Source organism: Zingiber officinale, chromosome 9B (assembly GCF_018446385.1).
Source record: "Zingiber officinale cultivar Zhangliang chromosome 9B, Zo_v1.1, whole genome shotgun sequence".
In the NCBI taxonomy this organism is placed as follows: Eukaryota; Viridiplantae; Streptophyta; class Magnoliopsida; order Zingiberales; family Zingiberaceae; genus Zingiber; species Zingiber officinale.
Window position 1 is genome coordinate 70,894,311 of NC_056003.1, and position 72,089 is coordinate 70,966,399.

At 38.0% G+C, this 72,089-nt stretch overlaps 1 protein-coding gene and 1 non-coding gene across 2 annotated transcripts; both read right to left on the reverse strand.

Annotated features, from left to right (window-relative positions):
* Positions 1–12,411: 12,411 nt before the first annotated feature.
* Positions 12,412–12,517, reverse strand: LOC122025818. Its single transcript, XR_006123844.1, has one exon. It is a non-coding gene; the product is annotated as a small nucleolar RNA R71 (small nucleolar RNA).
* Positions 12,518–38,173: 25,656 nt separating this feature from the next.
* On the reverse strand, positions 38,174–38,931 carry LOC122023049. Its single transcript, XM_042581146.1, has 2 exons — positions 38,869–38,931; positions 38,174–38,755 (listed from the first exon to the last, which is right to left on the reverse strand). Exons 1-2 carry the CDS (start codon positions 38,929–38,931, stop codon positions 38,174–38,176), a joined length of 645 nt encoding a protein of 214 aa, XP_042437080.1.
* Positions 38,932–72,089: the final 33,158 nt, after the last annotated feature.

A 72,089-nucleotide genomic window follows, 5' to 3' on the forward strand; every position in this document is an offset into this window, starting at 1 on the left:
GAGCAGGACCATTTGAGGTTGTTTCTTTTATACTGACTGCATAAAAGAACATACCCTCTGTTATTATGGATGTGCGTACTCTTAATCCCGATATAATAACAAGCACATATACTTAATATTTATTTTTTTAATTTATCAATGGGTGAGATTTATTCGTTAAATCAATAGGCCCAATAAGTTGGGGAATAATATTATTTATATGGTGTGTTATTGATTATAGAAGAAAATTGTGTCCTAGTAATCTAGGTTGATGATGTCCCCTTGAGGAGCTCATAAGGATTGTCATGTAAACCCTGCAGGTAGACCTAGTCCAGCAGGACAATGAAATTGAGTGGTACTTCTCTTGGAGCAAGATATTAATTAAGTGAGTTGTCAGTAACTCGTTTAATTAATGGGTATTCGATATCTTAAACACAGGGAGATTAATCCACTCATAATAAAAAGGAGCCCATAATGTAATATAAGATTGGTGCGGTAATTCAATAATAACTCTTTAGTGGTATGAGTTATTATTGATGAACTTGAGTTGGGTATTCGGGGCGAACACAAGAAGCTCAAGCTCATCGGGAGACCAAAACCAATTTCTCCTCTCGGTCCCTGTTGTAGCCTCTATAAAGCCTTATATCCACCAAGTCTACTTCTTACCCAAGTAATGGGTCGGACACAACCTTGCTTGGTGCAAGGGCGCCGACCATGCATTAGCTTGGAGCCCAAGAAGTGGTCGGCCAAAGAATGGCTTGGTGCCCAAGCTAGGGGCCAGCCACTAGGTTTAAAAGGGGATTTTATTTTTATTAAAATCTTTCCTTTTATAGTCATCCACATGGTTATAAAAGAGAGTTTTAAATTTTTGAAATATTTCCTTTTATAGCTATCTACAAAGAATTAAAAAGAGAGATTTTAATTTTATTAAAATCTTTCCTTATTTGAAGTGTTTAAAAGAGAGATTTTAATTTTGATAAAACTTTCCTTTTTTTTGAAACCATGATTTAAAAAAAAGTTTTAATTTTAATTTTTCCTTTTTTGTAGTCATCTACAATGTTTAAAAGAGAGAGATTAATTTTAAAATTTTCCTTTTGTAACCATCACAATAGGAAATTTAAAAAAGAGAGATTTTAATTGTTATTAAAATTTCCTTTTTTTGCCATGACCAAGGATTATAAAAGAGAGGTAGATGGTGCCTTATGGAGTAACACACAACCTAAGTCTCCTCTTCTATTCTTTCGTGGTCGTCTCTTCTTCTCCCTTTCTCCCTTGAAGCCGGCGGCACCTCTCTTCATCTTTGCCGGTCGGTTATTTGGTGGAGAAGAAGAAGAAGGAGGAGGCCTCTTCACCTTGTTTTCATGCTTAGGGCCGGCGGCACATCAAGTGGCATCTTCTTGTGGCCGGTTGCTTGGAGAGGAAGAATAAGAGTAGGAAGTTTCCTATTTTGATTTCCCTTGGTGGCCGAATTTCTTGGAGGAGAAGAAGTTGTTTGAGTGGATTTCATCTTGGTAGATCATCGCCCACACGACGTCCAAGAGAAGGAGAGGAATACAATAGAAGATCAAGAAATCTTTAGCTACAAAGAAAGGTATAACTAATTAATTGCTTCCGCTTCAAATTAATTAGTTTGTGTTCTTTGTATGGATCCTGAAATACTAACACAAGAGGCTAGCAATTTCATGTTTCAATTTTTTTTTTGATTTAGTGTTTTGATCTTGTGCTTCTATTGAGGTCTTTATAGTTAAACCTAGGGTTACTGTAAGAAGTTTAAATATCCACTTTCTTTGAAAGGCTTTGTCTAGGAAGTGGTGGATGATCCCATAACCAAGAAGGTCGAGTGTCTCGCCATGTTTAACCTGGAAGTCAATCCTTGAAATAGATATTTAATCAACTTCTGTAACATGGGATGAACTTGGATTAATAATGTTAAGTATCGTTTGCAATCTAAGTTTTAACTACTGAAGAACACATGAGTTGAACTTGAAGTAAAAATGTTAAGTTCCGTTTCCAATTCAAGTTTAACTCATGAGGAACACATAGGTTGTTAGGAAAGTTCTGTGCTTGTACAAATTTTTGTACAGGGGAAGCAGGATGGAATTCCGAGTAGCATCCAACATAAAGAGAGGAGTAGAGGTTACCTGATGCTGGTCTGTACTGGAACTTGTTGTCATCATTTCTTTAGCTTCTCTTGTTCCTCCTTTAAGATTTTGTAGGGATCTCTGAACACTCGAAGCTTTCCTTGTTTCTCACGGGTTTTTTAAGGCCCGAGAGATAGATTCTTCAATTTTTCTATAAGATCTTCTGGAAGTGAGGTAGCAGCGTCCCTTTTGCCTGTAGCCTTTAAGTCGGTTTGTATCTTCCTTAAGGATTCTGCTATATGTACTAGAAGTTGGATTTGTGTATTATTTTTCCTTTATAATAGCAGAGATACTAGGAGATCCTTGATAGTCGCTAGGTTTTGCAAATCCAACGAGTGGAGCTTCTAAGTGGTCAATTGCGGATATTATGTCTCGGTAAGAGGTAGTGTTTCTAGTAATTATATAATTACTCATAAATTTCTTGAATCAAGCAGTTCCTTCCTGATGATGTTCACATAGATGTGCCCTTGGGCTTATAGCGGCCTCCTTGCCTTCTGCCAAGTTAGGATATGTTCTTTTGCAAAATCAAGTTGCATAATACCAACGATCTCAAAGTATTATTAATAATTATATAATAATTTTCTCACAAACTAGCACTGATACCATAGGGGGGATCGGGAGTGTATAAGTAGAAGGAATTAATAGCAGGAAGTAATAAGAATATGGTGGTGAGAACTCACAGATAATATTACTTTAATGGATCTTACAAATGAAACTTCCCAGGTAGAGCTCAAGGTATGCTTGAATGCTCTACAAGGGCTGATGTGCTTCTTATTTATTGTGAAGATGTCGGGTGCTCATGGGGCCCCATCATCACATCTCAACTATTATGATAAGAGCACATCTTTCTTTACAGCGCATAGATGCTTCTTTACAGATTTTGGCCATCTTTGCTTTACACGCGTATCACTACTAGCTAAAGTAAATCTTATCACATCGTGCAAAGACGCTTCTTTACAAATTTTGAGCATCTTTGCTTTACACACATGTCGTTAGACTTTATTTTATAGATGCCTCTTTACAGCTGGGGCATCTTTTATGGGTCCACCACTTTCGCTGATTAAACTTGGAAGGAATCCATTCTAGTTACTGCATCCTGATGCATATACGCCATCTGTTCAAGTTGTTTGTCTATATGTTTGGTAACTGGGTACCAATCATGCCACCAGTTGTCCTTAGAACACAACCATTGGCACTGTTGCTTTTTTAATGCATGTAGTAGCCTGAGCTATTAGAGGGCGTTAACAGCTTAAATTGACGCTTGTCTTTGCAAATTATAGAGGTATTTCCTAATTTGTTGATCTCTTTCGAACGTAATGGGGTAGGTTCTAAGTTTGTTAAGTTGCTCCTGGTATTTCTTAACAAGGTGGATAGGGCTTTGAGGGCTATTATTAGGTGGGCTTGGGCCTCCTTGATGCCATTCAAAAATATGTAGATCATTAACTATTTTTCTAACCCATGGTAGGAACACATTCTGAGCATGTTCTTGAATCTATCCCAGGCTTTATATAAAGATTCTGAGTCAATTTGCTTAAAGCTAGTAATAGATTCTGCATATACGATTTCATGGCTGGTGGATAGAATTTGTCAAGGAATAACTGCTCACATTGCTCCCATGAAATTATACGTTGGCTGGCAAAAAAAATAGCCACATCTTGGCCTTATCCCTTAGAGAAAATCCAAATAGCATTAATCTCACTACTTCTGCTAGGACTCTGTTCATTTTCATGGTCCCATATATTTCATAAAAGTTCTTCGTGTGGACCACCCCCAAATTGATATTGTTGTACCATTGAAATTACTAATGGTTTAATCTCAAAATTATTGGCTTCAATAGCTAGTCTGGTGATGCTAGATCGAAGCCCACATATATAAGGTGTTGTGTATCCACGTCAAACTTGCCCGATGCCTTTATCAGATTTCCAGGGAAGAAGCTTCCACTTCCTTTAGATGCCCATTGGTGATGGTTGAATGTCATACATTCAATAATTTCATTGGCTTCATCAAAACCTTTGTTCATTAGTGCATCTTCAGCTACAGAGCCTAGGGATACCTTAGTATGATAGTTGATGCCATTATAACACGTGTAGATCATTAACTACTTTTCCAACCCATGGTGGGGACACTACTATGGTATCTGCTTGGTGGATAGAATTTATCAAGGAATAACTACTCACATTGCTCTCATGAAGTTATACTATTGGCTTGCAAAAAAGTGAGCCACATCTTGGCTTTATCCCTTAGAGAAAATCAAAATAGCATTAATCTCACTATTTCTGCTAAGACTCTATTCATATTCATGGTCCCACATATTTCATAAAAGACTTCTAGATGTTGGTTTGGATCTTCGTGTGGACTAGCCCCAAATTGATATTGTTGTATAATTGATATTACTAATGGTTTAATCTCAAAATTATTGGCATCAATAGCTGGTCTGGTAATGCTAGATCGAAGCCCACGTATATAAGGTGTTGTGTAATCTTCAAGAGGTTTGTTCACTATTTGAGAAATTTCTTATTCTTCTTGTTATCTCTGTAGGTTTCTTCTTCTTCAAAATGTTCTGTCTATCTCAGGATCAAGTGGTAATAAATCCCTTGCAGGATTAGTTTTTGGCATACAAGAACAAGATTGTCTAAAATCAAGTTTAAAGAAATTTAGAACTCCAGAAAAATAGAATGCTCAAATTGAAAACAAAAATCAAAGTGCAAAATTAAATTACAAAAATAAATTATAGAAATTAAAGTAAGAAAATAAAAGATATATGAAAAACAAAAGTTCAGAAATATTTATCAAAATAGAAAATAATATCTAGTCTAACTCAAGTGATTATTGACTAGTGTTATAAGCGCAGTCCTCGGCAATGATAATAAAAACTTAATATGGTACAATCCGTATATACATAGTTATCATCAAGTAATAAAAGATTATTGACCCTACAAGGACTGGTTATAAGCACTAGCGATTACTCATAGTGAATTAGCTAAACAAATGTTAGCTGAGAATATCACACTAAATAAGTATATTGAGAGTAAGATGAATAAAGAGAAAGAGGTTAGACAGAAAGAAAGAGAATTGGTTGAGGAACTTGGTTTGGGAAACATTCTAGGGGTTCGTTTTCATTGTTATGCTAATAAATGAACTAAGGATCACCAATTACCCATCCTCTATTCCTATATACATGTAAGAAGCTCATTTCTTTACCAATATTTCCCTGCAGTGGTCATGTCGGAGTGCCATTTTTAATGACATCCAATGCTACCTAATAGAAATGATTCCTATAAAGTCTGATTCAATGGTTAACCCTGTCACTAGGGCCCCCGGTCAAACAACCATAAGAATGACCAAACACTAGATAGTATGAATATAGAAACAACTCAATAAACCTAGTTCTACACCTCCTTGTGGAGAATTACTTCCCCTTTCAAGGTGATACTCTAGATATCTGGTTAAAGGGTTACCCTTATAACTAGGACCCCTAGGTCATATGATCTATGGCATCCTTGCTTCAGGATGAATAAATCTACATAATCATTCAATCAAATATGAGAATTAAGCATAAATACATCACATACACATTTAATCAAATGATTACAAGGAATAAGAAATGTCATATATGTTGGTGTAATATCCCTAGGTCAAGTTTGACATGGTTTACTAAGCTTGAGTTGGCTCAAGCTTGAGTCTTGATTTTAGGTTTTGATGTTTGATTATATATGGAGATTGTAGATGCAATCGTTCGATAGGGAAGATTGTTGATACAATTTCCCTCTGGTCAAGGACTGACCAGTTAGATGTGAAGAAGAGTCAAGTAGGTCAAAGATTTGATTGGATACTTAACTAGGAAAGTCCTAACTGGAGGTTAGGTAGGAGAAAATCCTGGTGAGTGAAGCCAGGTGAAAGACCTTGTGAGTGAAGCTAGGTAGTTCAGAAATCCTGGTGAGTGAATCCAGGTGAAAGACCTAGTGAGTAAAGCTAGGCAGGTGAAAGTTTGGGTAAGTGAAGTCGGGCAGTGGGAAAATCCTGGTGAGTGAAGCCAGGTGAAAATCCTAATGAGTGAAGCTAGGTGAGAGTCTTGGTGAGTGAAGTCAGGTAGATGGAAAGTCTTGGTGAGTGAAGCAAGGCAGATGAAAAGCCCTAGTGAGTGAAGCTAGGCAGAAGAAAAATCTTGATGAGTGAAGCCGGGTAGTGGAAAAATCCTGGTGAGTGAAGCCAAGTGAAAATCCTAGTGAGTAAAGCTAAGTGAAAGACCTGGTGAGTGAAACCAGGCACGTGGAGATCTAGTTGGGTCAAGATTGACCGGACACCAGTATTAGTAAGCCCAAGTAGGCTAAAGGATTGATCGGATACTTGGCACAAGGAAATCCTTATGGGTCAAGGTTGACCGGACATCTGGTGGAAGTCCAAGTGGGTCATGGAGGACTAGAAACTTGGCATGAGATGGTAAGTCCAAGTGGGTCAAGGTTGACCGGACACTTGGCATGAAGGGAAAAGTCCAAGTGGGTCAAAGGATTTACCAGACACTTAGTGCAGAAGTCCCAGCAGGTCATGGTTGGCGGGATGCTTGGCATGAGGAGATCCAACAGGTCACGGTTGATCGGATGTTGGATATGGGGACCCTAAACTTGAGTTAAGCAAGTCAAAGGGAGGTCAATCAATCAACTGATCGATTGAACCATCGTCCAATTGATTAGCTGGTCGATTGGAGTTGGCTGCGAGTGAAGGTTGGCCCAATCGATCAGCCGATCAATTGAGAGGTTGAATTGTGACCATAAAAGCTTCCCCAATCAATCAGCCAATCGATTGGGTAATGCCAATCGATTAACCGACCGATTTGGGGTTGGAAATCACGCTAGCCGCGATAAACGCTGAATCGATCGGTCGATCGATTCAGGTTTCTCCAGCAAAGCACAGAGGAACTCTGAATCGATCAGCTGATCGATTCAAGCCTCCCCAATCGATCAGTCGATCGATTGGGATATGACCATTGCGCATGATGCAAGTTTTGGATGGTTGGGATTGCACTAATCTAACGTGGCAATCGATTATGAGTAAGCCTAATCTATTGGGAGCTCAAGAAGTGCAAGGCATAAAGCTATGGCGAGCCTTCGTCTTCACATCTCTTCTCCTGATCGTCACACATTCTTCTCCATTGATCTCACAAACACACACCAGATCTTGGAGGCTTAGAGAGGAGTGTTGTTTCACTTCCAAGCAAGTCAAGAGGTGTATTCAAGCTAGAAGAAGAGCAAGCTAGGGTTTCTTAATTCATTGTAAATGTTGTAAGATTTGCTATTGCATTAGCTTGTATTTCATTCTTCTTGTGTATTTTGTTGTGTGAGTCTTGTACGAGGTTTCTCCTCCTTTGGTAGTTACTGAGAAGGAGTGTTTTTACTTGGAGTGTGTGTCGTGTGTGGATCCTTGGATTAGTCACCTCTTCTTTAGGTGGATACCAAGTAAATCCTCATGTTAGCATTGTGAGTCTTGTTTCAAGTCTTTCCACTGCATATCAACAACACTGAAGCAAGAAAACGAAGCACAATGAGCTATTCACCCCCTCTCTAGCTACAAATTGACCCTAATAAGTTGTATTAGAGTGAGGTCACTCTTCACCGAAATCATCATCGAAAAGGGAAACAAGCTAAAGGGAGAATAAGTTGAAGCAAGTTCAAAAGTAAAAGACTTCATCAAACGGCTCAACTTCTAATGGAATTCCAAGATGGACTTGGATTCGACACAAGGGTGTCTCTGCCATTCATATCTATGAGCTTCGATTCATGGAAATCAAGGATAAAATTTTTTCTTATGACGGACATAGAGCAATGATTTGCTCTAATGGAAGGTTTCCAAGCTCCAACAAATAGCAAAGGAAAAATTCTCAAGAAGAGCGAGTGGAGCCAAGAGCAAATTCAAAGATGTGAGACCAATGATAAAGTGATCATGCTATTGGTCAATTTATTGCCTAGCAACATTTTGAAGCAAGTGGGAGAATTTGAAGATGCCAAGGAGCTATGGAGTCAATTGGATAAACTCCATGAGGTCCCCTCCATTGTACTAAACCAAGAAGAATCCAAAGAGAGCGACTCATTAGATCAAGATCAAGAAGAAGAGGACTCTGAGGTTGAGAGATGCTCAAGATCGGAAGAAGAAGAACAAGTAGTTTCATCCTCCACAAAGTGCAAAGAAAAAGGCAAGGAGGGAGCATACTCCTTATTTCATGTACATGTGGATGATGATGATGAAGCCTCCACCTCTAGGATTGAGGACGAGTGTAGATCATTAACACCGGAGAAAGAAGAGGCTTCCACCTCCGGGCCAAGTGAAGAAGAAGAGGATGAGGCAACCTCCATAAGTCAAGCGAAATCAATTGGAGAATCCAGTGTCATCCCTACACATGAAGGTATAATTAGTTCAATTAAAAATAAAAATTATATTATATGCTTTGAGTGTAGAGGAACATGGGCACAACAAGAGTAAGTGCCCTAAATTGGCCAAGAAGAAGGGCCAAGTGGCACCAAAGGACAAGGAGACTGCCCCTACAACAAAAAAGAGAAAGGAGCACATTATGTGCTTTTCTTACAACCAAAAAGGACATTACTAGAGCCAATGTCCAGAGGGGAAGAAATCAGTCAAGCCTAAAGGAGGAAGCACAAGTCAAGGGGGAGCTTCCAAATGATTTCTTTTATATAGTTTATCAATATTTTGATTACAAAATGTGATTCTTGTCTTCTTTGTATGCATTAGATAACCACTGTGTTAGATGTATTTTATCTTATTTACCTAGAGGCATGGCCACCCCATGCCACACCTCTATAAGAGGGGCACTTCATCTCCTCCACAAGGGAGGAAGTTTGGTGGACGGGAGGACACCATCTAGGTCAAATCCTTGCATCCAAAGGTGTCATCTCGGTGATCCAAGGCTGTTTTGCTGCTCCATCCTCACCGGCATACCAAGATCTACATCCAAAAGCTTCACTCTATAAGGAACTAGGACGCTATACACGTGAAAGTGCAGCGAAAAACTTCTCATTCCTTTCTAGAAGATCTATACGAAAGGAAATACAAATACATATACTAAGTGTCATGATAGGTATACCTTTGATGCGTGCACTCGAACTCCCGACATCTTGGATCTCAGCATGAATCATATATCCATGCATCTAGCGGTATCCACATGAACAAGCGAGTCCATCTCACGAACTCAAGAAGTGAAGAAGAAAATTACCTAAGGTTGTGCTAGCAACCAAGCAAGCTAATTTCGGTGGAGAAAGTAAGAGAGGGAGAAGACAATGAACACCCTCCAATCAATGGCCAAAATTCCTCCTTTTGTACTCACATGGAATACCAAAAGTCCATTTGGCTCTTGATCTCCCTTTTGCCTATTGATCTTCTTCATGAATTGACTCTTAGTCATCTTTCATGAAGAGTCTTTTGGTCAAGTCAAAATTGACCTTTCCTCATCCCTTTTTGGTCAGGTCAAAATCGACCTTTCCTCTTCCTTGATGAATTCAAGTTCACCCAATGAGTCTAACTCATTGATTGTCATAAAATTTTGAATTCAATGAAACACCATTTCAATAATTCGAATTGACTCCATGAGTCTAGTTTGAATTAGACTCAATCCAATAATTAGATTCAATTGAGTCTAACTCAGTAAGTCCAATTCGGATTAGACTTAATCCAATGATTAATCATATGAACCTATCTCCAAATCTACTTGTTCTTTGTGTGTGACCTAATACGTTTTCATAACATTAATAATGTATCCAAATCAACATTTAGATACATAAGCAATGAGTGACATCTAGCAAGGCATCATTGCTACTCAAGTGACAAGCAAGTCGAGATCCGACCTAACCTGTCTGTGGCTATTATCTTGTATGACTTGCTCCCTCTATCCTTGATATTTAGATTGAACAATGAGGCATAGACCATGTTATGCTCTTATCAATCTTTGTGTTTCTTGATCTCTAAGTAGACACACTAAAACAAATAAGCTTAATATCACATATTGACTCATTTAAGCATGGCTATACATTCTTGTGTCCTACTACTAATTAAGGGGCCCAGCCCATAGATATCACTTTCGTCATATGGAAAGGATAGATCCCATCAACATCACTCACATCCCTCTGCCAAAGTTATTGCATACCCAGTGATCAACTTTATAGTCCACCCTATTATAGGTGATGTTTACCGATACCAAAGTATATAACGCCTTATGTAGGGAACCGTAGTGACTTTAGGTCTAAGAACTATTCATATCAATAGTCATATGAGAATATTTATGATACTCATACAATGATCCATGAAACATTCTTATGGCGGGTCATTCAGTATATATTTTCTAATATATACCCATGTGTCAACCTGATATCTCATATCCATGACTTGTGAGATTAAGTCATCCGTTGACCTATAGCTAGTCTCAATGCATTAATATTGTCCTTGTATATTAATAATTAACTAGGAATAGTTACGAGTAGTGTTCTATGTATATCTACAATATCTCACTATCAATTCAACCAATTGATATGTTGTAGATTAGAACCTATACTCTAGGACATTATTATACTTATTCATTTGGCACTGTATTGAAAGAAATATAATAACCAACTTTGCCTTTTATTAATAATGAAATATGATACAAAAAGAGCCTTTTATAATCATCTTATAATTGGTATTAGGACTAATACTAACACACTCGACATCAAAGGATAAGATTTCCTCCTCCTTCTCTTGGATTTCTATAATTATGAGTCTTTATATTGCATTTCTAGCTATTATGGAGTAGATTTTATCTATTCTTGGATGTAGGATGTAATTGTAATGTGTGGATGATGTAAATTCTATGGAATTACCTTTGTCCTAGTTTGATGAAGCTTATATGCACTTGTTCTTTTTGATGAAATGCTTGCATAGAGGCTTTCCCTTACGAACATGAATTTATCTATCTAGATTGCATTTATGTATACGTAGATCTCAATTATAAATTAGATACATTGTTGTCTGTCTATATCGGGATTGTGTGTGAACCTAAATTTTTGTTGATCATATGCATAAATCGCCATTACTTTTGAGTGTGTGTTCCGATATAGCTCGACATGGCCTTATTATACTTGTTTGGAGTTGAGTATCTATGGTAACTATCCTTCTATATGGAACACAACCTCCTAAGGGAGGATGATTCTATGTATGGATAAGTTTATCACTTGACATAATAGACTTCCCCTAATCATATGCTACGCAAGTGACCTGCGCAATTTAAGGACGTATACCCGGGGGAGACCTTGTGATGGGAGGTACTCTATTGAAAATCCAGACTCTCTTAGTAACTTCTTCACTTGATGGTATACTTGGTTACTAGTAGGGAAAGCACTCCAATACACCATCACGCGGTAGAATTCGGTAGATATTTAGACTATCTTGCAAACATACAAGCAGAGGACTAGGAACAACTCAATTTGTAGCACAACATCCACCATTACAATGAAACATTTAACCTAGAACATCTTCAGAACTAAGGACTTACTCAATTTACTTGCTTTACTTTCAAACATATGAAAACAAACATCTATCGATTTTGTCTACTTAAATTCAAAGTGTAGAACCAACTAACATTTAAAATTCAAAGCTCATGAGATCAACTTTATAAATTTTATTACTTGATAGCAACTGTGCGCTTGCAGTTATTGCACATCAAGTTTTTAGTGTCGTTGCCAGGGATTGAATGTTTTAAATCAAGTTAGTTTACATTAGAATTTGTCTAGATAATTCTATATTTATTTAAATTCTTTAATTCTTTATTATTTATTCATTATCCTTTATTCTTGCACTTTCATTCCTATTTCCTTCATTCATTATTTTTTATGCCTTATTTCTCATTTATGCACTTTCATTCCTATTTCCTTCATTCCTATTTCCTTCATGTCTATCCGCTTCTAACACATTCCCTTTCAGATAGACATGGACTCCTTGAGGCCAAAGTCGATTGCTCTAATTCATAGGTTATACCTTTGGTGCATGCACATGATCTCCCGACAGCTCGGATCATAGCACGATCTCACGTTCGTGCCTCTACGGTATCCACATGAACAAGCGTTTCTAGAGCTTTGTGATATGGTGAATTGTGAAGGAGTGTCAGCAGATGCAGTTCGATTGATAGCATTTTCTATCAGTATCAAGGATAAAGCTAGGACTTGGTTATATTCCCTTCATCCTCAAAGCATCACAAGTTGAAAGCAATTGGAAAAGCAATTTCTGGATCATTTTTTCCCTCCAAGTAGAACAATTTATATGAGGAATTGCATCACAAATTTTGCTCAGATATATGGAGAATCATTATTTGAAGCATGGGATAGATTCAAGAGTCTACAAAGACAGTGCCCTCATCATGGTTTGAAAAAATGGCTGACCCTGCACATATTTTATAGGGGAATTTCTTTCTTGGATAGGTGTTTGTTAGATTCATCAGCTGGAGGTTCTTTTATGGACAAGAGTGTAGATGAAGCATATACATTAATTGATCAAGTAACATTGAACCTCCATGAATGGTTGAACAAAAGTTGGATGGAATATCCCTCAAAAATTCAAGAAGTGCAACCATAAATGCAAGAGATCCTGTCAATCAAAATGTAGTTCAACCACCCAAAATTGTTGAAATTCACAAGTCACAGAATGAGGAGTTCAAACATTTGGGGGAAAACATTAATAGCATAGTTTCAAAATGATTCAAGGAAGACCTTCCTCCTACACAGACAAGATCTAGTGTAAATGATAATAATTTTAAGTTCAGAAGTGGCAAGAATCATGAAGAACTATCATTTGTGATTTTTTGGAAAATTTCATAAATGTACCAATAGTAGATTTTGTTGGATGTGATTCAATTTGTGATACATACTCAGTTCATCTTAATAAGATTCTAGTTCTACCTAATATAGCATGCTTGGGAGAGGTATGGTTTTCTTTTAGGTGTGCAGATTTTCATGGGGCCTATAATTGGAAGCTCAATCTAAACCGGCTTCGACGTCCTGAAAAAATTTCCAAGAAGATGAAGATGGAGAGAGTGATTCATCACTTTTTGATGAAAGCTCCCTCCATAATAAGAGCCCTTGGTAAGAAGGTGATGAAATATCTTACCCCTCCAAGAGCGAGATTTCGATGAATCTAATTAAGTGGTTGAGCTAATGACCTTAAACAAGCGCTTCTTGGGAGGCAACCCAAGTTCATTTTCCTTGTTTTCTTTATGTCTTAAGTGTAGGAGATCGGTGGCCGGCTAGAAGGGGGGTTGGATAGCTAGGTCACCCCCAACTTTGATTTCTTCTCTACACGGTTAGTTTGCGCAAGCGGAAATGAAACTAAAACAAGAAAGCAATGAGTAAGAACACAAACGCTAACACGATTCTTTTATGTGGTTCGAAGATTGCTTGCTCCTACTCCACGGCGTGCCCTTGAGGTGGACGAGCCCTTGATCCTTCGGTGGATCAGTCCCCGGCAATCTCCGGCTAGAGCTTTCTCCTTCTCGGTGGAGCAAACCTCTCACAAAGGATCTCTTCCTCTTTACAATGATGAACTTAGGTTTAGGAGGAAGAGAGTAGGCTTGGAGGCTTTTGGGCAATGACAAGGAGTTATTCAATAAGCATGAGTAACCTCCTTCAAGCCCCAAAGCTTTCTTTAAATAAGAGGAGAGAGTTGATCATCATATCAACTCATCTCGGCACCAGTCGACTGCTAAAACATGCAGTCGACTGGTGTTACCGTTGGAGGTAGCCAACGGCTACTTTCCAGCACCAACGGTCATATACCAGTCAACTGCTAAAACTAGCAGTCGACTGCTAAAACTTGCAATCGACTGATCTACACCGACCGAACGAACAGAACCATTCTGTTCGTGCCCAGTACTGCTACAGTAACACTACATTAACGCTACAGTGCTGCTACAGTAAACCCTAGAATTTATGTTTTTACTCCGAATACAATCTCTCGTGTACTCGTACCCTCACCCTTACGACTCTTTTGACGCTTCCTTTGCAGCTTTACCAGAACCTTCAAGCATACTTTCTTTGGCTCTCGTCCCTCGGATGCATTCAAGCCTGCGGCTCGTCCTCAATGCCATCCTTCGCGTATGCCTCGAAATTGCTTCCCTCGGCCTTTGTCCTCGCTGCCTTGTCCACGGTCCCTCGGATGCTTCATCCTTCACCGGACCCGAAGCCATCAACCTGAGTCGCATGTGTATCTTGCGAACCTGCACAACTCAAATACACATATCAAATACAAGGATGAACCTAACTTAAACTCTTTGACACACACATCAAAACTATGATCGTACCGATCAAAACCTAGGTCGATTGCACCAACATTTAGTTCTTTATAATAAACATGTATCCTCTACTTAATTTTTGTTGTCAATCTTCTTTTGGTAACTTCAATTACATGATGGAGAAGTTAATGACATGGGCATTTGGCACGCATCATTTGGTAACTTCTCTTACTCTTAATCTCCACCACATTATTTTTAGTTTTTATTGGGACAATGAAAAGTTTAAGTCTGAGGGGATGCATTAGATGCATTTGGTTTAGTTTAGTTTTTGCTTATTTCTTTTGCATAATTAATTTTTCCTAGTTGCATCATTCATCACAACAGAATTGTTTGTTCCTTAATAGAAAATACTAGCATATTTCATCTAGATATTTATGTTGTGTGATTTGGTATGCTAGTATGCATATTGATCTTTATTTTCCTATCCAAAGTAGCATGAAGTGAGCATTGTTATTACTAGAAGAATTTGAGTGTTGGCCTAGTTTTAGGATCTCTTCACATTATTCTTGTCTTTGATGGTAGATATTTTTTAAAGTAGTCATGATTCATAGAACCGGACTAGTACTCTTGCTTCTATGGTGACCTCTGAACTACATTTTGGTTACTGGATAAACTCAGATCATGTAAGCTCATTTGAAAAAATCAATCCCAAAAAAAAAATTAAAGTTTGTTCAAGTTTGATACTTTGCAAACATTAAAAAAAAGAAGAAGAAGGAAAAAATAAGGGATAAAAAATAGTTATCGTGAGTGGAAACTAGCAATTCACCCCTTTGAGACTGAGTTAGGTTACTAGGGAAATAAATGTTATGTTTCTCTTGATACTGAGGGCATCTCCAATCCATCACCAAAACACCAAATTTAGTGTCAATTTGACACCAAATTGCTCCAACCCATACACCAAAACTCATCCCAAATATGGTGATGTGAATAGTGCAACACCATAAGTAATATATACGAAATTATTTTTAGGGTTATCGTGGAATAACCTTAGGAAAATTTTTAAGAATTTTAAAAAGTTTTTCTGGAGTTAAACAGAGTCCATATGACTTGTTTTGAGGGATATATCGATGGGGTTAGATGGAGGCAGGTTTGGAATACCCAAATTAAGTGGGAATTGATTAAGGTTAAACTTAGGTTTTAATTAAGCTAACCTAAGGTTTGGATTAACCTCGTTATAAAGCGCCGAAGCCCTTTCTTTTTCCTCGACTTTCCTCTCCTCTGTTCTCCCTCTGTTCTTCGTGGCTCTCTCGAGTCCACGCGATCGTGACCGAGATCGGCGACTTCTCCTTCTCTCGGGGTCGCCGGCGAGGAGCAGATCTTGGAGGGTTGAGAAGAAGGGGTTAGCTATAGCCGAACCCTCCTCCCTGGCCATTTTCTCCCCTCCCTGGTCTTGGCAAGAAGTCGTGATGGATCTACGATCGGGTGTTTTCGCCTACAATCGAAGGGGAAATGAGGGCACCGATGTTGGGTCAGGCTAGCATCGATTGTTTGGAGGAGGTAACAACCATTGTTCCTTCCCGATCTCTTTCCCTGTTCGTCGGCAAGAACAAGTCGTTGCCCTAACTTCGATCTTGGAGGTAAGGGTTTGGTTTTGGTTGTGAATTCGAACCTTGATCCTTTTCTAGTGTTGATTCGGGTGGTTTTCTTTGGGAAGCTGAGATCGGTGTCTTGTTTCCGGCCACCACAGCTTGACTAGATCGATTTCTCCACTGGATCTATGATCGTGCTCTAGCCGTGATCTTGAGGTAAGCGGTTCGGTTTTCCTTTTTGATCGTGAATTCGAACCTCTAATCTGTCTTTCTGGAATTGATTTGGGTGATCTTTCTCGGAAGCAGGGGTTTGTGTTTTGGTTCCCGGCCACCACAGTTCTGTTAGGGATTTCTTTCCTCCATCGAAACTGCTATCGTTTTCAGCGATTGGAGAAACAGAGGTAAGGAAATCAATTGGTTATTGTTGTAACAGATTGTTGTGGTGATTCCTAGTTGTTCTGTCTTCTTGATCCGACCAGTGAAGATGCGTTGTGTAGTTTACTGCTTGTAGGAAATTGATACGCTATTAGTTCTTGTTCTATTCTCTTGATCTAACCTTAGTTGCAGAAAGTCCAGTGTATTCCTTGACCTAGATCAATGATGGAATCAATAGGAGTTGTGAATTGTGTTGTCCAGTTGTGGAAGGCTTTGAGTGTACTATGTTGACTGGAATTTCTGTATACGGTGTTGAACAAGATTAGTTAACAGTGAGATGAGATTTTTGCTTGAAACAGAGGTTTGCAAATTTAGATGTATCTAAACCTGAAATGGATTTCCATGATGTTTAGGTTTGCTTCTTGTTAGGTGATAAGGGAAGGATTAGGGATAATTAAGGGTCTAATGGTACTTTAGTTTTGGGATGACTTGAGCTAGATTGAGATTTAATTTAGCTTTACAAGTGGAAGGAATAGTAATCACAGTAGCTATTACTTTCAGTTGGTTATTTATTTAAAGGTAATTCACCTATTTGTAGTGTACACATATATAGTTACATCAAAATTTCATGTGATATAGGACCTTGATTAGCGACGTGCTGCGTGACGTGGGTGGTTCTGTCGATACGGGATATATTGAGGCGGGTACTTCTTTCTTATCTCCTATTTAGTTCTTTGAACTATAAAGCATGGTTATAATTGGATATTTAGGTTGCATTCCTTAACTCTGGTTATTGATTGCTTTCCTGCTTGTCATTTTGTTTGACCCTTGATATAATCTTGTTTAATTCACTACATTCTCGACTCTTGATATCTGGACTCTGTACATATGCACATGTAGAGTTTTTATCATAGGAGTGTCCGGTTGATTCGGTTAGCATGTTGATCATGCATATTGATGTTGAGTCTACACGTGATGAGTATGTGTTGTTGGAGTTGCATAGTTGATTGACAATTTTGTGTTGTGGTGCATGCATACATGTCTGTTGTGATTATTGGAGGTGTTTACGAGGTTTAGAGAGTTTGCATTGATAATGATGATGCTTATATTATGATTATTATATCATGTCTGTTGGAGTGTATACTGAAAGCATAAGCTTTTGTAAATATTTATTTTGAATAAAGAATCACATTTGGTCAAATTATCTACATTTGTTTGTAGTTGTTCAATTAATTTATATTATAGATAACATAGTATGTGGTGTCACATACAGAAGATGATGTTATCAGTACCTTATAAATTATAAACAGTAGCTCACGACCAAAATGGGAAGGAACAGACCATTGGAAGGTCGTAGTGTAATTAGGTATTAGTTTATCTTGACTATATAATTACACTAGTACACTTAGAGTGTATTGAGTAGGACCATTTGAGGTAGTTTCTTTTATACTGACTTTATAAAGGAACAAAGACCTCAGTTATTATGGAAGTGTGTGCTCTTAATCCTAATATAATAACAAGCACATATATTTGATATTTATTTCTTTAATTTATCAATGGGTGAGATTTAGTTCGATAAATCAATAAGCCGATAAGTTGGGAAATGATAACACTTATAGTGTGTGTTGTTGATTATAGAAGGAAACTGTGTCCTAGTAATCTAGGTTGATAATGTCCCCAAGATGAGCTCATAAGGTTTGTCATGTTAAACCCTGCAGGTGGACATAGTACGACATGTCGATAAGGTTGAGTGGCATTATTCTTGGATTAAGATATTAATTAAATGAGTTGTCAGTAACTCACTTAATTAGTGGACATTTAACATCTTAAACACAGGGAGACTAACACACTCATAATAAGAAGGAGCCCAAAAATGTAATTTGGGATTGGTGCGGTAGTTCAATAATAGTTCTCTAGTGGAATGAATTATTATTGATAAAATTAAGTTGTGTGTTCGGGGTGAATACGGGATGCATAATTTTATCGGGAGACCAAAACCAATTCCTCCTCTCGGTCCCTATCGTAGCCTCTTATTTATAGAGTACTATACCCACCTATACCCATTTTCTATACCCACCTAAAGGGGGCCGGCCAAGCTAGCTTGGGAATCAAGCTAGGGCCGGCCTAAGCATGGTTTATGGGTGGTCGGCCCTAGCTTGAACCCAAGCTAGAAGGGGCCGGCCCTAATGAAATTAAAAAGAATTTTAATTTTAAAATTTTCTTATGTGGAAGATATAATTTATTGGAGAGAATTAAAATTAAAATATCTCTTCTACAAAAGATTAAGAAAAGAGATTAGATCTCTTTCCTTATTTGTAGATAGGAAAGATATTTTATTTTTTCTCTTTGTAAATTATTCACATGTTGAAAAATAAAAATTATAGAAATTTCTTTTTATCAACCATGAAGGGATTTTAAAGGGAAATTTTATTTTTTAAAATTTCCGAAGACAAATAAGGAATTTTTAATTGTTGATTAAAATTTGTCTTATTTGCTCTCCATGAGGTGGCCGGCCATCATACAATTAATTAGGAAATTTTATTTAACTTTTCTTAATAAATTGTTGTCAAGGAAAGTTAAGGAAATTTTATTATAATTAAATTTCCTTATTTACCAAAGCTAAGGAATATAAAAGAGGGGATTGGGGTGCCTTCATGAGACACAACCTCTATTATTCTCTCCCTCTTTTCCTTGGTGTTGTGGGCTGCCAACCTCTTTCCTTCTCTTCCTCTTTTGTGGTGGCCGAAACTCTTCCATTGCTTGGAGCTTTTGTGGTGGCCGGATACTACTTGGAGAAGAAGAAGAAGAAGGAGAGAAAGCTTCCATCCTTTGGAGTTTAGGTTGGTGTTTTCTTTTTATCCTTGGTGAAGCTCTTGTTTTGGCCGAACCTAGCAAGGAGGAGAAGAAGGTGTGTTGGTGGTTTCTCATCTCGGAAGATCGTTGCCCACACAACGTCCGAGGTTAGAAGAGGAATACGGTAGAAGATCAAGAGGTCTTTCTAAAAGGTATAACTAGTATTTTTACATTCCGCATCATACTAGTTATTTTTGGAAATAATACTAAATACAAGAGGCATACGATTCTAGTGTTTTGAATTTGTTTTCGATATAGTGTTCTTTTGTTTTTCTTTTCCTTGTGATTTGATTGTTCTTTTCGGTTGACCTAAAGTTATTTTAGGAAATTAAATATTAGCTTTCCTTAAAAGGTTTTGTCTAGTCGGTGGTGGTTGCTCCCATATCCAAGAAGGCCATGTGCCTCGCCACGTCAGTACTGGGAACCAATTTTGGAAATTAATATTTAATGGAATTAATAACTTAGGTGATTTGGATCAAACATGTTAAGTTCCGCAGGAGATCTAGGTCAAAACCTAAAATAAACAAATAGATTAAGTTTTGGATCAAACGTGTTAAGTTCCGCAGGCGATCCAAAATTTAATTTAAATGAACACATGGTAGCTAGGAAAAGGTTCAGACCTTTGTACAAATTTTTGTACAGTGGAACCTTTAGGTTTTCCGAGTAGCAACCAGCAATTGGTATCAGAGCTAGGGTTTTGCCTCTGTGTATTTGGTATTAGTTTAATTATGCACATGTCATACATAATTTTGGCAGGTTAATAGTAGGATGTGCTAACTTTGTGGATGCAGGATACAACTATTATGGCTTATAGTTTTTTTTTTATGTGTGTGATTGGACCCTTGGACATGTCAAGGGAAATTATATGTGTGTGCATGATTGTATTATAAAATACAGCAGGAGTTGTATTTAGTTTTATTAGAATTTTATTTTTGATCTAGGTACATGTACATTCCTTTTATGGAATATAGGATCGATGGATGTAAATTTTTATTTTATATTTGATCTAGTTTACATGTACATTCCTTCGAGAAATATAGGATTGGAAAATGTAAAATTCTATTTATGTCGCGGATCGAATCTTGCAAGGCATGGAACCTTTTGAGGACCAGAGGCGCAGCGGAACAAGGAGCAAGATGGATACGACAACTAGACCCGGTGGCGGTGGCCAGAGATGGCAGCAGCTAGGGTTGGCGACACACGGAGGACAACAATAGATAAAAGTCATAATAGTTGAAAATTAGTTTTTCATTTATTGCTTTTATATTGTGCTGTGTGTGCATGATAGTATACAAGTCTAGTAGGCTAGCATAGTTAAAATTCCTCATTTATAAATATCTAAGTGGGAGAGGAATTTTAAATAAATTCCATGGTCTCCATTACTGGTTTGTAAGTGATGCAAACAAGCTTGCGCGTTGGCTCTGAGTGCCTTCCTCCATATCGGATGAGCTTGTTTGTGGATCACTAGAACAAACTTCCATTTTGGATGACTATAGGAAGTTAATTAAGAGCATGAGATCTTCCCCATCGGAAGGGGCACAATCTTATTAATGGACTTAGTGTCAAGTAATGGTATACACTTAGGCACGTTTAATAGTATCCTCCCCATCGGAGTCACTGCTATTATTCGTGTGACCAAAGGATACCAACTATTAATTTTATTTGTCAAAAAGTTAGGTTGACAAGATAATAAAATTAATGGGTTAAACCCTCCTTTTACAAATGTTGAATTTGTATACGTCCACACTATCGTGGCATACAAATTTCACGGTGTTTTGAGGCGTTGGTTAATTTAAAATAGTATTGTTTGAGGAATCAATATTATTCTAAATTTAGAGTTCTGACCAAAAGTTATTTGTGATTCTTAGGATGACTTTCAACCCACTGTCCATCATACTACAACAGAATAGACTTACTGGTCTTAATTACATAGATTGGAAAAGGAACCTGGACATTGTTCTTACTGCTGAAAGCTATAGGTTTGTACTGACTGAACCTTGTCCTGATGCACTCACTGGGGAATCTACCCAAGAGGAGATTGAATATCATAGGAAATGGGTAAAAGCAGATGAGATGGCGCGGTGTTACATTTTGGCTTCAATGTCAAATGTATTGCAACATCAGCATCAAGATTTACCAACAGCCTATGATATTATGAACAATCTCAAGGAACTCTTTGGTCATCAGGATCGGGCTTCTAGGCAAGAAGCCATGAGAAAGATAATGACAGCCACCATGCAAGAGGATACTCCTGTGAGGGATCATATCCTAAAGATGATGGCTTATCTGAACGAAATACAGATCCTTGGAGGAGAAATTAATGGGGAAACCTAGATCGATATGATCCTCCAAACACTACCTAGAAGTTTTGAGCAATTCCACCTGAATTACAATATGAACAAAAGGGTATATTCATTGGTGGAACTACTGACAGAACTTCAGGCAGCAGAAGGTTTGTTTTGTCACAATTCTCATATTCACTATGCTGAAAATGGTTCTACTTCTAAACCAAAAGGAAAGAAGAAGAAGAAACAAGTTGGTTCAGTAAAGAAAGTGAATAAATCTCAGAGTACAGGACCTAAAGCTGGAGTGAAGAAGCCAAAGGGCAAGTGCTTCATCTGCAAGCAGTCAGGGCATTGGAAGGCGGACTGTCCTCGTAGGAATCAGAACAACAAAGGTATATCTCATGCTCTAGTTGTTGAAACATGTTTAGCGGTGTTATCTACCTGCACCTGGTGTGTAGATACGGGAGCCACTGATCATGTCTGCAATTCTTTGCAGGGGTTCCAGGAAACCCGACGACTATCTGAAGGAGAGATTACCGTCTACATGGGCAATGCTACTAAGGTGGTGGCTATTGCAATGGGAGATGTCTACTTATCTTTTAATAGAAATAGAAATTTAGTTTTAAGAAATTGTCTTTATGTACCCAGTTTTAGAAAGAATTTAATTTCAGTTTCTAAACTATTTTTGGATGGATATTCAGTTTCATTTAGTAACGATGTAGTTATTAAGAGAAATAAAGTGATTATATGTTCTGGTACATTAGTTGGCAATTTGTATACTTTAAATCCAATTTCTCCCACAAAGCAAAACAAGGAAATTTATATAACTCATCTTCTAACTCTAATAAGAGAAAAGAACCTTTGGAAATGAACCAAGCATATCTTTGGCATCTAAGGCTTGGTCATATTAACTTAAGTAGGATTCAGAGGCTTATGGCCGATGGACTTTTGGGTTCATTAGAATTGGAAAAATTTTCAACTTGTGAATCTTGCTTGGAAGGTAAAATGACCAAGAGGCCTTTTAAGGCCAAGGGGTATAGAGCCAAAGAAGTATTAGAATTGGTTCACTCTGATTTGTGTGGTCCTATGTCTGTCCAGTCAAGAGGAGGTTTTGAATATTTTGTCTCTTTTATAGACGATTATTCAAGATATGGATACATTTACCTAATGCGCCGCAAGTCCGAGTGCTTTGATAAGTTCAAAGAGTACAAGGCTGATGTGGAGAAATGACTAGGTAAAGTATCAAGACACTACGGTCTAATCGTGGTGGCGAATACCTCTTAGGAGAGTTTAGGAATTACTTATCAGAGGGCGGGATTCAATCCCAACAGTTCGCACCTGGTACACCCCAATAGAATGGTGTGGCAGAACGAAGGAATAGGACTCTTATGGAAATGGTTAGATCAATGATGAGTTATTCAGAATTACCAAATTCGTTTTGGGGATACGCTCTGGAAACGGCAGTGTACATTCTGAACTTAGTACCTTCTAAATCAGTTTCTTCTACTCCCACAGAATTGTGGAATGGGCGAAAGCCCAGTCTAAGACATATTCGGATTTGGGGTAGTACAGCACAAGTGCTGAAACCAGATGCTGATAAGTTAGAATCTCGTACAGAAGTTCGCGTATTTGTGGGGTATCCCAAAGGAACGAAAGGTGGTTTATTTTATAGTCCTAAAGACCAGAAGGTCGTTGTTAGCACCAATGCCCAATTTTTAGAAGAAGACTATATAATGGATCACAAGCCCAGTAGCAAAGTTATTTTAGAAGAACTTAGAGAGGACACGTCTACTTCAGTACCAACAGTACAAGATGAAGTACCACAAGAGACTGCAACATGTGTCACACATGATACACAACCACAGACAGTGCCTCGTCGTAGTGGGAGGGTTGTAAGGCAGCCTGAAAGATTCATGTTTTTGGGAGAGTCTTCGGACTTGATCCCGGGTAAACATGAACCTGATCCCCGAACATATGACGAAGCACTCCAAGATATAGATGCAAAAGGCAGTAAATTCTGAAATAGAGTCTATGTACTCTAATAAGGTCTGGGATCTTGTAGAACCACCTGATGGTGTAAAAGCCGTTGGATGCAAGTGGATCTACAAAAGGAAAAGAGGGACAGACGGGAAGGTAGAAACCTTCAAAGTTGGCTTGTTGCGAAAGGGTACACTCAGAAAGAGGGAATCGATTATGAGGAGACCTTTTCACCGGTAGCCATGCTTAAGTCTATCCGGATACTCTTATCCATTGCTGCTCATATGGATTATGAGATTTGGCAAATGGATGTCAAGACAGCTGTCCTTAATGGAAGTCTTGAAGAGAACATCCATATGAAGCAACCAGAAGGATTTATTGAAAAAGGCAAAGAGCATCTAGTGTGCAAGCTCAATCGGTCCATTTATGGACTGAAGCAAGCTTTAAGGTCTTGGAACATCTGGTTTAATGAAGTAATTCAGTCATATGGATTTATTCAGTGTCCGGATGAGTCTTGTGTATACAAGAAGTGTAACGGAAACGTGGTGGTATTTCTTGTACTATACGTAGATGATATTTTGTTAATTGGCAACAATGTCAAGGTATTATCAGACGTAAGGGTATGATTGTCCAAGCAATTTGATATGAAGGACTTAGGAGATTGTGCACACATTCTTGGGATCAATGTTATAAGGGATCGCAAGAAAAGAATGTTGTGTCTGTCCCAAGCTTCATATATAGATACAATCCTTGCTCATTTTAGCATGCAGGATTCCAAGAAAGGTTTCTTACCTTTTAGGCATGGAGTAGCTCTATCTAAAGAGATGTCTCCGAAGACATCAAAGGAGATAGAGGACATGAAAGCAGTTCCTTATGCTTCGGCTGTAGGAAGCCTTATGTATGCAATGCTATGCACGAGACCTGATATCTGTTTTGCCGTGGGCATGGTTAGCAGATATCAGAGTAACCCTTGACAAGGACATTGGACTGCGGTAAAGCATATATTAAAGTACCGGAGAAGGACTAGAGATTATATGCTAGTTTACCAAGCAGATGATTTGCTCCCTGTGGGTTACACGGATTCAGATTTCCAATCAGATAGGGACAACAGTAAGTCTACATCAGGCTATGTGTTTACTTTAGGAGGTGGAGCCATTGCATGGAGGAGTGTAAAGCAGAAATGCGTTTCGGACTCAACCATGGAAGCTGAGTATGTAGCAGCCTCTGAGGCAGCTAAAGAAGCAATATGGCTCAGGAACTTTCTAATGGACTTAGATGTGATTCCTGGTTTGCCCAAAATCATCACAATTTATTGTGATAATAGCGGTGTAGTTGCAAACTCGAAGGAACCGCGAGCTCATAAGGTAAGTAAACATATAGAGCGCAAGTACCACCTGATACGAGATATCGTGAAGCGAGGAGAAGTTGTCATCGCCAAGATTGCATCAGCAGATAACCTGGCAGATCCTTTCACTAAGGCCCTTCCGGCGAAAGCTTTCGATCAGCATGTGGAGGGAATGAGAATCAGATGTATGGCAGAAGATATGGCAGCTTAGTCATTAGTATAAGTGGGAGATTGTTGGAGTGTATACTGAAAGCCTAAGCTTTTGTAAACATTTATTTTGAATAAAGAATCACATTTGGTCAAATTATCTACATTTGTTTGTAGTTGTTCAATTAATTTATATTGTAGATAACATAGTAAGTGGTGTCACATACAGAAGATGATGTTATCAGTACCTTATAAATTATAAACAGTAGCTCACGACCAAAATGGAAAGGAACAAATCATTGTAAGGTCGTAGTGTAATTAGATATTAGTCTATCTTGACTATATAATTACACTAGTACACTTAGAGTGTATTGAGTAAGACCATTTGAGGTCGTTTCTTTTATACTGACTTTATAGAGGAACAAAGACCTCAGTTACTATGGAAGTGTGTGCTCTTAATCCTAATATAATAACAAGCACATATATTTGATATTTATTTTTTAATTTATCAATGGATGAGATTTAGTTCGATAAATCAATATGCGCGATAAGTTGGGAAATGATATCACTTATAGTGTGTGTTGTTGATTATAGAAGAAAACTGTGTCCTAGTAATCTAGGTTGATAATGTCCCCAAGATGAGCTCATAAGGTTTGTCATGTTAAATCCTGTAGGTGGACTTAGTCCGACATGACGATAAGGTTGAGTGGTACTATTCTTAGATTAAGATATTAATTAAATGAGTTGTCAGTAACTCACTTAATTAGTGGACATTTAACATCTTAAACATAGGGAGACTAACACACTCATAATAAGAAGGAGCCCAGAAATGTAATTTGGGATTGGTGCGGTAGTTCAAAAATAGTTCTCTAGTGGAATGAATTATTATTGATAAAATTAAGTTGTGTGTTCGGGGCGAACACGGGATGCTTAATTTTATCGGGAGACTAAAACCAATTCCTCCTCTCGATCCCTATCGTAGCCTCTTATTTATAGAGTACTATGCCCACCTATACCCACTTTCTATACCCACCTAAAGGGGGTCGGCCAAGCTAGCTTGGGAATCAAGCTAGGGTCGGCCTAAGCATGGTTTATGGGTGGCCGGCCCTTGCTTGAACCCAAGCTAGAAGGGGCCGGACCTAATGAAATTAAAAAGAATTTTAATTTTAAAATTCTCTTATGTGGAAGATATAATTTATTGGATTGAATTAAAATTAAAATATCTCTTCTACAAAAGATTAAGAAAAGAGATTAGATCTCTTTCCTTATTTGTAGATAGGAAAGATATTTTAGTTTTTCTCTTTGTAAATTATTCATATGTTGAAAAATTAAAATTATAGAAATTTCTTTTTATCAACCATAAAGGGATTTTAAAGGGAAATTTTATTTTTTAAAATTTCCGAAGACAAATAAGGAATTTTTAATTGTTGATTGAAAATTGTCTTATTTGCTCTCCATGAGGTGGCCGGCCATTATACAATTAATTAGGAAATTTTATTTAATTTTTCTTAATTAATTGTTGTCAAGGAAAGTTAAGGAAATTTTATTATAATTAAATTTCCTTATTTACCAAAGCTAAGGAATATAAAAGAGGGGGTTGGGGTGCCTTCATGAGACACAACCTCTATTATTCTCTCCCTCTTTTCCTTGGTGTTGTGGCCGGCCAACCTCTTTCCTTCTCTTCCTCTTTTGTGGTGGCCGAAACTCTTCCATTGCTTGGAGCTTTTGTGGTGGTCGGATACTACTTGGAGAAGAAGAAGAAGAAGGAGAGAAAGCTTGCATCCCTTGGAGTTTTGGTTGGTGTTTTCTCTTCATCCTTTGTGAAGCTCTTGTTTTGGCCGAACCTAGCAAGTAGGAGAAGAAGGTGTGTTGGTGGTTTCTCATCTCGGAAGATCGTTGCCCACACAACGTCCGAGGTTAGAAGAGGAATACGGTAGAAGATCAAGAGGCCTTTCTAAAAGGTATAACTAGTATTTTTCCTTTCCGCATCATACTGTTATTTTTGGAAATAATACTAAATACAATAGACATACGATTCTAGTGTTTTGAATTTGTTTTCGATATAGTGTTCTTTTGTTTTTCTTTTCCTTGTGATTTGATTGTTCTTTTCGGTTGACCTAAAGTTATTTTAGGAAATTAAATATTAGCTTTCCTTAAAAGGTTTTGTCTAGTCGGTGGTGGTTGCTCCCATATCCAAGAAGGCCATGTGCCTCGCCACGTCAGTATTGGGAACCAATTTTGGAAAATAATATTTAATGGAATTAATAACTTACATGATTTGGATCAAACGTGTTAAGTTCCGCAGGAGATCTAGGTCAAAACCTAAAAGAACAAATAGATTAAGTTTTGGATCAAACGTGTTAAGTTCAGCAGGCGATCCAAAATTTAATTTAAAAGAACACATGGTAGCTAGGAAAAGGTTAAGACCTTTGTACAAATTTTTGTACAGTGGAACCTTTAGGTTTTCCGAGTAGCAACCAACAATGTCATCATACACTACATTATTGACGACCATTTGCTCCCCTGTGGTATGAGCTAGTCTCTAGTCATACCGGTGGATGGTCTGAAGACCACTAGCTCCTTTAGGTATGAGCTAGTCTTCAGACATATTAGCTGTCCATTCGGCCATTGAGGGAGAGTGGTAGCTAGGAGTGGAGCTAGTCGTTCCTACTCACTAGGCTGCTCAGTTTTATACTCTGTTTGCCTTGACCACTCTTGGGTAGTGAGTCTAGAGGGTTCAGTAGTTAGGGGGCCTGTGATGTGAGTAGTCATGGACCCTGATGCTAGGTAGTTAGATAACTACTTAGCGTACCGAACGCCTTAGCCACTCTATAGCGGTTACTTACGTTGAGGTTAGTATGGTTTGTCACGGACCCAAGCCTCTCGGCCATACAGGGGTCGTGGTGTCTGGAGAGGTGGCGGGGGTGACCATGGAGCATGCATGCACTTTTGCATATAATGCGCGGTGCATCTGTGGAGTTATGTTTGCATACATGCCTAGTAGATACTAGTTGCATGTGTTTGTGATATGTTGCACTTGATTGAGCTATGGTTGTTACATTTGGATGCCATGCTGCATACATGTCATTTACTTTACATATATTTGCAGTCGTATATGTATTGCACAGGTGTCAGGAGTATGTTGTTGCCTCGGTGAGTTTACGAATCATGGTATTATGGTATTGTTTCTTTTCGGATATGTACATTTATGTTATGTGCATTTTGTTATGTTAGGTATGTTCATGTATTGTTGTAACATATAGGGTTAGATGTATTATATTTGGACAGCATGGTCTTATTTCTTTTATGGAGACTGTATTCTTGATATCTACTTTATTATGTAAACCATGTTTTATTCTATCTATTACCCGTTGAGTTTCCTATAGTCACCACCCCGTCTATCCCATTTTGATTTCAGCTAGTAGGTAGATGATATGGAGCTGCTTAGAGTACACTGCCAGTCGGTCCCACTTCCCACGTTATATCCGAGGACTCTTATCGGTTTTGCTTCTCTTTTCCTACTCTTCGTATTTGTTGGATTTAGAGTTGTGAGAACGAACTATGTTTGGATACGTGTATTGTGGACTTGTATCTATGATGTGTTTCGTGGACTTTGGTATTTGTGGGTTTCCTCTTCCTCTCTTTGTTGTGCTTTGATATAGCCGTGTGGGCTACATATTAGTTGCATGATTGTTGTTAGTTCTTTTATCCAGCCGAGTAGGCTGTGAGTATTACTGCGTGGTTGTTGTTTCTTTTGTGTACATATATTCCAGCCGCATGTGGCTGATGTATATTGCATGTATGTGAGATTCAGATTGTCAACGGTACAAGGGAGATGCTGTCGAAATTTTTCGGTAGAGACTCACCCGGGGCGTGACAATTTAGTGGTATCAGAGCGAGGTTTACGACTCCTGTTTTATTTCGTGGTTTGGATTTTCGAGGCGAGTTTTACGAGGTTTACGAGACTTACGTGGTTTATACTCGCGATTCATATGTCCTCAATATGACTTTCCGGATATTGGGACCAGGCACGGTAGGATATCTCCAAGCTATAGGATGTAAGTTGTCTTACTATTAATTTAAAATTTTGTTAGTCTTACTTATTATTGAGGTATGGCACGACACGGGTCGACAGCTATGCATCACCGTGGTCCGGGACAACCACGGAGACAACATATCGAATCAGTCGAATCTGAGCCGGTTGAACAGGAGATGGATTCTTCTAAGAATCCTACAGAGGTTGAGACAGATAATCATGGACAGACCCATCAGGTCCTTATGAGAGATCAGGGTTTACAGCCTCAGGTGGGTTCTCCTATATTACCCTTAGTTATCCGTACTCCTGTTGCTACTCCTTGGGTGAGGGATAGAGCTCGTATCCCACTATTAGCTCGATCGGTAAAGTACCGATTCGCCTTATTCCATGGAGTTCTCGACCCGAGTGTTGCTCGTTCTTGGTTGGGAAATGTGGAGGATACTTTCGAGTATTTGTCGTGTACCGAGGAAGAAAAGGCTGAGTTAGCTGCGTACCATCTTCGAGATCAGGCTGTCACTTGGTGGAAATTGCAGAAGGCACTGTTTGGAGATCAGAGTATTACCTGGATCCTATTCCGTGATGGTTTCAAGAGACAGTATTTTCTGGCCCCCTATCGTATGGCTCGTCGACAGGAGTTCTTAAATCAGAAGCAGGGTGATCGATCTGTGATGGAGTATGATGCAAAGTTTAACCGATTAGCTGAGTATTGTCCGCAGCTTGTTGCTCAGGACAGCGATCGGTTAGACCAGTTTACCCAGGGCCTTGCGGTTTATATTCGTATCCGGATGTCTGGTTTTACTCCTAGTACTTACCGGGAGGCGTTAGATAGAGCTTTGATGATTGAGATGATACAGCAGCAAGTTGCCCAGGAACGGGGAAAGGATAAACAAAGGATTCAAGGTACTCCTCCTAATCAGAGACAACAGAACCAAGGTCAGAAAAGACGGAGGAAAGGGCATGGATCGCAGGCTACTTCGGGAGAGTCTCATCACTTACCAAAGATAGCACGATCGTTAGCTGATTCCTCTCGTCCCTCTCAACAGCACTGGAAGGATCAATCCGGTGGACTAGTATGTTTCCAGTGTGGTGTGGAGGGTCACTCTAAGACCAATTGTCCACTGGGTCAAAAGGTGTGTTACTACTGTAAGCTTCCAGGTCATGTGAGTCGCGACTGCGGACTGAAGGCACAGATGGAGGTGCCAGAGTTGCTGCTCAAGGGAGTCAGGTTACTCAGACTCTAAGGCAGAAGGGACCGCAGAAGACACAGGGTATCCCACATCCGCAGCATATTCCACCTTCTCAGGCACATGCATATCACATTCAGAGTTAGCAGTGCCCAGTGATGCCAACGGCCACGCAGTATTCCACCGCGGCGTCCCATCAGATGTATCCGGCACAGCAAGACCCTGCACTTCCATCTCAGCCTTATTCGGCATTCCAGCCACCAACTCAGCCTCAGTACCCTCACCGCAGCTTACTCTCCTCCGATTCCACGTCAGCCTACTTTAAGGATGCCGCCATCGAGTGCCGAGGTGGGACGAGTTTATGCTGTTACACGCGAGGAGGCACAGCGGGCTGAGGGATCGGTCTTTCGCGGTATGGTTACTGTTTATTCATTTCCTGCTGAATTATTGATAGATACTGGTAGTTCCCATTCTTTCATTTCTTGGATATTTCGGTATAAGATTTGTAGATTACTTGTTCGTCGGACTCACTCATTAGCGGTATCTTTACCCTTGGGAGAGATTCTAAGTATCAGTCATGAGATTAAGGAATGTCCATTAGACTTCGATGGTCAGATCCTTATGGTGGACTTACAGGTTCTAGATATGCTAGAATTTGACATCATTTTATGTATGGACTGGTTGGCTAGATATTATGCTACCGTCGATTGCAGCGCGAGAGTAGTTACATTTAGACCTCCGGGTCTACCATCCTGGGTATTCATGGGTTCCAAGGATGAGGGGATTTCTGTCATCTCAACAATGCAAGCTAAGAGATTATTGTCTCAAGGTTGTCAGGGGTATTTGTTATCTATGATTAGGATTGATCAGGATCATACAACACAGCTTTCTGACATTCCTATAGTTCAGGAGTACCCTGACGTATTTCCAAAAGAATTACCCGGCTTGCCCCCAAAAAGGCAAGTGGAGTTCAGAATTGAGTTGATTCTGGGGGCAGCACCGGTATCAAAGGCTCCGTATCGCATGGCACCTAAAGAATTGGAGGAGCTAAAAGTGCAATTACAAGAGCTGCTGGATAGAGGGTTTATCCGTCGTAGTGTTTCTCCATGGGGAGCTCCGATACTCTTTGTGAAGAAGAAGGATGGATCAATGAGATTATGCATCGACTATCGGCAGCTGAATGTAGTGACTATTAAGAACAAATATCCACTGCCACGTATAGAGGATTTGTTTGATCAGCTCAAGGATACTCGTGTATATTCAAAGATTGATATGCGCTTTGGCTATCATCAGCTAAGTGTGAGGGATTCAGATATACAGAAGACAGTCTTCCGTACTCGTTATGGACACTATGAGTTCTTGGTAATGCCCTTTGGGCTTACCAATGCTCCAGCAATTTTCATGGGTCTGATGAATAGGGTATTTCTTGAGTTCTTGGTTTAGTTTGTTATTGTGTTCATCGATGACATTTTGATATATTCTCGATCCGAAAAAGAACATGGGCGACATCTTCGTATAGTATTGGAGACGCTCCGGCGAGAACGTCTCTATGCAAAATTCAGCAAATGTGCATTCTGGTTATCTTCTGTGGGTTTTCTGGGACATATTGTTTCTAGCAGTGGTATATCCGTGGACCCACAAAAGATAGAAGCTGTTACCAGCTGGGAGCAGCCAAAGTCTGTACAGGAGATTCGTAGCTTTCTTGGTTTGGTTGGGTATTACCGGAGGTTTGTAGAGGGTTTCTCTAGCATAGCTTTGCCTTTGACTTGGCTGACCAAGAAAGGGGTGAAGTTTTGCTGGACAGAGTCTTGCGAGATGAGTTTTCAGGAACTTAAGCGAAGACTCATTTCTGCACCTATACTAGTACTTCCTTCTGGAGATGATGGCTTCGTGCTTTATACAGATGCATCACTACAGGGGTTAGGTGCAATACTCATGCAGCATGGACGAGTAGTTTCTTATGCCTCACGTCAGTTGAAAGAGCATGAGAAGAATTATCCGGTACATGACTTGGAGTTAGCCGCTATTATATATGCGCTAAAAATCTGGAGACACCATCTATACGGAGTTACCTTTGAGATATTAACGGATCATAAGAGTCTTAAGTATCTATCTACTCAGAAAGAATTTAACTTAAGACAGAGAAGATGGATGGAATTCTTGAAGGACTATGACTGTACGATCAACTACCACCCAGGGAAAGCTAACGTGGTAGCTGATGCGTTGAGTAGGAAATCCCGAGGAGTTCTTGCCTGTCACCGTGTGATGGTTACAGAACTGGTACAGAAATTTTCTAAGTTGGGTTTAGTAGAGCAGGGTCAGACTGAGCAGGGTATTCTTGTATCTATGGTTGTCAAGTCATCCATTGTCGAGCAGATTAAAGAAGCTCAGGCTACGGATCAACATCTGAAATTTTTGTGTAACAGAGTTATTCCAGGACAGCAAACAGGGTTTTCTTGCGATGGAAATGGAATTCTATATTTCCAGGGGAGTTTGTGTGTTCCTGAATCATCTTCTGTGAAGGAAGACCTACTTCAGGAAGCACACCGATCCAGATTTGCGATTCATCCTGGTGGTACATGTATGTATAGTGATCTGAGGCGTTCTTATTGGTGGGTTGGCATGAAGAAAGACATTGCGGATTTCGTTGCACAATGCCTTGTATGTCAGCAAGTGAAGGCTGAACATCAGAGACCTGTTGGTTTGCTTAAGAAGATTCAGATACCGGAATTGAAATGGGAGCACATCACGATGGATTTCGTCGTGGGACTGCCCAGAACTCGGCGAGCCCATGATACGATTTGGGTAATCGTTGACCGGTTAACCAAATCTGTTCATTTCCTTCCAATCCGTAGGACGGAGTCATTGGATCGATTAGCAGAGTTGTATTGTAGAGAGATTATTAGACTTCACGGAGTACCTCTCAGTATTATTTCGGATAGAGATACGCGGTTTACTTCACGTTTCTGGCAGAATCTACAGCAGGCTATGGGTACAGAGTTATGTCTCAGTACGACTTTCCACCCCCAGACAGATGGTCAGTCGAAGCGTACCATACAGACACTAGAGGACCTATTGAGATCATGTGTCATGGACTTCGAAGGTAGTTGGGAGGACCATTTACATTTAGTAGAATTTGCCTACAACAACAGTTATCATTCGGCAATACAGTTGGCACCTTATGAGGCATTGTATGGCAGAGCATGTAGATCTCCTACCCATTGGGTAGAAATTGGGGAAACACAGATTTTGGGGCCACAGAGCCTTCAGCATGATGCAGAGATGGTTCGTACTATCAGGCGCAGGTTGTCAGAAGCTCAGGATCGACAGAAGAGTTATGCGGACCGGAGACGGAGACCTTTAGAGTTTTCTGTTGGTGATCATGTATTCTTACGAGTATCCCCTACGAAAGGAGTAAAAAGGTTTGGGTTGAAGGGTAAGTTGGCGCCTCACTATATTGGGCCCTTCCAGATTCTCGAGAGGATAAGGGAGGTGGCGAATCGACTGGCGCTACCACCATCACTGACTGGGGTGCATGACGTATTTCATGTGTCTATCTTAAGGAGATACGTACCACATCCTTCGCATATTCTCATAGATGTATCGATTGTTCTTCAGCCAGATATATCGTATAAGGAGATTACAATTCGGATTTTGGACCGTAAAGAGCGTCAGTTGCGGAACAAGACAATTCGGCTGGTCAAGGTCGGATGGCGGCATCACTCAGATGAAGAAGCCACTTGGGAGTTGGAAGATAAGATGCGGGCTAATTACCCACACCTGTTTACTGAAGGTGAGTAAAATTTATTTCAGTAACTAGAATGAGTTTATCTACTACTTCTTTTTTTAACGGGTAGTGATAAATTTGGGGACCAAATTTTTATTAGTGGGGGAGAATGTAATATATACGAAATTATTTTTAGGGTTACATGGAATAACCTTAGGAAAATTTTTAAGAATTTTAAGAATTTTTTATGGAGTTAAACGGAGTCCATATGACTTGTTTTGAGGGATATATCGATGGGGTTATATGGAGGCAGGTTTGGAATACCCAAATTAAGTGGGAATTGATTAAGGTTAAACTTAGGTTTTAATTAAGCTAACCTAAGGTTTGGATTAACCTCGCTATAAAGCGCCGAAGCCCTTTCTTTTTCCTCGACTTTCCTCTCCTCTGTTCTCCCTCTGTTCTTCATGGCTTTCTCGAGTCCACGCGATCATGACCGAGATTGACGACTTCTCCTTCTCTCGGGGTTGCCGGCGAGGAGCAGATCTTGGAGAGTTGAGAAGAAGGGGTTAGCTACAGCCGAACCCTCCTGCCCAGCCATTTTCTCCCCTCCTTGGTCTCGGCAAGCAGTCGTGACGGATCATGTTTTCGCCTACAGTCGAAGGGGAAACGAGGGCACCGACGTTGGATCAGGCCAGCATCGATTGTTTGGAGGAGGTAACAACCATTGTTCCTTCCCGATCTCTGTCCCTGTTCGTCGGCAAGAACAAGTCGTTGCCCTAACTTCAATCTTGGAGGTAAGGGTTTGGTTTTGGTTGTGAATTCGAACCTTGATCCTTTTCTAGTGTTGATTCGGGTGGTTTTCTTTGGGAAGCAGAGATCGGTGTCTTGTTTCTGGCCACCATAGCTTGACTAGATCGATTTCTCCACCGGATCTGTGATCGTGCTCTAGCCATGATCTTGAGGTAAGCGGTTCGATTTTCCTTTTTGATCATGAATTCGAACCTCTAATCTATCTTTCTGGAATTGATTCGGGTGATCTTTCTGGGAAGCAGGGGTTTGTGTTTTGGTTCCCGGCCACCACAGTTCTGTTAGGGATTTCTTTCCTCCATCGAAACTACGATCGTTTTCAGTGATTGAAGAAACAGAGGTAAGGAAATCAATTGGTTATTGTTGTAACAGATTGTCATGGTGATTCCTAGTTGTTCTGTCTTCTTGATTCGACCAGTGAAGATGCGTTGTGTAGTTTACTGCTTGTAGGAAATTGATACACTGTTAGTTCTTGTTCTATTCTCTTGATCTAACCTTAGTTGCAGTAACTCCAGTGTATTCATTGACCTAGATCAATGATGGAATCAATAGGAGTTGTGAATTGTGTTGTCCAGTTATAGAAGGCTTTGAGTGTACTATGTTTACTGGAATTTTTGTATATGGTGTTGAACAAGATTAGTTAACAGTGAGATGAGATTTTCTTGAAACAGAGATTTGCAAATGTAGATGTATCCAAACTTGAAATGGATTTCCATGATGTTTAGGTTTGCTTCTTGTTAGGTGATAAGGGAAGGATTAGGGATAATTAAGGGTTTAATGGGAATTTTGTTTTGGGATGAGTTGAGCTAGATTGAGATTTAATTTAGCTTTACCAGTGGAAGGAATAGTAATCACAGTAGCTATTACTTTCAGTTGGTTATTTATTTAAAGGTAATTCACCTATTTGTAGTGTACACATATATAGTTACATCAAAATTTCATGTGATACAGGACCTTGATCGACGACGTGCTGCGTGACGTGGGTGGTTCTGTCGATACGAGATATATTGAGGCGGGTACTTCTTTCTTATCTCCTATTTAGTTCTTTGAACTATAAAGCATGGTTATAATTGGATATTTAGGTTGCATTCCTTAACTCTGGTTATTGATTGCTTTCCTGCTTGTCATTTTGTTTGACCCTTGATATAATCTTGTTTAATTCACTACAGTCTCGACTCTTGATATATGGACTCTATACATATGCACATGTAGAGTTTGTATCATAGGAGTGTCCGGTTGATTCGGTTAGCGTGTTGATCATGCATATTGATGTTGAGTCTACACGTGATGAGTATGTGTTGTTGGAGTTGCATAGTTGATTGACCATTTTGTGTTGTGGTGCATGCATACATGTCTGTTGTGATTATTGGAGGTGTTTTCTGAGGTTACATGATTGATGATGGTATGCTATATTATGATTATTATATCATGTCATCATACACTACATTCCTGACGACCATTTGCTCCCCTGTGGTATGAGCTAGTCACTAGTCATACCGGTGGATGGTCTGAAGACCACCAGCTCCTTTAGGTATGAGCTAGCTTCAGACATATTAGCTGTCCATTCGGCCATTGAGGGAGAGTGGTAGCTAGGAGTGGAGCTAGTCCTGTCCTACTCACTAGGCTGCTCAGTTTCATACTCTGTTTGCCTTGAACACTCTTGCATAGTGCGTCTAGAGGGTTCAGTAGTTAGGGGGCCTGTGATGTGAGTAGTCAGGGACTCTGATGCTAGAGAGTTAGATAACTACTTACCGTACCAAACGCCTCAGCCGCTCTATAGCGGTTACTTACGTTGAGGTTAGTATGGTTTGTCATGGACCCAAGCCTCTCGGCCATACAGGGGTCGTGGTGTCTGGAGAGGTGGCGGGGGTGACCATGGAGCATGCATGCACTTTTGCATATGATGCGCGGTGCATCTGTGGAGTTATGTTTGCATACATGCCTAGTAGATACTAGTTGCATGTGTTTGTGATATGTTGCACTTGTTTAAGCTATGGTTGTTACATTTGGATGTCATGCCACATACATGTCATTTACTTTACATATATTTGCAGTCGTATATGTATTGCACAGGTGTCAGGAGTATGTTGTTGCCTCGGTGAGTTTACGGATCATGGTATCATGGTATTATTTCTTTTCGGATATGTACATTTATGTTATGTGCATTTGTTATGTCAGGTATGTTCATGTATTGTTGTAACAGATAGGGTTAGATGTATTATATTTGGACAGCATGGTCTTATTTCTTTTATGGAGATTGTATTCTTAATATCTACTTTATTATGTAAACCATGTTTTATTCTATCTATTACCCGCTGAGTTTCCTTTACTCACCACCCCGTCTATCCCATTTTGATTCAGCTAGTAGGTAGATGATATGGATCTGCTTGGAGTACATTGCCAGTCGGTCCCACTTCCCATGTTATATCCGAGGACTCTTATCGGTTTTGCTTCTCTTTTCCTACTCTTCGTATTTGTTGGATTTAGAGTTGTGAGAACGAACTATGTTTGGATACGTGTATTGTGGACTTGTATCTGTGATGTGTTTCGTGGACTTTGGTATTTGTGGGTTTCCTCTTCGTCTCTTCGTTGTGCTTTGATATAGCCGTGTGGGTTACATATTAGTTGCATGATTGTTGTTAGTTCTTTTATCCAGCCGAGTAGGCTGTGAGTATTACTGCGTGGTTGTTGTTTCTTTTGTGTACATATATTCCAGTCGCATGTGGCTGATGTATATTGCATGTATGTGAGGTTCAGATTGTCACCGGTACAGGGGAGATGCTGCCGAAATTTTTCAGTAGAGACTCACCCGGGGCATGACACCATATTTGGTGTTGCATTATTCACATCACTATATTTGGTGATGGAGAGATTTTTTATTTTTATTTTTATTATATTATAATAAAATCAAATGTAATTAATTAATAATTATTATTTTCTTTATCTTATTTATAGTATAATTAAATGTAATTATTATTTATTATAAATTTAAATTAAGTGCATTTAATAGAATATTTAAATTTTATTATGTATATTTGTAAATATTTAATTTACTAAAATTATTATTTTAATTATATTTAATATATTTTAATTTTAATTACATTTATAAATTATCACTAATTTTATAAACATAATACAATAAAATATTAAATTTTTTGATATGCATAAATATACAATACATTACCCATTATATTGACATATAAAATAAAGATTGTAATGATATTAAATTAAAATATTACTAATACAAACTTAAAAACATAATTAACTAAGCTTAACAAACAAGTATATGGTACAAACGATACTAATAAAGCACACATAAACTTAAAATTACTTTAATAATATTATAATACTAATATTCAGGAAGATCACTCCCCATTCCGCTAAAATAATTATGAAATTGTCCAAAAATATTCGTAGGATTCTGAGATTCTTGATCTTCACCTTGATATTGATTTAGTTGTGATCCTTCTCCCTATATTTGAGATGTTTGAGATCCTTCTCCTTGATGTGCAACTGAATGAGATCCTTGTACTTGCATTCTCTTTTGCATAATTCTAATTTGCTCATTGCGAATATATTCACGTATCATCGGGTTAGAGATCGAGTTCAAATCTTTGAATAAAATTTTGCTTTCTTCCTTGTAAAGCATAGTATCTGCCATTTTTGTAGTAGCAGCAGTACTTGCATTCATTGCCTCAACAAGTTGAGCATTAATATTAATTACCTTTGCAATTTGTTCATCAATCTTTTTCTTCATTTTTACTTTTTTCACCCTTGGAGGTCGTTTAATAGAACTACCACCGCTATCTGAATCAGTGATATTAAGATCAAAAGCAGACACACAAGGAGATGAAGGTGTATGAAATGCTTCCTCGGAGAATTGTTGTTCAGATGAACCAGCATTAGCATTTTGTTGTTGCGATTTCATGGATGCAGTATTCATAGTGTCAGTGCCAAATTTTTCAATGTCTTTGAGAATATTCCAGACATGATCAAATTTGAAACCCTTTGTGTATTTTGGGTCTTCTGCAAATAACATTTTAGCACGAGTTAACTGCAAGAAAATAATTGAACATCAGTTATGAAGATAATAATATGTATTAATAAATTTAGACTTAGATTTTAAAATTTAGATAGTCTAAAATAAATATGAGCATAGTAACTTACAATATCTTGTTCCGATGCTCCACTAGGATTTAGATGTTCAATTTGCCGAATGCAACCTTTCATTTTGGATACTGAACTTAGCATAAGAAGCATTCTTTTTTGCAAAGATCTTAGCGGTCGGCTATGATGCGCAAAATTTAGATCTGCATGAAACTCTTTCTCAACTCTTGCCAAGAATTGATCCTTCGATTGGTTGATCCCAATGATTGGATTTTGTGAAATATGAAGGTAAACATAACATAAGTGTTTATCTTCTTCAAATGAGTATGAAGCTTGTCTGGGGGTTGCACTCATTTTAGTAGAAGAGAAACCCTCACAAAAATTGTTGACATACAATGTGTTATACCAATATCTGGTAAGCTATTATATAGTGAAAAAATGTGAATATAAAATTATGCAAATTTTGATTCAGTGTCATGTCACGTCGCCTGCCAAACTTGTCCCGATGTTGTCATTGTTGTGTCACGTCATCTGTGCATATTTTTCCAAATGTGTTCATTGTTAGGTCATGTCATTTGGACACAAAAAAATGTGTGTTCAATGCCCGGTCACTTCGCCTGCCAAACTTGTCCCGATGTTGTCATTGTTGTGTCACATCATCTGTGCATATTTGTCCAAATGTGTTTATTGTTAGGTCACGTCATCTGGACACAAAAATGTGTGTTCAATGCCTGGTCACGTCGCCTGCTAAACTTGTCCCGATGTTGTCATTATTGTGTCATGTCATCTATGCATATTTGTCCAAATGTGTTCATTGTTAGGTCATGTCATCTGGGCACACAAAAATGTGTGTTCAATGTCCGGTCACGTCGCCTACCAAACTTGTCCTGATGTTGTCATTGTTGTGTCACGTCATCTGTGCATATTTGTCTAAATGTGTTCATTGTTAGGTCACGTCATCTGGGCACACAAAAATGTGTGTTTAATGCCCGGTCACGTCGCCTGCCAAACTTGTCTCGATGTTGTCATTGTTATGTCACGTCATCTGTGCATATTTGTCCAAATGTGTTCATTGTTAGGTCATCATCTTGGCACACAAAAATGTGTTTTCAATGCCCGGTCACGTCGCCTGCTAAACTTGTCTCGATGTTGTCATTGTTGTGTCACGTCATCTGTGCATATTTATCCAAATGTGTTTATAACATACATTATAAATACATACCCCATAAGCAACATGTACCTCATCCATTCAATTATCTCAGAAAATGGATAACAATATTGAAGGTTCATCAAATTTACCATCTTCAAGCTCTGATGATGATAACTATGCAGAAAGTTTTAGTGCAAGGCAACAACTGATCGCTCAGGTGATTTCTACCAATAATCAAATTGTCTTAAATTCTCTCAATGAAGGAAGCAACAAAAGCCAGCATCGATGCTCAATTCCTGGTCATAAGATGATCAATCGTAATCGTGAAGCTGCTGATCGTAATCTATTCAATGATTATTTCACCGAAAATGCATTGTATAATGATGCAATGTTTCAAAGATGATTCAGAATGGGACAGAATTTATTTATGTGTATCTGTGATGCTGTTACTAATCATGACAACTATTTTATACAGAGAAGAGATGGGCTTGGAAGACTTGGTTTGTCAAGCTTGCAAAAAATAACAGCTGCATTTCAGATATTAGCATATGGTGTACCAGCAGATGCTACTGATGAGTACATTAAAATAGGGGAATCAACTGCTATTGAAAGTGTGAAACGATTTTGTCATGCCGTTGTTGAAGTTTTTGGAGGGCAGCACCTACGATCTCCAAATGCACACGATGTTGCTAGGCAACTTCATATTAGTGAGCTACGAGGTTTTCCAGGTATGTTAGGTAGCCTAGATTACATGCATTGGAGATGGCAAAATTGTCCAATAGCTTGGGCAGGACAATATTCTGGTCGTAGTGGAAAGCCAACAATTATTCTAGAAGTTGTAGCCGATTATGATCTGTGGATTTGGCATGCGTATTTTGGGTTGCCAGGATCGAACAATGATATTAATGTACTTGAGTCTTCTCATCTTTTTGCTAATCTTGCTGCAGGTATTACAATTCCTGCTCATTATGTCATTCAAGGAAAAGAGTACAATATGGGTTACTATTTAGCTGATGGTGTTGGAGTGTATACTGAAAGCCTAAGCTTTGTAAACATTCATTATGAATAAAGAATCACATTTGGTCTAATTATCTACATTTGTTTGTAGTTGTTCATTTAATTTATATTGTAGATAACATAGTATGTGGTGCCACATACAGAAGATGATGTTATCAGTACCTTATAAATTATAAACAGTAACTCACGACCAGAATGGAAAGGAACAAACCATTAGAAGGTCGTAGTGTAATTAGGTATTAGTTTATCTTGACTATATAATTACACTAGTACACTCAGAGTGTATTGAGTAGGACCATTTGAGGTCGTTTCTTTTATACTGACTTTATAAAGGAACAAAGACCTCGGTTATTATGGAAGTGTGTGCTCTTAATCCTAATATAATAACAAGCACATATATTTGATATTTATTTCTTTAATTTATCAATGGGTGAGATTTAGTTCGATGAATCAATAAGCCCGATAAATTAGGAAATGATATCACTTATAGTGTGTGTTGTTGATTATAGAAGGAAACTGTGTCCTAGAGATACTAGGTTGATAATGTCCCCAAGAGGAGCTCATAAGGATTGTCATGTTAAACCCTGCAGGTGGACTTAGTCCGACATGACGATAAGGTTGAGTGGTACTACTCTTGGACTTAGACATTAATTAAATGAGTTGTCACTAACTCACTTAATTAGTGGACATTCGATATCTTAAACACAGGGAGACTAACACTCATAATAAGAAGGAGCCCAAAAATGTAATTTGGGATTGGTGCGGTAGTTCAATGATAGTTCTCTAGTGGAATGAATTATCATTGATAAAATTAAGTTGTGTGTTCGGGGCGAACACGGGATGCTTAATTTTATCGGGAGACCAAAACCAATTCCTCCTCTCGGTCCCTATCGTAGCCTCTTATTTATAGAGTTCTATACCCACCTATACCCACCTTCTATACCCACCCAATAGGGGCCGGCCAAGCTAGCTTGGGATCAAGCTAGGGCCGGCCTAGGTATGAGATTGGGTGGCCGGCCCTAGCTTGAACCCAAGCTAGTAGGGCCGGCCAAAATAAATTAAAAAGAAATTTAATTTTAATTTTTATTATTATGTGGAAGATATATTTTAAAGAGAATTAAAATTAAAATATCTCTCTTGTAAAAGATCTACAAAAGATTAAAGAAAGAGATTAGATCTCTTTCCTTATTTGAAGATTGGAGAGATGTTTTATTTTTTCTTTAAAAATTATTCACATGTTGATAAAATTAAAATTATAGAAATTTCCTTTTATCAACTATGAAGAGATTTTAAAGAGAAATTTTATTTTTTAAAATTTCCGGAAACAAATTAGGAAGTTTTAATTGTTGATTAAAACTTGTCCTCTTTTGTTTTCCAATGATGTGGCCGGCCACTTGAAATTAATTGGGGAAATTTTATTTTATTTCTCTCAATTAAATCATGTCAAGGAAATTAAGGAAAATTTATTGTAATTAAATTTCCTAATTTGCCTAGGCCAAGGAATATAAAAGAAGGGGTGAGGGTGCCTTCACAAGACACAACATCTATTATTCCTCTCCCTCTTTTGTTCCTTGGTGTGGCCGGCCAATCTCTCCCTCTCTTCCTCTTGTGGTGGCCGAACCTACCTCTTCTATTGGAGCTCTTGTGGTGGCCGGATACTACTCGGAGAAGAAGAAGAAGAAGGAGAGAAAGCTAGCATCTCTTGGAGCTTGGTTAGTATTTTGATTTTCTTCCTTGGTGAAGCTTCCTCTTTGTTGGCCGAACCTAGCTAGGAGGAGAAGAAGGTGATTGGTGGTTTCTCATCTCGGAAGATCGTTGCCCACACAACGTCCGAGGTTAGAAGAGGAATACGGTAGAAGATCAAGAGGTTTTTCTACAAGGTATAACTAGTAAATTTTATTTCCGCATCATGCTAGTTATTTATGGAAATAATACCAAATACAAGAGGCTTACGTTCTAGAATTTTGAATATGTTTTTTCGAAGTTGTGTTCTTTTGTTTCTTTCTTTTCCTTGTGATTTGATTGTTCTCTTTGGTTAACCTAAAGTTATTTTAGGAAATTAAATATTAGCTTTCTATTAAAGGTTTTGTCTAGTCGGTGGTGGTTGCTCCCATATCCAAGAAGGCCATGTGCCTCGCCACGTCAGTACTGGGAACCTTTTATGGAAATTAATATTTAATGGAATTAATAACTTAAGGAGACTTGGGTCGAACGTGTTAAGTTCCGCAGGAGATCCAAGTCAAAACCTAAAAGAACAAATAGATTAAGTTTTGGATTAAACGTGTTAAGTTCCGCAGGCGATTCAAAATTTAATTTAAAAGAACACATGGTAGCTAGGAAAAGGTTCAGACCTTTGTACAAAATTTTTGTACAGTGGAACCTATAGGTTTTCCGAGTAGCAACCAACAATTGGTATCAGAGCTAGGGTTTTGCCTCTGTGTATTTGGTATTTAGTTTAATTATGCACATGTCATACATAATTTAGGCAGGATAATAGTAGGATGTGCTAACTTTGTGGATGCAGGATCCAACTATTATGGCTTTTAGTTAATTATGTGTGTGATTGGACCCTTGGACATGTCAAGGGCAATTTATATGTGTGTGCATGATTGTATTAAAATACAGCAGGAGCTGTATTTAGATTTATTAGGATTTTATTTTTGATCTAGATACATGTACATTCCTTTCATGGAATATAGGATCAAAAATGTAAAATTCTATTTACGTCGCGGATCGAATCTTGCAAAGCGTGGAACCTTCTAAGGACAAGAGGCGTAGCGGAACTAGGAGCAAGATGGATGCGACAGTTAGACCCGGTGGCGGTGGCCAAATATGGCAGCAGCTTCAGATGACAACACGCGGAAGACAATTAAAGATAAAAGCCATAATAGTTGAAAATTAGATTTTCTATTTATTGCTTTTATATTGTGCTGTGTGTGCATGTTAGTTTACAAGTTTAGTAGGCTAGCATAGTTAAAATTCCTCATTTATAAATAACTAAGTGGGAGAGGGATTTTTAAGTAAATCCCATGGTCTCCATTACTGGTTTGTAAGTGATGCAAACAAGCTTGCGCGTTGGCTCTGAGTGCCTTCCTCCATAACGGATGAGCTTGTTTGCGGATCACTAGAACAGACTTCCATTTTTGGATGACTATAGGAAGTTAATTAAGAGCGTGTGATCTTCCCCAACGGAAGGGGCATAATCTTATTAATGGACTTAGTGTCAAGTAATGGTGTACACTTAGACACATCTAATAGTATCCTCCCCAACGGAGTCACTGCTATTATTTGTGTGACCAAATAATACCAACTATTAATTTTATTTGTCAAAAAGTTAGGTTGACAAGATAATAAAATTAATGGGTTAAAACCCTCCTTTTACAAATGATGAATTTGTATACGTCCACACTAACGTGGCATACAAAATTCACGGTGTTATGAGGTGTTGGTTAATTTAAAATAGTATTGTTTGAGGAATCAATATTATTCTAAATTTAGAGTTCTGACCAAAAGTTATTTGTGATTCTTAGGATGTCTTTCAACCCATTGTCCATCATACTTCAACAAAATAGACTTACTGGACCTAACTACATAGATTGGAAAAGAAACTTGGACATTGTTCTTACTGCTGAAAGCTATAAATTTGTACTGACTGAGCATTGCCCTGATGCACCTACTGGTGAATCTACCCAAGAGGAGATTGAATATCATAGGAAATGGGTAAAAGCAGATGAGATGGCGCGGTGTTACATTTTGGCTTCAATGTCAAATGTATTGCAACATCAGCATCAAGATTTACCAACATCTTATGATATTATGAACAATCTCAAGGAACTCTTTGGTCATCAGGATAGGGCTTCTAGGCAAGAAGCCATGAGAAAGATAATGACAGCCACCATGCAAGAGGGTACTCCTGTGAGGGATCATATCCTAAAGATGATGGCTTATCTGAATGAAATACAGATCCTTGGAGGAGAAATTGATGGGGAAACCCAGATCGATATGATCCTCCAAACGCTACCTAGAAGTTTTGAGCAGTTCCGCTTGAACTATAATATGAATAAAAGGATTTATTCATTAGGGGAACTACTGACAGAACTTCAAGCAGCAGAAGGGTTATTTCGTCACAATGCTCAAATTCACTATGCTGAAAATGGTTCTACTTCTAAACCGAAAGGAAAGAAGAAGAAGAAACAAGCTGGTTCAGCAAAGAAAGTGAATAAATCTCAGAGTACGGGATTTAAAGCTGGAATGAAGAAGCCGAAGGGCAAGTGCTTCATCTGCAAGCAGGCAGGACATTGGAAGGCGGACTGTCCTCGTAAGAACCAAAACAAAGGTATATCTCATACTCTAGTTGTTGAAACATGTTTAGCGGTGTTATCTACCAGCACCTAGTGTGTAGATACGGGAGCCACTGATCATGTCTGTAATTCCTTGCAGGGGTTCCAGGAAACCCGACGACTATCTGAAGGGGAGATTACCGTCTACATGGGCAATGCTACTAAGGTGGCAGCTATTGCAGTGGGAGACGTCTACTTGTCTTTTAGTAGAAATAGAAATTTGGTTTTAAGAAATTGTCTTTATGTACCCAGTTTTAGAAAGAATTTAATTCTAGTTTCTAAACTATTTTTAGATGGATATTCAGTTTCTTTCAGTAACGATGTAGTTATTAAAAGAAATAAAGTGATTATCTGTTCTGGTGCATTAGTTGGCAATTTGTATATTTTAAATCCAATTTCTTCCACAAAGCAAAACATGGAAATTTATAACTCATCTTCTAATTCTAATAAGAGAAAAGAACCTTCAGAAATGAACCAAGCATATCTTTGGAATCTAAGACTTGGTCATATTAATTTAAGTAGGATTCAGAGGCTTATAGCCGATGGACTTTTGAGTTCATTAGAGTTGGAAAATTTTCCAACTTGTGAATCTTGCTTAGAAGGTAAAATGACCAAGAGGCCGTTCAAGGCCAAGGGGTATAGAGCCAAAGAAGTGTTAGAGTTGGTTCACTCTGATTTGTGTGGTCCTATGTCCATCCGGGCAAGAGGAGGTTTTGAATATTTTGTCTCTTTCATAGACGATTATTCAAGATATGGATACATTTACCTAATGCACAAGTCCGAATGCTTTGACAAGTTCAAAGAATACAAGGTGATGTGGAGAAACGATTAGGTAAAAGTATCAAGACACTACGATCGATCGTGGTGGTGAATACCTCTTAGGAGAGTTTAGGAATTACTTATCGGAGGTCATTCAATCCCAATTGTGCACTGGAACACCCCAATAGAATGGTGTGAGAGCGAAGGAATAGGACTCTTATGGAGATGGTTAGATCGATGATGAGTTATTGAGAATACCAAATTCGTTTTGGGATATGCTCTGGAAACAGCAGATATTCTGAACTTAGTACCTTCTAAATCAGTTTCTTCTACTCCATAGAATTGTGGAATGGGCGAAACCCGTCTAAGACATATTCGGATTTGGGGTAGTCCAGCACATGTCTTTGAAACCAGATCTTGATAAGTTAGAATCTCGTCAGAAGTTCGCGTGTTTGTAGGATATCCCAAAGGAACGAAAGGTGGTTTATTTTATAGTCCTAAGACCAGAAGGTCATTGTTAGCACCAATGCCCGTTTTAGAAGAAGACTATATAATGGATCACAAGCCCAGTAGTAAAGTCGTTTTAGAAGAACTTAGAGAGGACATGTCTACTTCAGTACCAACAGTACAAGATGAAGTACCACAAGAGACTGCAACACGTGTCACATTGATACACAACCACAGACGATGCCTCGTCGTAGTGGGAGGGTTGTTAGGCGACTGAGAGATTCATGTTTTTGGGAGAGTCTTGGACTTGATCCGGGTAAACATGAACCTGATCCCGGTCATATGATGAAGCACTCCAAGATATAGATGCAGATCTTGGCAAAAGGCGATGATTTCCGAAATAGAGTCTATGTACTCTAATAAGGTCCAGGAGCTTGTAGAACCACTGATGGTGTAAAAGCTATTGGATGCAAGTGGATCTATAAAAGGAAAAGAGGGACAGACGGGAAGGTCGAAACCTTCAAAGCTAGGCTTGTTGCAAAGGGTACACTCAAAAGAGGGAATCGATTATGAGGAGACCTTTTCACCGGTAGCCATGCTTAAGTCTATCCGGATACTCTTATCCATTGCTGCTCATATGGATTATGAAATTTGGCAAATGGATGTCAAGACAGCTTTCCTTAATGGAAGTCTTGAAGAGAACATCCATATGAAGCAACCGAAGGGTTCATTGAAAAGGCAAAGAGCATCTAGTGTGCAAGCTCAATCGGTCCATTTATGGACTGAAGCAAGCTTCAAGGTCTTGGAACATCCGATTTAATGAAGTAATCCGGTCATATGGATTTATTCAAAGTCCGGATGAATCTTGTGTATATAAGAAGTGTAACGGAAACGTGGTGGTATTTCTTGTACTATACGTAGATGATATTTTATTAATTGGCAACAATGTCAAGGTATTATCAGACGTAAGGGTATGGTTGTCCAAACAATTTGATATGAAGGACTTAGGAGATTGTGCACACATTCTTGGGATCAAAGTTATAAGGGATCGTAAGAAAAGAATGTTGTGTCTGCCCCAAGCTTCATATATAGATACAATCCTTGCTCGTTTTAGCATGCAAGATTCCAAGAAAGGTTTCTTACCTTTTAGACATGGAGTAGCTCTATCTAATGAGATGTCTCCAAAGACATCGAAAGAGATAGAGGACATGAAAGCAGTTCCTTATGCTTCGGCTGTAGGAAGCCTAATGTATGCAATGCTATGTACGAGACATGATATCTGTTTTGCCGTGGGCATGGTCAGCAGATATCAGAGTAACCCTGGACAAGGACATTGGACTGCGGTAAAGCACATATTAAAGTACCTGAGAACGACTAGAGATTATATGCTAGTTTACCAAGCAGACGATTTGCTCCCTGTGGGTTACACGGATTCAGATTTCCAATCAGATAGGGATAACAGTAAGTCTACATCAGGCTATGTGTTTACTTTAGGAGGTGGAGCCATTTCATGGAGGAGTGTTAAGCAGAAATGCGTTTCGGACTCAACCATGGAAGCTAAGTATGTAGCAGCCTCTGAGGCAGCTAAAGAAGCAGTATGGCTCAGGAACTTTCTAATGGACTTAGATGTGATTCCTGGTTTGCCCAAAATCATCACAATTTATTGTGATAATAGCGGTGCAGTTGCAAACTCGAAGGAACCACGAGCTCATAAGGCAAGTAAACATATAGAGCGCAAGTACCACCTGATACGAGATATCGTGAAGCGAGGAGAAGTTGTCATCGCCAAGATTGCATCAGCAGATAACCTGGCGGATCCTTTCACTAAGGCGCTTCGGCAGCTTTCGATCGGCATGTGGAGGAATGGGAATCAGATGTATGGTAGAAGATATGGCAGCTTAGTCATTAGTATAAGTGGGAGATTGTTGGAGTGTATACTGAAAGCCTAAGCTTTGTAAACATTCATTATGAATAAAGAATCACATTTGGTCTAATTATCTACATTTATTTGTAGTTGTTCATTTAATTTATATTGTAGATAACATAGTATGTGGTGCCACATACAGAAGATGATATTATCAGTACCTTATAAATTATAAACAGTAACTCACGACCAGAATGGAAAGGAACAAACCATTAGAAGGTCGTAGTGTAATTAGGTATTAGTTTATCTTGACTATATAATTACACTAGTACACTCAGAGTGTATTGAGTAGGACCATTTGAGGTCGTTTCTTTTATACTGACTTTATAAAGGAACAAAGACCTCGGTTATTATGGAAGTGTGTGCTCTTAATCCTAATATAATAACAAGCACATATATTTGATATTTATTTCTTTAATTTATCAATGGGTGAGATTTAGTTCGATGAATCAATAAGCTCGATAAATTGGGAAATGATATCACTTATAGTGTGTGTTGTTGATTATAGAAGGAAACTGTGTCCTAGAGATACTAGGTTGATAATGTCCCCAAGAGGAGCTCATAAGGATTGTCATATTAAATCCTGCAGGTGGACTTAGTCCGACATGACGATAAGGTTGAGTGGTACTACTCTTGGACTTAGACATTAATTAAATGAGTTGTCAGTAACTCACTTAATTAGTGGACATTCGATATCTTAAACACAGGGAGACTAACACACTCATAATAAGAAGGAGCCCAAAAATGTAATTTGGGATTGGTGCGGTAGTTCAATGATAGTTCTCTAGTGGAATGAATTATCATTGATAAAATTAAGTTGTGTGTTCGGGGCGAACACGGGATGCTTAATTTTATCGGGAGACCAAAACCAATTCCTCCTCTCGGTCCCTATCGTAGCCTCTTATTTATAGAGTTCTATACCCACCTATACCCACCTTCTATACCCACCCAATAGGGGCCGGCCAAGCTAGCTTGGGATCAAGCTAGGGCCTAGGTATGAGATTGGGTGGCCGGCCCTAGCTTGAACCCAAGCTAGTAGGGCCGGCCAAAATAAATTAAAAAAGAAATTTAATTTTAATTTTTATTATTATGTTGAAGATATATTTTAAAGAGAATTAAAATTAAAATATCTCTCTTGTAAAAGATCTACAAAAGATTAAAGAAAGAGATTAGATCTCTTTCCTTATTTGAAGATTGGAGAGATGTTTTATTTTTTCTTTAAAAATTATTCACATGTTGATAAAATTAAAATTATAGAAATTTCCTTTTATCAACCATGAAGAGATTTTAAAGAGAAATTTTATTTTTTAAAATTTCCGGAAACAAATTAGGAAGGTTTAATTGTTGATTAAAACTTGTCCTCTTTTGTTTTCCAATGATGTGGCCGGCCACTTGAAATTAATTGGGGAAATTTTATTTTATTTCTCTCAATTAAATCATGTCAAGGAAATTAAGGAAAATTTATTGTAATTAAATTTCCTAATTTGCCTAGGCCAAGGAATATAAAAGAAGGGGTGAGGGTGCCTTCACAAGACACAACATCTATTATTCCTCTCCCTCTTTTGTTCCTTGGTGTGGCCGGCCAATCTCTCCCTCTCTTCCTCTTGTGGTGGCCGAACCCTACCCTTCTATTGGAGCTCTTGTGGTGGCCGGATACTACTCGGAGAAGAAGAAGAAGAAGGAGAGAAAGCTAGCATCTCTTGGAGCTTGGTTAGTATTTTGTTTTTCTTCCTTGGTGAAGCTTCCTCTTTGTTGGCCGAACCTAGCTAGGAGGAGAAGAAGGTGATTGGTGGTTTCTCATCTCGGAAGATCGTTGCCCACACAACGTCCGAGGTTAGAAGAGGAATACGGTAGAAGATCAAGAGGTTTTTCTACAAGGTATAACTAGTAAATTTTATTTCCGCATCATGCTAGTTATTTATGGAAATAATACCAAATACAAGAGGCTTACGTTCTAGAATTTCGAATATGTTTTTCGAAGTTGTGTTCTTTTGTTTCTTTCTTTTCCTTGTGATTTGATTGTTCTCTTTGGTTAACCTAAAGTTATTTTAGGAAATTAAATATTAGCTTTCTATTAAAGGTTTTGTCTAGTCGGTGGTGGTTGCTCCCATATCCAAGAAGGCCATGTGCCTCGCCACGTCAGTACTGGGAACCTTTTATGGAAATTAATATTTAATGGAATTAATAACTTAAGGAGACTTGGGTCGAACGTGTTAAGTTCCGCAGGAGATCCAAGTCAAAACCTAAAAGAACAAATAGATTAAGTTTTGGATCAAACGTGTTAAGTTCCGCAGGCGATCCAAAATTTAATTTAAAAGAACACATGGTAGCTAGGAAAAGGTTCAGACCTTTGTACAAAATTTTTGTATAGTGGAACCTATAGGTTTTCCGAGTAGCAACCAACAGATGGTATATATCCAAAATGGTCAACACTTGTTCAAACGATTCATACTCCACAAGGTCGAAAGAATAAATTATTTGCAATGAAGCAAGAAGCGTGTAAAAAGGATGTTGAGCGAGCATTTGGCGTGCTCCAATCACGCTTTGCAATTGTTGCAGGACCTTCACGTTTTTGACAGAAAAATATTTTACATGATATATTGACATTATGTATTATTATGCATAATATGATAATTGAAGATGAACGTGATTTAAATGCACCAATTGTGGAACACTTTGAGGTGCCGACTCCATATGTTGAGCCCGCAGGAGATGATGGTACTCGATTTGAAGAGTTTCTAGCTCGATACAGACAAATCAAAGACAAAGAAGCTCATATTGCCCTTCGAAATGCATTAATTGAGCATTTATAGGAACAATATAGTAATTTTGAAAGTTAAAGTCTTGTAATATTATGTTTTCAATTAAGTATCCTTATTTGTTTTAAATATAAAATAGTAAAATATTTTATCCTAGTTGTGTGTGATTTTATAATATTTTTAAAATATATTTATGCCTGAGTAATTATATAATAAAATTAAAAATAAAAATTATATATATATATATATATATTTGTTGTATACTAAATTTTAAAAAATTTAAAATATCAAATATTAAGAAGTATTAATTTTAAATATAATAATTATCATATACAAAAAATTAATAAGAATTATAGAATATTCTAAAGAATATTCCTTTTTGGTGTGATATGATGATGATGGGTTGGAGTTGAAATAGTATTTGGTGTTGAAATAGCACCATTTTGGTGTGAAAATTGCACCAAATTTGGTGTTGTGGATTGGAGAAGGTCTAAGTATTCCTTTGAGACCTTGTGTAGACGATGCATATCATTTTTGAGGGGAATGAACCATGGGTGTGGCAGGTAAGTGCTTATCGCCGAAAGTATGAGGAACACGGTTGTTAAATGAAAAATTGACTAGGCTTAGAGATTGACACTTGAGAAAGTTAAGCCACTTATCACACTAAGCACGGAGAACTTCTACTTAGGCCATACTCAAATAATTTTTGTATCATGCTCATCAATGAAACTATATGATAGGTTTATATTCATTTATTAAGGATTATTACATGCCATCTACACACATAAATCTAGATTGCGGGGTTTGCTTGAGGACAAGTAAAAGTTCAAGTCTGGGGGTGTGATGTGCGTAAATATTATGATTGTTTATGTATATTTTAATGCACATTCACTTGCTTTATACGTATATATTCTTTGCATGATCGTCTCTTTTATTATATACTCATCATAAATACTCTTTTGTTCGTAGATCTACTTTTGTTTGGTTTTGTGTTGACAGAGATAACTTTTAGAGCAAAAACAGTGATTGTCGAGGCACCGGAACGACGCAGAGAACACGGTCATGCAACCTCGCACGCCCATGTGGCCAAACAAAAGAAGAGCAGTGCACGACACTACAAGAAAAAAGGTCTACTATGACATTTTCTTAATGACACTTATAAAAAAATATCATTATAAATACCTTATAGTGACATTTATCAAAAACCCAAAAAAAATAAAAACAAATAACATATTAAACCCTTTATTATGATAGTTTTAATAAATGTCAATATAAAAATAATTAGTTTAATAATTAACGTAACTTAAGAAACACAATTATATTAGACCGATTCTTTCTTTTCCCTAATTCCCTATGCCGATTCTTTTTCTCACGCCGCATGATATTTTTCTTACGCCGCTAGGTTTCCTTCCACCAGCGATTGAGCTCATTCACCTTCAATCGAAATCTCCTCTTTTCCCTACGTCGCACGTCGTAAGTCTCCTTCGATCGATCTCCTCTTTTCCTTTCGTTCGCATGCTGCAAATCACAAATCGCACACGACCAGGTTTTGATTTTCACACACCACCTCTTTGTCCTTGGATTTCATCTTTTCCCTACGATTGCTGCATTTTCCAGGAAAAGGCACCGAATCCAGGAACGCGCCGAATCCACCCTTCATCTTCTTAGGTTTGTGTATGTGCTAATCCTCTCTTGGTTCTAGGTTTTTGCAGATTTTTTTTGTTTTGTTTTGCTTAGTGTATTGCTTAATCTGCATTAGTGTATAGATTTGGTGTATTATGTTGAAGAAACATAATTTGGTGTATTGCTTAATCTTGCTTCATAATTTTCACTAAGCACGATATGAAGAAACATAATACACCAAATCTGCATTTTGCAAATCAATTAATTAAGAATCATCAAACTTAGTTGGATATAATCCTAGAATATTTTTGCAGATTTTTTTTGCTATGTATCAAAATTACCAACAATTGAAAAGTCTAACTATGTTTTTCATAGCAACTACAACGTTCTTAGCATGTTGTAGCAAAAAAGTAAGATCAGTAGCAGCTATGTAGAAAAGTCAGAACATATTTGATCAAAGTTTTTTGTAGTTGCTACGATCCAAATTAACTCTATTATGTTTTGCTTAATTCAGAATATATTTTCTGCAAATTCATTTTCTGTAATATAGTATTAAGAAGTTGTTGCAACTAAACATGCAAAGGAACCTTTACATTCTAGATTATACTATCTAGACATGCATTTCACTTGCATTACCTCTATCATGATAATTTTTTTTCAATTTATATATAATGTTAAACTTATTTGAATAATTTTTTTTTTAGAATCATTATGGATAAGAGTTGGATGATTTTACCGAGACAAACTGAAGAGTATAGAAATGGAGTTGAAAGAGCTCATGCCGAACAGTACATGGGACTAATTACTTTTTGGAACAAAGAAAAATCAAAGGTAGACAATATTTTTTTATTTAGAATATAATTTGATTCTAATCGTATGTAGATTTTTATTTTGAGTAACATGTGTTTATTTCAATATATTAGGAAATGTGCGAAAAAAATAAATTTGCCAGACAACACAAGATAATGCTTCAAACCACTGGAAGGGCATCTTTTTCTCAAGTGCAACACAAATTGGTAATTCTTCTTATTCATATTATAATTCTATACGAGGTTTAGTATCATCTCGCTTTCTAAATGGTAGTTTAAAGTCTATTCAGTCTATTCTTGCTCAAGGTCTTTCCAGTCTATTCTATATAGTGTGAGTCAGTTAATGAACCTAACTCAAAGTCCAAGCCATGTTTTTCAAATATTAATTCAAGGATTTCTTTTGATTTTGTTTACTGTGAACCTTGCATGTGAGGTTGAATTATCTTTTAACTCCTAGTCAACATGTCATTTGTGCTCGACCTTAGTAGCAAGGTAGTTTGAAATCATAAAGTACACATTTGACTTCTAGTAATTAAGTAAATGTCAAATGAAACTTCAAGCAAAATCTTCCGTAGCAACATTGATTCAAGTTTGTTGCTTCCTTGATGGAGTCTACATGCACTTCAGACTTTGAAACTCATAGAATGTATCTGAATGGTAGCAAAAATGTGGCTCGTGCATTTATTTGCCCGTGCATTTACTTTGAAAATCTTCAATAGCTATGGAATGTCTGCCCGTGCATTTATTTGTAAAATTGTTGCAACTTAATGTTTTGAACTAGACTGGAGGTTGAAATGACAAAGGAATCAGGACATATTGTTTGGTTGTCAAACCAGAACCAATCTACATGTAGAAACTAGCTAGAAAGACTAACTGGAAAACTGCAAAGATTTAAAAACTTTCATGCTTCAATTAAATGGTATGAGAACCTCTAGTAAACAAAGCATGCAACTAAATAGTATAGAACTAGAGGTATTGTCAGTCTATGCATGGATAACATGTTGTAACAACTTGAATTTAGATATAAAAGTTATCTAATTGTGAAAACACAGTGATTTTACAAAGAAGTGAATATTGATTTGTTTAAGAAGTGAATTATTGCCATTGGTCCTCATCCTGAAACGATGAAAGTATTTTTGTTTATATAGTATAGAACTAGAGGTATTGTCAGTCTATGCATGGATAATATAATTTTTGCTTTTCTTTTGCTGCTGCTGCTTCTCCCATCTAACTTCAAGTTTAATGCTTCTGCTACTCCCACCGATTATGTTAAGACAATATAATATTTTTGTTCAAGTTTGATGCTCTTTAGAAACATGCTTCCGTTGATTAGCTTTATTAGCTTCTGTTGATTAGTTTTATTGAAGTAACTGAAGGTGGAAAACATGCTTATTAGATTGGGATGAACTTGAATATTTGCAGGAAAAAGAAAAGGGACACCCTCCATCTCGAGTTGAATTATTCCAAGCTTGCTTTACTCATGTCAATGGAAGTCCTTCAAGTAATATTGTAGCAGAAAGATTGGTAAGCTATTTTATACTCTTCAACTATGTTATAGCAAAAATGATTTATTTTAATTATCATTATATATTTAATAAGTGTCAACATGTTATGTTTTGATAAAGGCTGCAATGAATGAATTAACAAATCAACTTCCTGAAGATTCTAATGACCCGGTGAATCAGAATGATATATTTGCTAAAATCATGGGACCAGATAGACCTGGTCAAGTATGTATGCTTGGTGATGGTGTTGTCCATCTGATTTATGGGGAGAAGTTCCTAGTCGTGGTACATGCAATCGACTAGTGATGGAACAACAGACAAAATTACAAAAAATGGATGAGCAAATTAAAAAGCAAGGCCAACATATTACAATGTTAGAAGCTAAAATTTTTTATCAATCAAATCAGAGTCATTTTTCAAATTGCAATATGAACCAACACGCATCACCAAGTAGTAATCCACAAATGTCTATACCTCATCATCCATCTTTACGAGTAAGGTTTATCTAATTTCATTTTTATTATGCGTGTCACACATATTCAAACTCTTCAAATTTTTAACTCTATTTTTCTTTTTGTAGATTGGATGTTCTATTTTGATCAAATGTTTATTTGATTCAACGAAAATTGTGACAAAAGGAGTGCTCCATAGCATGGATCCAAATACTATCGTAGGGAGACAAGCACTAGGACCAAATTGGTGTGAAGTAAGAATATAAGTTGTCCTAGAACCAGAAGAGAGTTTAATTAGACCTTATGATCTTTTACAGAAGTTTGAGGATACACTTGGAGGAATGATATCTTGGCCTTATCATCTGGTATATTTCTTATTTTTCATTGAAATATTATTAATTTTTTATATTTATCATGTAATTATAATTTTAAATAAATATGAAATGTATTTGCAGTTAATAGTAAACGAAGATTACTATTAGGTGGATATGGAATGATACTTTACATTTTTCTCGTTTGGTATGATATTTAATCTTTATCATTATTTCTATTAACTTTTTGTCTTCATTGTTTTATTTCACTAATACAAATTCTTTCATTGTATTTGTAGGTGATAGGTACTTGGATTTTTGTGAAGCAATATGACGGTTGAAGATGGTCTGCCTAGTTAGTTTTTATTTTATAAGACTTTGTTCTAAAACTTACTATTTTTAGTGTAGTGTGTTGTTAGTTTTGGATAAAAAAACTTGTCGTTAGTTTGCATTTGTAACTTTGACTCAAATATTTGTTGGATGAATTTAGATTATCTATTTGCACTTTAAATTGTATTTTAAAATTTTTTCTATTCTGAATGGTGGATGGATTGTGATGATATTTAAATATTGAATTCATATTATATATTTTATATGAATATTAATGGTCATTTTAAATATATTTATAAATTATTATAATGACATTTGCTACTGTCAAAATAAATTATAAGTTAAGGTGACATTTAAAATGATTTTATAAATTATCTTTACTGACATTTTTTATTGTCCTTATAAAAAATATGAATATCATAATAAATGAGTTTTTGTGACATTTAACATTGTCATTGTTATAATGATAACACGACATATATAAATGTCCCTAAAAAGGACTTTTCTTGACATTTTAGAGTGTCGTTATATCTTTAAATTAGGACACTTTTCATGTTAGCATTGATATTGTATAACGACATTATAAAATGTCAGGAAATTGAGGGGGTCTAAGACGACATCACTTTATAGAGCGTTTTTGGTAGATGTCACCAAAACATTAGTGTCACCATAAATATGTAATAAGGACATTTATGTGTATCATGATAGACTAATTTTCTTGTAGTGCGACTTGACACTTGGGTATGCAGTGGACCTGTCGTGCAATCCTGCACGGTCGTGCCCCCCCCCCCCCCACGACCGCAGCCAAGCAATGCACGGTCGTGCAATCCTGCAAGGCCATGTCCCAGGAACTGAGCCCCAGATCCACACGGTCGTGCCAATTGGCATGGCTGTGTAACACGGCCAGAGACAAAAGAAGGCATGGCCGTGCAGATCTCGCATTGTCGTGCCACTTAACCTGAAGGGAGAAGGCAGTTGGTCGTGCGGATCTCGCACGACCATGGCGTGGGTCGTGCGGCGCCCGTGCCCTAACCTATATAAGTGTCAAGAACCCTATTCTTGGGATCATCGTTGTAGAATTGCCATGACGTCAAACATGAACAACTTCTCTCTGCGTTCTGTCTTTAAGAATGACAAGCTCAACGGAGCAAATTTCCTGGACTGGTATAAGAATTTGAGAAACGTTCTCACTCAAGAACGTAAACTGTACATTCTGGAGCAGCCCATTCCGGAGGCACCTCCTACCACTGCCACGCGAGCTGACCAAGATGCTTATAAGAAGCATCAAGAAGACGCATTAGATGTATCCTGTCTCATGCTCGCGAGCATGAACTCTGAGCTTCAGAAGCAACATGAGTTAATGATTGCTTACGATATGGTTGAACATCTTCGTCAACTATTTCAAGGACAAGCATGTCACAAGAGAAATGAGTATCTCTCAGGCTGACGACGTACCCTATCAGACCTGTGAAGAGGTATGTCTACTTGAACTGGTTGTTGTTCCTCAACTCTTTGTGGAACAACATCATCCACAACACTTTATGGTTCCAGTTCAACTTCCATCGAGGCTTCAGTGCTATAGTTCGCATCTTGAACTTCTTCAAGATCGAATGTGCTCCCACTAGTCTTTCTAGAAACAAAGTCCCTTTCTAGAAAGACCCCAGTCTTTGCCACAACTACCTTGTGCTGACTGGGAATGTAGAAGTAATATCCCTTAGTTTCCTTGGGATATCCAATAAAGTAGCACTTGTCGGATTTGGGTCCTAATTTGCCTGAGACTTGACGTCTAACGTAAGCCTCACAACCCCAAATCCTCATAAAAGACACATGGGCATCTCTCCCAGTCCCTATCCTATATGGTGTCTTTATCACGGCCTTGGATGGAACTCGGTTGAGTATAAAAGCTGCCGTGTCTAGAGCATAGCCCCAAAGGAATGTCGGAAGATCTGTGTGACTCATCATAGATCGTACCATATCTAATAGGGTACGATTTCTCCTTTCAGATACACCATTCCACTGTGGTGTTCCAGGAGGAGTGAGTTGGGATAGAATCCCACACACAGCTAGATAGTCACGAAACTCATGGCTAAGGGATTCTCCACCTCGATGTGATCGAAGTATCTTAATACTCTTGCATAGCTGGTTCTGTACTTCATTCTTGAATTCTTTGAACTTTTCAAAGGATTCAGACTTATGAGTCATCAAGTACACACAATCATATCTACTAAAGTCATCAGTAAATGTGATGAAGTACCTCTAACCACCTCTAGCAGCGACATTGAAAGGGCCACATACATCACTATGTATAAGATCTAACAAGTCAGTCGCTCTCTCACTGTGCCCACCAAAGGGAGTCTTGGTCATCTTGCCTAGTAGGCATGACTCGCACGTCTCATAAGATTCAAAATCAAATGAGTCCAGCAAACCATCCTTATGGAGCTGGGATAAGCGCTTGTCATTTATATGACCTAAGCGACAGTACCAGAGATAGGTTTGGTTCAGGTCATTTGACTTGAACCTCTTGGTATTTATGTTATAGATAGGGCTTTCAAGGTCTAGAATGTAGAGTCCGTTCATTAGAGGTGCACTACAATAGAACATATCTTTTAAATAAACAGAACAACATTTGTCCTTAATTATAAAAGAGAAACCTTTCTTGTCCAAACAAGAAATAGAAATTATGTTCTTAGTTAATGCAGGTGCATAACAACAATCATCCAACTCTAATACAAGCCCAGAGGGCAGAGATAGAAAATAAGTCCCTACAGCAACAGCAGTAACCCGTCCATCATTGCCTACGCGTAGGTCCACCTCGCCCTTCGTCAATGCCCTACTATTTCTCAGCGCCTACACATTAGTACAAATGTGAGATGCACATCCGGTATCTAATACCCATGATGAAGAAATAGATAGATTGACTTCTATAACATATATACCTAAAGTGGAAGTCTCACTTTGCTTCTTCTTAAGATCTTACAGGTACACCTTGCAGTTCCTCTTCCAGTGCCCGGTCTGACCGCAGTGGAAGCAGGTAGCATCCTTGTCGACACCTCCTTTAGGCTTCAATGCCTTGCCTTTGCCCTTGGCTTAGGACTATCCTTTGCCTTTAGGCTTGCCCTTGCCCTTGTGTTTCTGAACCATCAGAACAGAGTGGGGCTTTGCCTTCTTAAGGTTCAGCTCAGCAGTTCTTAACATGCTAAGCAGCTCGGGCAGTGGCTTGTCAATTTCGTTCATATTGTAGTTTAGAACGAACTGACTATAGCTATCCGGCAAGGATTGCAAGATCAGGTCAGTGGCCTGCTCTTGGCCAAGCGGGAATCCCAACCTCTGTAGGTTTTCTATGTACCCAATCATTTTGAGTACATATGGGGCTACTGGACCCCATCTGACATCTTGCACTGAAACAGTGTCCTTGAGATCTCAAATCTCTCATACCTCGCTTGTCCTTGATACAGTTGATGAAGATGTTCAACCATATCGTAAGCGCCCATTAACTCGTGTTGCTTCTGAAGCTCAGAGTTCATGGTCGCGAGCATTAGACATGACACATCTAATGCGTCATCTTGATGCTTCTTATAAGCATCTTTGTCAGCTCGCGGGGCATTGGCAGGAGGAGCCTCCGGAATGGGCTGCTCCAGAATGTACAATTTACGTTCCTGGGTGAGAACTATTCTCAAGTTCCTGTACCAGTCCAGGAAATTTGCTCCGTTGAGCTTGCCCTTCTCAAGGACTGAACGCAGGGAGAAGGAATTCGTATTCGACGTCATGGTTATCTACAATAGAAAAATACAGAAAATAAATATCATATTCTTTTAAATCATTTAATTAAGCCTTTAACTAAATGATGCTCCCACTGAATTCTATAATTCATGTGGTATAAGATCCACATCATACTAACCCTTGAGTTAGCTTTGGCTAATACGCCCAAGATTTAGTATGATCGGTATGTAACGATTTACCAATTACATCTCTATGCAACTCTTGTTTATAGGATCATTATCCGCAGTTATATTCAACAACACATGTGATCAAGGTAGTGATAGGTATCACGGCACGGTAGGCATTAGAGTTGACGTGATTTAGATCTAATCTAAACGATGATGCATATCATATACTCGATAGATCTAATCTAATCGAAAGGGTGCATCATGTGCATGACTTAGATCTAATCTAATCGTTAGGCACTAATTAATTACTTAATCATGCATCACATATACACAAGCAATTAATTAAATTAATTTGTGATTAGTCATGGCCCTACTACGATCTTCTCAAGCCAATGAGAAGATCGGATGGTCAACCTAGGGTCAACAGCTTCTCAAGCTCCTCCCTTTGACCACCTTGTGTTGCTCGCGCCCTCCTCGTAACTCTGTATCGAGTGGACCTTCCACGGCTCAAATTTTGTACATTACAATTTTGAAACTCAAGTTACATTCGAGTCTAAACTAATTTACAACAAGAATAAAAGAGAAAGGCACGACGCGCAGGTCGCGTATCAAAATACAGCACACACAATCACATGACGGCACGCAGGCCGTATTATGAATTACAACACAAAATATATCAATCCAATTGGGTCTTTTTGGGCAATGACTATCACAAATTATACATAATTCTAAATTATGTTTTTTCTATAATTTTCTGCAATTTTAATACCAATTTTTACAATTTTTACGAGTAAAAATTCCTTGCGGTCCCGTTTAGCGGTTTTCGGGCGCAATCGCGGAACGAATCCCCTCGCGGGGCCAGGGGCAGCGCCCCTACCCACGATCTAACCATCGCGAGTGTCCCTTAGCAATCCAATAGTGCCTTAGCCCGCTGTCCCGAAAAAATTTGGGGCGAAACCTTGCCGTTTTGGAAAAAACTTCTCGGTAGTCGAAGCCTACAAGTGTCGAGACACTTGTGCTTTGCTTCTACGAGAAAAATACCCATAAAAACTCTAAAAATCATAAAATTACAGAATATCACAGAACCTATATTTTTTATAAAAAATCAAATTAAACTCGTACAAGTCTTCGCACGTGGCTGTGATACCACTGTTGGGTTTTTCGGGCCACGAAAACCGCTTTTCGCATCGCGGAAACCCTGAAACCCCCCGCCACCGGATCCGTGTGAAGATAAAACTTTTGAAAAACTTATGAGTACGAGTTTCTAAACCTCAATCAACAGTAGATCTATAAAGGTGAAGGAATATAGCCTTGATGCGAAGCCCTTCGCAATCCTGCTAGTCCTCGGTTTGCCGGATCTCGAAAGTGTCAAAGTAGACACTTCTTTATGTGTATCCACACAAGCAAGAGATGGAGAAAACCTCTAAGGATGTGCTAGTAACCTTAGAGATCAGTAAGGGAGGAGAGGGAGAGCAAGAAGAAAAAACTCTAGAGGAAGAAGAAGATGGAGTTACACAAGAAAAATAAAACTCCCTTGATGAATAAAAGTGGCCGGCCACTTTAGTTGGAGTTGTAACCTCCATGGAAGGCCAAGAGTCACAACTCTTGGTAACTCCCATGAGGTGGCATCCCACTTAAGCAACCATGATGATGTGGAGCATCATCATTAGCCCACTCAATGCAAACTCACCAATGAGGTGGTAAATGGTCAAGTCAAACTTGACCTTTCAGTGCGGTGCCCGTGCCCTAACCTGTATAAGTGTCAAGAACCCTATTCTTGGGATCATCTTTGGTTCGGGACTTCGTCCCTCTCCTTGGGAAAGGGTTCTCCCCTTTGGGGAAAACCCTAGAGTTTCATCCACCGCCATCCCTTGACGTTCCGTCCATCTCCAGAGCAAGGAGGCATCCTCAAGACATTGGAAACCTCGGCAAGTATCTCTTCTCCCCCTTCTTCTCACATCAAGGGTTGAAAGTATGCTTTACTTTATGTTTTGGGGTTGTTCTTCCCTCGCAATGGAGTAGATATCCTCTTCTAGGATTAGAAAGTATTTGTAATATAATACAGATGTAGAACTATGTAGATTCTCCATATTTCTATTCAATAACTTGTTAATGCCTTGTTCATGCTTGATGAATTTATATTTCTTTGTACTCTTTGTTGATTGATGTGGAGGATCATTAATCATGCAAAGGGGATGCCCTAGAGTGTATTGACCAAGGTACCCTAGTGACAGGGGTAACCCTTTCCGGGCGTCTAGGATGTTCCCTTAAAAGGAGAAACAATCCCTTAGGAATTGCTGCTCTCGTAGAAAGAGTGCTCTAGATCATATACCCGAGGGGCTCTAGTGACAAGGGTAACCCGTTCACGGACATCTAGGACATTCTCTTGAAAGAAGAGGCAATTCCTCCATAACGAAGTAGGAAACCGTATGAAATCTCTACCTTTATCCTTATTGTTATTTACTAGACATGTATTCCTATGATCTACCAAGGCGCCCTCGTGACAAGGGTTAACCATTACAGGATTTCTCAGAAATTATCTCTATTCGATACATAGGGATATTGACCAATTTAACTTCCTGCAAAAGCATAGACATTGAGGGTAGAAACTAAGCAATCTATGTAATATTTTCTAGCATTAAAATGAAACCGAAATCCTATAATCCATCTCCTTAAGCTCATTCTCTCCAAGATCAATTCTCTCTCTCTCTCCTCTCTCTTCATCTCAACCTTCTTTCCCTCTCTTTAATCACACTCGTTAGTTCGTAAGCATCAAAGCCAACTTTCGACCACCTAGATAACTTACTTTGTGACATTTCTAGTGCCCAATCAATAGTCCATGTGGTTGAACCATCTTATATATTACTGATGACGAATCCGTGCACTTGCGGAATCGTAACAATGAACAAGCGTTTGTTTGTCTCACAAACTCACAAAATGGAGATAGGTTGTGCTAGCAACCTAAAGAAAGGATTTTGGCCAAGGGAGGAGAAGAGCAAGGAGAATGAAGAACTATCTCAAAAATCAAGAGAAATTGCTTAAGTATTTTCATCCAATGAAAACACCTAATTAGCATTAATAGCCTTAATGAGCATTTACACTCCATTAAGGACCACACTTGAAACTCCTCATTTCAAATTCAATTTCAAAAATTGAATGAAATGAATCATTGAATTTTGAAATTCAATAAATCTCTCCATTAATCCTCACTTGAGTCTAACTCAAGTCTCCTCACTTGAGTCTAACTCAAGTCTAATTCACTTGAGTCTAACTCAAGTCTAGTTCAATCGAGTCTTACTCAATTAATCTCATGCAATTTCAAATTCAATGAATCACATTTCATTCATTTGAATTGACTCCTTGAGTCTAGTTTGAATTGGACTTAATCCAACAATTAGATCCAATTGAGTCTAACTCAATATGTCTAATTCAGATAAGACTTAATCCAATGATTCATCATATGAACCCATCTCCAAATCTACTTATTCTTTGTGTGTGACCCAATAGGTTCTCGTAACGTTGATAATGTACCCAAATTAACATTTAGATACATAAGCAATGAGTGGTATCTAGCAAGGCATCATTGCTACCCAAATGACGAGAAAATCGAGATCCTACCTAACCTGTCCATGGATATTATCTTGTATGACTTTATCTCTCTATCCTTGATATCTAGATTGATCAATGAGGTATAGATCGTGTCATCCTCTTATCAATCTTTGTGTTTCTTGATCTCTATGTAGACACACTCAATCAAATAAGTTCAATATCTCATATTGATTCATTTGTGCATGGATATGCTTTCTTGTGTCCTACTAATCAAGGGGCCCACAGATATTACGTCCGTCATATAGAAGGGATAGATCCCTTCTACATCACTCACATCCCTCCGCATAATTTATTGTATACCCAGTGATCGACTTTATTGTCCACCTTGTTACGGGTGATGTTTGCCAATACCAAAATACACAACTCCTTATGTAAGAAATCGTAGCGACTTCAGGTCTACAGACTATTCATACCAATATTCATATGAGAATGTTTATGACACTCATATAATTATCCATGAAACATTCTCATGGCGAGTCATTCAGTATATATTCTCTAATATATATCCATGTGTCAACCTGATATCTCATATCCATGACTTGTGAGATTAAGTCATCCGTTGACCTACATGCTAGTCTCAATGCATTAATATTATCCTTGTATATTAATGCTCAACTAGGCATAGTTAAGAGTAGTGTTCTATGTATATCTACAATATCTCACTATCAATTCAACCAATTAATAAGTTATAGATAAGAACCTACTACACAAGGACATTATTATACTTATTCAATCTGCACTGAACTAAAATAAATATAATAACCAATTTTGTCTTTTATTAATAATGATATATGATACAAAATGAGCCTTTACAATCATCTCATAATTGGTAATAGGGCTAATACTAACAGTAAAGTAATAGGTCAATCCATTTGAACTTGTTTAAGGATAAATAATCTAGTGAAATCATTGGAAGGACTTGAAAGAAAGTTCAATGAAATGGCCTATTCAAATTCACATTTTCAAATATACGGCCGAAGGAACCCCCAAATTTTTTTCAAAGATAATAAACAAGAAGGAAGGCAGAATCATTTTGGCCCGACATTAGAAGTTCAGCCACCATCTCAAGAAGATAGATTAGAAAAGATAGCGGAAGAAATTTTAGCCAGTTAAGCTCAAATACTCTGGGATATGAAGCAAATGATTAAGAGCAACAATGTAGACTCATCTTACACTGAAATGCCAACTCTGCTCTTAACTTGGGAGGACCTTCAGATGGGCATCATACATGAATATGAGCTTGAGGAACAAGATATAGAAGCTTCTTCCTACACCTTGGAAGATAGATTATGAGAAATGTGGGAAAGCTTCAAAGCCTCCTAGGTTCAATTAGATGATATGAAGGATGATAATATAAATGAGCTTGGGGCGTATGAAACAGAGAATCTGACAGAGGAGTGCACTAATCTAAATCCAATACCTCCTATTGTTAATAATTAAGAGGAGCCTTCCCTTTGTCTTACTATTGATGAAGTTGTGGAAGGAACTGTAGGGGGGGGGGGGGGGGCAATGCCCCAAGCATCATTTCCTTAGTTTACACAGTAGTTTGATTTTATAGATGATGTAGGACCAGATATGAATGATGAGGGTAATGTAGGGACTTATGTAATGGATGCAAAGTCCTAAGAATCATTTCCTTTAGTAACATCTATGCTCAATGATTTAATTTTTCCTATAATTGGTAGTAGTATGCTTTTATTTAATATATCTAATGCAACTAACCGATTCTGTGTTGAGCATGTTGGTTACAGGAAACATGTGGCAAAGGATTCACATAGACGATTTCATGATGAACCTTTGAAGGAAGGCATATTAGTTAAGGAGAATTTTAGAACCTTATGCAGGAAGGTTATAAAATATCTGACGCCACCAAGGTTGAGATTTAAGCTTGGTGCCTATGATAAGGGGTCAAGCTTAGGACCTAAAATGAGCACTTCTTAAGAGGAAACTTAAGTTTCTTTCTTGTTATTATTTTAGTTTATTTTCTTTTCTCTTTTTTTGACACAACTCCTTTACTTAGTTTTTCTTGTCTATACTACTTTTTCAGGATACATTGTTTAGGAGACTTAAGGATAATGAAGTAATTTTAGAACTTGATTGACTCATTAACTTGGCATGTCTCACTTGGTATCTTCTTTAACCTTAACTCTCTTTCATATTTGACTTTATTTTGATTGGAACAATGAAAATTTTAAGTCTGGAAGGATGCATACTTAGATGCATAGATGTTTGGTTATAGTGTTGATTTTGATAATAAAATTTAGATTTTCGTCATAATAAAATTTTTGAGGTATTTTGAGTTATATTACCCACACTATTACTGCTGACTTGTCAAAAAGTAAACTTCGAGCACATTAATTATCTAGAGGTCATGAGCTAAATTTCGTATTACTAGTATATCTAGTGATCTATTTTTCTATCTACAGTGGAACAAAATGAGCATAGTAATTGTTTGATAACAAAATTTTTAATATGCTTGGTGATCTACTTTTGTCTATCTTGAATAGCGTGACATGAGCAATTGGATTTCATTGAAAGAATTTAATTTTAGTCTATCTTAAGGATCTCTATGCACTATGTATTATTTTGTGATTCATTAGAATTGATGAGTACTTGTGTTCCCATGGTGATTTCTTAACTACATCTCGGCTATTAGATTGATGCTTAAAACATTAAAGTTTATTTGGAAAAATGGAAATCCCACAAATTTGCATCATTAAAATTGTCCAATATATATATATATATATATATATATATATATATATATATGAAATAAGAGTTTGAAAAATTTGTTGTCATAAGTAGAAACTAGTTATATGCCCGTTTGAGACTGAGTAAGGTTACTAGGGAAACGAACACTAGATTTTTCTTATTATCAAGTGTTAGTGAGAGCCCTAGAGCCAATCATGTGATGATTGTTGTATGGACTCGATGTATCAAATTCCTATATATATAAAGGTATTTCTTTATGGTTATTATACTTACTTATATTGGTGCCAAATAACTAAGTATAATAGCGTCCTTGAGTGGAAGGTTCTTATCTATATCAATCGATTCGTTGAATTGATAGTGAGATGATATAGAGAACACTACTCTTAATCATTCCTAGTCAAGTATTAACATTCAGGGACAATGTTAATGCGCTGAGACTAGCATGTATGTCAACTCGATGACTTGATCTCACAAGTCATGGATATTAGATATCAAGTTGACACATGGGTATGCATTGGAGAATGTATACTGAATAACCCGCCATGAGAAAGTATCATGGATCGTTATATGAGTGTCATATACTTTCTTATGTGACTATTAGTATGACTATCAGTCCTTGGACCTGAAGTCACCATGGTTCCCTACATAAGGAGTTGCATACTTTGGCTTCGTCAAACGTCCCCCGTAAATGGGTGGACTATAAAGGTGACTACTGGGTATGTAACAAATTATGCAGAGGGATGTGAGTGATGTAGATGGGATCTATCCCTCCTATATGATAGGAGTGACATCATCATTCTTGATAGAGTGAGACCACTAAGTGCATGGCCATGCCCAAATGAGTCAATATGAGATATTGAGCTCATTTGATTAGAGTGAGTCTACTTGGAGTTCAAGACATAAATTGATTAGAGGATGACATGGTCTATGCCTCAATTGATCAATTTAGATGTCAAGGATAGAAGGACATTGTCACATATTGTAAGAGTCACAATTAGTAGTCACAAAAGTGATGTTGGATCTCAACATTCTTGTAACTTGGGTATTAATGATGTGTTGCTAGATACCGCTCATTACTTATGTTTCTAAATGGGTTTAAGAGCATAGGCAACGTTAAAAGTAGGGTCACACACAAAGGGCAATTAGATGGAGATTAAGTTCATATGATGGACCAAGAGGATTAGGTTCATATGATGAACTAAATTGGATTAAAAGTAATCCAAATTAGACTAATTGAGTTGGACTCAATTTGATTCATGTGTCGAATGAGTCTAGTTTAGACTATGATTCATTGAGTCAATTTAAACTAATGTATTTAGATTCATTAAATTAAATTGATTTGAATCAAAGGTTAGATTTGATCAACCATGGGAGATAAGAGGTCAAGTTTGACTTGACTTGAGAGGGAAGATGAAGGGTCAAGTTTGACTTGACCAAATGCCACCTCATTTGTGATTTGGCATGGGCCAGCCAATGATGGTGTTCCACATCATCATGGCTACATCATTGTGTGCCACCTCATGAGGAAGACCAAGAGCCATGACTCTTGATATTACATGGTGTTGGTTAGTCCTATGAAAACATACCGGTTCCACTGTACAAAAATTTTTGTACAAGTATCGAACCTTTCCTTAAATAACCTATTGTGTTCTTTGGAAGTTAAATTAGGAATCACAGACAGAACTTAACATCATTGATTCCAAATTTAACTTATCTGTTCTTAATGGTTTAGATTTGATCGCAAGCGGAACTTAACACTATTGATTCAAATCTACCAAAGTTATTAATTTCATTAAATATTAATTTCCAAAATTGGCTTCCAGGACTGCATGGCGAGGCACATGGCCTTCTTGGATATGGGAGCAACCACCACCACCTAGACAAACTCTTTTAAGAAAAGCTAATATTTAATTTCCTTAAAGAACTCTAGGTTAACCAAAAAGAACAATCGAATCACAAATTCGAAAAAAAAGAAAACACAAACTCGAAAAACTATTTCGAAAAACTAGATCTAATTACCTCTTGTATTTAGAATTCTTACAAAGAAAATAACTAGTATGATGCGGAAGAAAATTACTTGTTATACCTTCTCTTTGTAAGCTAATGACCTCAAGATCTTCTGCCGTATTCCTCGCCTCGCCTTGGATGTCGTGTGGGCGACGATCCTCCAAGATGAACACCACCCAAAAGAGCTTCTCCTCCTTGTAATATTCGGCCACCACCACCACAATAGAAAAGAGAGCAAAGGGAGAAGAGAGGGAGAGAGGGGCCGGCCACCAAGAGAGTCTCCAAGCCAAAGAATAAGAGTTGTGTCTCATGAAGCCCCCTCACCCCTTCTTTTATATTACTTGCCCAAGGCAAATAAGGAAAATTTTTTTACAAAAAATAAAATCATCTAAGAGTTTTTCCTTTTCCCTTTTAATTTTTCCTTTTATTTCCTCTTGATTGAATCAATCACCAATTTTAATTTTGTGATGATTTTAATTAATTTTAATATGGCCGCCAACTTGCTTGGGCACCAAGCAAGGTGGCCAGCCACCTCATCAAGGGGGAAAAGGAAATATATTTTTTTATAAAATTTTACAAGAAAACTCTTATAAAATTTTACAAGCTCTCTTTCCTAAAGTAGGAGTTAAAAAAGGAAAGTTCTAAAAATTAAAAACATGTTTTAAAATTTAAAACTTCTCTTACAAAATTTCCTTTTTTAACATGATGATAGAAAATTTTAATTTTAAAACTTTTCTCCCTTTTTTCTTAAACCATGAGGATGGTTAAAAAAGGAAAGTTTTAAAACTTTTAAAACTCCCTATTAAAACATATGGCTAAATTCAAATAAGGAAAGTTTTTAAAATTAAAATCTCTCTTTTAAAACTTATAGTTTTCTTCAAAGAGAATATTTTAAAAATTCAAAAACAACCCTCCTTGTTTGAATATTATGGTCGGCCCCATCATGCTTGGTGACCAAGAAAAGGGCCGACCCCTATAGAAGAGGTTGTGGCCGGCCCTTGCTTGGTCACCAAGCATTGGACCGGCCCTCTTTTTGGACACCAAGAAGAGCCTTACATTTGGATGGACTTGAGGCTATAATGAGGCTACGACAGGGACCTAGAGGAAAAATTGATTTTAGCCTTCTGATGAGCTTGAGTATCTCGTGTTCGCCCCGAACACACAACTCAAGTTCATCAATAATAACTCATTCCACTAGAGAGTTATTATCTCACTACCGCACCAATCCCAAATTACATTATGGGCTCCTTCTTATCATGAGTGTGTTAGTCTCCCTGTGTTTAAGATTACGAATGTCCACTAATTAAGTAAGTTACTGACAACTCACTTAATTAATATCTAGCTCCAAGAGTAGTACCACTCAACTTTATTGTCATGTCGGACTAAGTCCACTAGCAGGGTTTAACATGGCAATCCTTATGAGCTCCTCTTGGGGGCATTCTCAACCTACATGACTAGGACGCAGATTCCTTCTATAATCAACAACACACACTATAAGTAATATCATTTCCCAACTTATCGGGCATGTTGATTTATCGAGCTAAACCTCACCCTTTGATAAGTCAAAGAAATAAATATTAAATATATGTGCTTGTTATTATATTAGGATTAAGAGCACACACTTCCATAATAAATAAGGTCTAGTTCTTTTATTAAGTCTGTACAAAAAGAACTTACCTAAATGGTCCTAGTCAATACACATAGAGTGTACCAATGTAATTTATTAATCAAGATAAACTAATACTTAATTACACTACGACTATTCCGATGGTTTGGTTGTGAGCAACTGTTTATAATTTATAAAGAATCGATAACATGATCTTATGAGTGTGACACCACACTCCATGTTATCTACTATATAAATTAATTGAACAATTACATTTAACAAATAAATGTAGATATTGACCAATGTGATACTTTTATTTCAAAATTAAATGTTTACAAAAGCTAGGCTTTTAGTATACACTCCAACAATCTCCCACTTATACTAAAAGTCTAAGCTGCCATATTTGTTGCCATACATCTGATTCCCATCCCCTCCACATGCCGATCAAAAGCTTTTGCCGGAAGGGCCTTAGTGGAAGGATCTACCAGGTTATTCGCTGATGCAATCTTGGCGACGACAACTTCTCCTCGTTTGACGATGTCTCGTATCATGTGGTACTTGCGCTCTATATGTTTACTTGCTTTATGGGCTCGTGGTTCCTTCGAGTTTACAACTGCACCGCTATTATCATAATAAATTGTGATTATCTTGGGCAAACCAGGAATCATATCTAAGTCCATTAGAAAATTCCTGAGCCATACAGCTTCTTTGGCTGCCTAAGAGGCTGTCACATACTCAGCTTCCATAGTTGAGTCCGAGAAGCATTTTTGCTTAACACTCCTCCATGCAATGGCTCCGCCTCCTAGAGTAAACACATAGCCTGACGTAGACTTACTATTGTCCCTATCTGATTGGAAGTCTGAATCCGTGTAGCCCACAGGGAGCAAATCGTCTGCTTAATAGACTAGCATATAATCTCTAGTCCTTCTCAGGTACTTTAATATATGCTTCACATCAGTCCAATGTCCTTGTCCAGGGTTACTCTGATATCTGCTAACCATGCCCACGGCAAAATAGATATTAGGTCTCGTACACAGCATTGCATACATAAGGCTTCGTACAGCTGAAGCATAAGGAACTGCCTTCATGTTCTCTATCTCCTTTGATGTCTTTGGAGACATCTCTTTAGATAAGGCTACTCCATGCCTAAAAGGTAAGAAACATTTCTTGGAGTTTAGCATGCTAAAACGAGCAAGGATCGTATCTATATATAAAGCTTGGGATAGGCACAACATTCTTTTCTTGCGATCCCTTATAACTTTGATCCCAAGAATGTGTGCACATTCTCGTAAGTCCTTCATATCAAATTGTTTGGATAACCATACTCTTACGTCCGATAAAACCTTGACATTTTTGCCAATTAACAAAATATCATCACGTATAGTACAAAAAATACCACCATATTTCCGTTACACTTCTTGTATACACAAGATTCATCCGGACACTGAATAAATCCATATGACTAGATTACGTCATTAAACAGGATGTTCCAAGATCTTGAAGCTTGCTTCAGTCCATAAATGGACCGATTGAGCTTGCACACTAGATGCTCTTTGCCCTTTTCAATGACTCCCTCTGGTTGCTTCATATGGATGTTTTCTTCAAGACTTCCGTAAAGGAAAGCTGTCTTGACATCCATTTGCCAAATCTCATAATCCATATGAGCATGGCTACTGACGAAAAAGTCTCCTCATAGTCGATTCCCTCTTTCTGAGTATACCCTTTCGCAACAAGACTTGCTTTGAAGGTTTCTACCTTCCCATCTGTCCCTCTTTTCCTTTTGTAGATCCACTTGCATCCAACGGCTTTTAAACCATCAAGTGGTTCCACAAGCTCCCAGACCTTATTAGAGTACATAGACTCTATTTCAGAATTCATTGCCTTTTGCCAAGATACTACATCTATATGAGTGCTTCATCATATGTCTGGGGATCAGGTTCATGTTTAAACGGGATCAAGTCCAAAGACTCTCCCAAAAACATGAATCTCTCAGAAGCAGCCTTACAACCCTCCCACTACGACGAGACACCGTCT

Coding starts and splice junctions, on each gene's coding strand:
- LOC122023049 (XM_042581146.1), bottom strand. CDS start 38,931: ATGAAAGGTTGCATTCGGCAAATTGAACATCTAAATCCTAGTGGAGCA. Junction 38,756..38,868: donor GAGCATCGGAACAAGATATT/GTAAGTTACTAT, acceptor ATTTTCTTGCAG/TTAACTCGTGCTAAAATGTT.